This window comes from Bufo bufo, chromosome 8 (genome assembly GCF_905171765.1).
Source record: "Bufo bufo chromosome 8, aBufBuf1.1, whole genome shotgun sequence".
Taxonomy (NCBI): Eukaryota; Metazoa; Chordata; class Amphibia; order Anura; family Bufonidae; genus Bufo; species Bufo bufo.
Window position 1 is genome coordinate 95,716,266 of NC_053396.1, and position 72,089 is coordinate 95,788,354.

Below are 72,089 nucleotides of genomic sequence, written 5' to 3' on the forward strand. Positions count from 1 at the left end.
AGGGAATGTCCCACAGGATTGGCGCATGGCAAATGTGGTGCCAATATTCAAAAAGGGTCCAAAAACAGAGCCTGGAAACTATAGGCCGGTAAGTTTAACATCTGTTGTGGGTAAACTGTTTGAAGGTTTTCTGAGAGATGCTATGTTAGAGCATCTTAACGGAAATAAGCAAATAACGCCATATCAGCATGGCTTCGTGAGGGATCGGTCATGTCAAACTAATTTAATCAGTTTCTATGAGGAGGTAAGTTCTAGACTTGACAGCGGCGAATCAATGGAGGTCGTGTATCTGGACTTCTCCAAAGCATTTGACACTGTACCGCATAAAAGGTTAGTATATAAAATGAGAATGCTCGGACTCGGAGAAAACGTCTGTAAGTGGGTAAGTAACTGGCTCAATGATAGAAAACAGAGGGTGGTTATTAACGGTACATACTCAGATTGGGTCACTGTCACTAGTGGGGTACCTCAGGGGTCAGTATTGGGCCCTATTCTCTTCAATATATTTATTAATGATCTTGTAGAAGGCTTGCATAGTAAAGTATCAATTTTCGCAGATGACACTAAACTGTGTAAAGTAATTAACACTGAAGAGGACAGTATACTACTACAGAGGGATCTGGATAGACTGGAGGCTTGGGCAGATAAGTGGCAGATGAGGTTTAACACTGATAAATGTAAAGTTATGCACATGGGAAGGAATAATGCAAGTAACCCATACATACTAAATGGTAAAACACTCGGTAACACTGACATGGAAAAGGATCTAGGAATTTTAATAAACAGCAAACTAAGCTGCAAAAAACAGTGTCAGGCAGCTGCTGCCAAGGCCAATAAGATAATGGATTGCATCAAAAGGGGCATAGATGCCCGTGATGAGAACATATTCCTACTACTTTACAGATCACTGGTCAGACCACACATGGAGTATTGTGTACAATTCTGGGCTCCTGTGAACAAGGCAGACATAGCAGAGCTGGAGAGGGTCCAGAGGAGGGCAACTAAAGTAATAACTGGAATGGGGCAACTACAGTACCCTGAAAGATGATCAAAATTAGGGTTATTCACGTCCCGACTGAGGGGAGATCTAATTACTATGTATAAATATATCAGGGGGCAGTACAGAGATCTATCCCATCATCTATTTATCCCCAGGACTGTGACTGTGACGAGGGGACATCCTCTGCGTTTGGAGGAAAGAAGGTTTGTACACAAACATAGAAAAGGGTTCCTTACGGTAAGAGCAGTGAGACTATGGAACTCTCTGCCTGAGGAGGTGGTGATGGTGAGTACAATAAAGGAATTCAAGAGGGGCCTGGATGTATTTCTGGAGTGTAATAATATTACAGGCTATAGCTACTAGAGAGGGGTCGTTGATCCAGGGAGTTATTCTGATTGCCTGATTGGAGTCGGGAAGGAATTTTTTATTCCCCTAAAGTGAGGAAAATTGGCTTCTACCTCACAGGTTTTTTTTGCCTTCCTCTGGATCAACTTGCAGGATGACAGGCCGAACTGGATGGACAAATGTCTTTTTTCGGCCTTATGTACTATGTTACTATGTTACTATGTTACCAATATAGGTTTTATTGGCACTAAGCAGCATAAAAAGGGCTAATGCCCATGAGAATGAAAATCTTCACTACAGTTCTGAAATAATTGGTATCAAATCGGAAATCTAGAACAGGTCCCCCTAACCTCATGACGTCTGTCCCCTCATGAGTCTGGGGAGCCTAGTAACCACTGAAATTTGAATTGGATTATTCAGATTAGAAAAACATTGTTTCTTTCTTCTAAAAGCAATGATCACATGTCCACGGGTTGTGTGTTGTATTGCAGCTGAACGGTAATGCCATGCACAGTCTGAGGTTTGGCATTGTTTCAGGAAGATATTTTATAATCTTGGAAAACCACTCTTACCCCTTCCACTGACCTCCAACAGGTATCCTTACATTAATCCTCTCACTGCCCTAGACCACCAGGGTTACTGCAGTTGGCCCACTTCACTGCCCATGATAACCAGTTATTTTGAAATTAACACCTTCACTGCCCTAGACCACTACGCATACAGAGTCTTACAGACATTAACACCTTAAGTGCCCTAAACCACCAGGGATAGAGACATTGACCCTTTTACTACGCTAGACCTAAATGTTTAATATTATTTGCCTGGATACTATGTGACCCCATATATAAGGCTGCTTTATAGCTAATTATTAGGACACTATATATTAATATTTATTTGATGCAGTCTCAATTTTGCATCTGGGACTGTGACCCTTTAGTTACTCCCTTGTGCACAGCATATGCTGTATAGTGTGAAATATAAAAAATAGAAAGAAAAAGAATAGATAGAACAGAAGTTTGATAGATCTGCCTTCCTTTGTTTTATTGCACACTATTTCTCCTCCAGAGGAGGTACATGTTTCATACACATAACTACATGCGAATTATGGCAAAGTATTTAACTTAAACATAATGTGCGGTGATTCACGGAAACTTAAATAACAGGAAATGTGTCTAGGGGTTTTTCATGTGGCAGGAAGGACAGTAAGGAAACTGAAACAAGTAGAGGTATTCAGAATCATGAGATTAATGATGAAGAGGGTATTTTTCTATGTAGACATAAGGGCAGCTACCATACTGTAGGTCTGTTTTTCTTTTTGTCTTAGAACCTCCACATGAACTAGACGCCCTTCACTAAAAGGACATATATGCAGAAGATAAGATGTTGTTTGAGAGCAAGTCGATAAAGAAGCTGCACCCTGTAGTTGTTCGGATAAGTTCATTGAGATTGGGACTGTCTTTTTTCTTTATCATCATGCTATCAGCCACGAGTTATGGCGTCAACAGCAGCGATAAACCAGGTAAACATGTTAAAATACACTCAAATACATTTTCATGGCAGTTAAATATGTTTCACACTTTTAGAACTTAATAGCTTGTGAGGTTCAGAACATTAAACTGTATTTTTCTATTTATGGTTTTCAAGTATTTGTTAAGTGTTCTTGTAATGCAATGCTTTATAGTAATGCAGTTTCAAAGCTTTAGGAGAATTTTATCTCTTGTTACATTTTACAACCATACTGCACATTCATGCAGTTCCCCCACAGTAAAATTTAAACAAATAGTAGATAGTTCTAAGGGCTGATCAGTGGAGATTTATCAGGTAGGACTGCACTGACCCTGAGAACTGAATATATGTTAATTGAAACATGGTTGAATTGCATTCGACTGCAATTAAAACTTGATTTTCATTCGACATTCTTACATTTCATAATGTCATCTACATTCATACCATACTCATGACATGAAGTTTTATGATAAAATTGTCATGTCTGGAATTACATATCAATACTTGATTAAAACTCATAAAAAACCTTAAAGGGATTCTGTTACCTGGATTAACGATCTGTAGATATTTATATGTGCCCATTAGTCTTCATGCAGTGTTTACAATGATCCCTCTGTTTATGCTCTGTGTGCCTTATATTCTTATAAAAAGCGAGCCGGCGCATGCGCAGTGGACAAGTTGAAGCCGGTGCCAGTAGTCCGCATGGGCACAGACTACAGTGTCCACTGCGCCTGTGCGAGACTACGGAGCAGAGATTACATGACGTCAGGATAGTGCAGTGAATAAATTAGGTAGTAGGCGGTGCTGGGCTCTGGATCGATGGGCAGTGCTGGGCTCCAGGAGATCGTGGGACAACCCCTTGAGCTCCTGACAGAGGTGATTTACATATGAATAAGATCGCTTTTTATAAGAATATAAGGCACACAGAGCATAAACAGAGGGATCATTGTAAACACTGCATGAAGACTAATGGGCACATATAAATATCTACATATTGTTAATCCTGGTGACAAAATCCCTTTAATCTACAGTATTAGGGCTCATGCACACGGCGGTATGTATTTTGCAGTCCGGAAAAAAACCGATTCGCATAAAATACGGATGACGTCCGTGTGCGTTCCGTATTTTGCGGAACTGAACATCTGGCCCCTAATAGAACAGTCCTAACCTTATCCGTAATGTGGACAATAATAGGACATGTTAAATTTTTTTGCGGAATGGAAATATGGACACACAGAAACGGAATGCACACAAAGTAACTTCCGTTTTTTTTGCGGACCCATTGAAATGAATGGTTCCGTATACTGTCCACAAAACAAACAGAACGGATACGGAAAGAAAATAGGTTCGTGTGCATGAGCCCTTAGTCAGCTGAGGTCTATTGCACCTCAACTAAAAATGCATCTTAAACCGGGTGAACATGGAAAATAGAGATTAGTGAACTTCCTAAGATTTACTTCTTTTCTGATTTGGCAAATTTTTCTAAAAGTTTGGTTTGAATCCAAATTGATTTGTTGCAAATAAAAATTATCCCTTTTGGGAGCAGCACCTGTACAGTGTGTAAATAATTGCATGTGGCTGCAATAGTAGCAGCAGCAATAGCAGCATAGTGTGGAACAGACAAGGGGCTAGATGTGTGTGCAGCCATTTAGGGGTAGTAGTAGTGGTGGTGACTGTAGCAGTAATGGTGTTGACAGGCATAATGAAAGTTACAGTAGGGGATTAGCAGCAGGGAATAGCAGCTACGGTGGTAGTAGCAGCTATACAGTAAAGAACATGATGGTAGGCAGGCAGACAATGGCAGTAGCATGATGGCAGAAACCATACTGTATGGAACAGATTGGTAGGTAGGCTGACAGCAGCAGTGGCATGATGGCAGCAGCAGCCATACAGTACAGAACAGCCTGCAATATCTATAAACGCTAGTGTGAAACTAGCCTTAGAAAAATTCTCCCTTTCAATTGGGAGCAGCAGCTATGCAGTGTGGATGTGGAAAGGGTAGGGTAATAGTGGCATATGGCCGTAATAGTTGTGGCAGAAGTAGCAGCACAGCATGGAACAGATAAGACACTAGATGAGTGTGCAGCCATTTAGGGGTAGTAGTAGTAGTTGTGGTGACTGTGTAGCAGTAATTGTATTGACAGTAGTAATTATGGAAGTGGCAGTAGGGAATTAGCAGCAGGGAATATCAGCAGCAGCCATACAGTAGAGAACAAGATAGTAGGCAGGCAGGCAGACAGTGGCATGATGGCAGCAGCCATACTGTATGGACCATGATGGTAGGCAGGCTTACAGCAGCAGTGGCATGATGGCAGCAGCCATACAGTGCAGAACATGATGGTAAGCAGTCAGGCAGTGACATGATAGCAGCAGCAGAAGCCATACGGTAGAGAACATGATGGTAGGAGAGAAGACAGTGGCAGTGGTGTGGTGACAGCAACAACAGCCATACAGTGCAGAACAGGCAAGCAGGCAGATAGTGGCAGTGGCATGATGGAACACCATCAGCAAGGGCAGAGGTATTCATTGGCTTCAGCTGGAGAAGTGTGAAGACAACTTCATCTATTTGGGTGTCACAACATCCCCTGCTACACTGCAAACCCTCTCTAATAAAAAAAAAAAAAAAGGAAAAAGCATGGATTGCACATCCACATGCTATGCATTGATCTATAAATGTTTCTCAGCACAATTGACATCACTTCTCAGCGTAATAAATAGTATACAGCCCCCTGATTTTGATAAAAATGCATAAGCCCACTCCCCAGCCAAGATTGCCTCCTCGAGTGGGACATGCTCTAATTTGGCGCGGCACCATGCAGCAACCTGCTGCAGCACTGTACCAGCAGGCAGCAGGACCCAGCAGTCAAACATCACTCCTGCTGCTAGACAAAGCCACCCTGGCACTGGGTCCCATCAGCCCCCCAGCACAGCACCACAGCAACAATGGCAACTATGCAGTATTGCAATATGTGAACAAATGTCAAAAGTTCACCTTTCCATGAACTCCAACTGACAACTAGAGATGTCGTGAACATAAAATTTTCCGAACGCGAATTTCCGCAAATGTTCGCGAACGGGCGAACCGGGCGAACCGCCATAGACTTCAATAGGCAGGCGAATTTTAAAACCCACAGGGATTCTTTCTGGCCACAATAGTGATGGAAAAGTTGTTTCAAGGGGACTAACACCTGGACTGTGGCATGCCGGCAAAACTCCCATGGAAAATTACGTAGTTGACGCAGAGTCGGGTTTTAATCCATAAAGGGCATAAATCACCTAACATTCCTAAATTGTTTGGAATAACGTGCTTTAACCCCTTAGTGACCACCCATATGTGTTTTTACGGCGGTCACTAAGGGACCTTAGGCTGGGCCGCCGCGTTTTTACGGCGGCCCAGTCTAAGCGCTGCATGGCTCCCCCGTGCAGCGGGGAGCGCGGACCTGGCTCTCACATGAGAGCAGGGTCCCTGCTCTAACAGCCCGGATCGGCACTCCTGCTGTTTAACCCTTTACATGCCGGGCGCAATGGCACCCTCTGCATGTAAAGTGGTGACAGAGGGAGCGGTCTCCCTCTGTCTCCCATCAGCACCCCAAAAATGCGATCGCGGGGTGCTGATGTGTTGGGAAGCTTACCTTGCTTCCGATCAGGGCCCCGAGCCTGTCTTCCGTTACCTCCAGCAGGCTGTGCCTCTCTGGCGCAGCCTGCTGGTCAATGTTTGAATAGCATTGCTATTGAAATGCAATGCATTATAGAGATAAAGCATTACATTTTGAAAGCAATCAAAATACTGTATATTATAGTCCCCTTGTGGGACTATTAAGTAGTAAAAAAAATAGAAAAAAAATACACATTTATTAAATAAAAAAAATTCCATAAAATAAAAAAATATGCTTTTTTTTCCATTGAAAATACGCTTTTCAATGAAAAAAATTGCAAAAAGAAAATATCCCCCATATGTTTGGTATTGCTGCGTCCGTACCGACCGGGACTACATAAATATTGCATAAATTATCCCCTATGGTGAACGCCGTAAAAAAAAAAGACAGAATTTCGAATTTATTCTTAGTTTCCACCGAAAAAAACGTAATAACAAGCGATCAAAAAGCGGCATTTACTCCAAAATCATACCAATGAAAAATACAAGTCGTCTTTCAAAAATCAAGCCCTCACACAATTCCATATAAAAAAAATTAAAAAAAGTTATGGGTCTTGTGAAGTGGCAATGCAAAATCATTTTTTTGGTAATAAAAGGGGTTTTATTGCAAAAAAAGTTGTAAAATGTAAACAAAATTATAAGTATTTAATATCAATGTAATCGTACTGACCCAGAGAATAAAGATATTATGTTATTTGTACCGAAAAATGAACGCCATAAAATTTATAATGTAATAACGCAGTGGCAGTATTGCTATTTTTCCCCATCTCCCTCCCAGAAAGAGTTAATAAAAGTTAATCAGAAAGTTATGTGTACCCCAAAATGGCGCTATTAAAAACTACAACTTGTCCCGTAAAAAACAAGCCCTCATAAAGCTATATAGATGAAAAAATACAAAAGTTATAGCTCTTGGAACGAGACCATGAAAAAAGGAAGAAAAACGCTTGGTCATAAAGGCCCAAACAGGCTTGGTCACTAAGGGGTTAAAACATCCAGTGTGTGTATACGATCAGGTATGATGTTGTATCGATCAGGTAGTGTAAGGGTTACACCCGCTTCACAGTGACAGACCAAACTCTGACAGACCAAACTCCCCGTTTAACGCACCGCAAACAACCACAAACAGTCCATTTGCACAACCTCAAACTCCCCATTTGCACAAGGTTGGATACCAAGCTAGCCATGTCCTGTTCCTTGTCCTCACTGACGTCATTGAAGGTCTCTTCCTCCACCCAGCCACGTACAACACCAAGGGTCCCCGAAAGGTGACAACAAGCCCCCTGGGACGCCTGCTGTGGTTGGTCTTCCACCTCCTCAAAGCCACCTTCCTCCTCTGACTCCTCTTCTTCAGACTCCTCTCTCTGCGTTGCCGCAGGTCCAGCAATCGACGACGACAAGGCTGTTTCTGGTGGTGATGGTGACCACAACTCTTCCTCTTCATGCTCATCTACAGCCTGATCCAGCACTCTTCGCAGGGCACGCTCCAGAAAAAACGTATATGGGATGAGGTCGATGATGTTGCCTTGGGTTTGACTGACCAGGTTTGTCACCTCCGCAAAAGGACGCATGAGCCTACAGCCATTGTGCATGAGCATTCAGTAACGCGCCCAAAAAATACCCAGCTCCGCAGAGGCTGTCCTCTTTTTTTTTTATTAAAAAAAATCTGTTCTTACCAGTTTAATCTCTGTTTTGTCCCCTATCAGGGGCCGGTGTATGGAATAGATTTTAGGAACCGGGAGATGGAAAAAGATGGTTGGTCGGTCCTCTTACCTCCAATTTGGGGCACTGCGCGTGCGCCGTGCAATGTACTGTGCCACCCTATATGAGTGGTGTGTTAAGTAGTACTATTCTTATCAGTTTAATCCCTGTTACGTCCCCTATCAGGGGACATGTATCGAATAGATTTTAGACAACCGCAAAGAGTTGTCAATATTTGACACACTCATGACATAAATTTTATTCCTCTATGCGTCAATCTTGGTGTAGTGATGACTGTGCTCGTGCGCACGTTTGGGAGATTGCAGGCGATGGCGGTTTTTCAAAGTCTATGGTCGTGCTGAGGTAGTTCAGTGACAGTTAAGTGACCCAGAAAACAATGATTCTGCAGTGTGGGCCCATTGTTGGCCTAGTAGGCTTTAATGATCACCTTAGATGATCACAAAGAAAATTTATGTTTTTTCTATGCAAAATTATCCAGCCGATCGCTTTTGGTCTGTTCACAATGAAGCAACGACCTTATCATCTGGGGTGTGCCAACATTGCCATTGCCAACACACTCATAGAGGTGATCACTTCATTGTAATACGCAAGCCCCTTCACCACAACAAGGTAATGATCATGAAGGGGAATTGACACATGTATGTGCCTTTTTTTTTGTTTTGTTTTTGCAGCCACAGTGCAGAGGCCAGAAAAATGAGGCATGTACACATGCCTGAAAAACTTGGTATTGTTGCAGCCGCTATAGCAGCGGCCGGAAAAATTGGTGTTTTCCAGGCAGAAAGTGCACGAAAACATTGCGGCTTGAACACTAGTTGGTGGCGGAGAAGTCACGCAAATCATCCGGCATGCAGAGATTAAATACAGCAGCGTGTGGACCATTTTTAGCCCAAGGCATCTCATCAGGCCTTTTTTAGTCAAATGCATCCCCCACTGTCAGTCCCTTCGGGATCCATGCCTCATTCATCTTAATAAAGGTGAAGTGATCTAGACTTTTTTGACCTAGGCGACTTCTCTTCTCAGTGACAATACCTCCTGCTGCGCTGAAGGTCCTTTCTGACAGGACACTTGAAGCGGGGCAGGCCAGAAGTTCTATCGCAAATTGGGATAGCTCAGGCCACAGATCAAGCCTGCATACCCAGTAGTCAAGGGGTTCATTGCTCCTCAGAGTGTCGATATCTGCATTTAAGGCGAGGTAGTCTGCTACCTGTCGGTCGGGTCGTTCTCTGAGGGTGGACCCCGAAGGGCTGTGGAGATGCGTAGGACTTAAAAAGCTCTGCATGTCCTCCATCAACAACACGTCTGTAAAGCGTCCTGTCCTTACCGGCGTGGTCATGGTAGGAGGAGGATTACTTTTACCTCTTCCCCTGTTAGATTCCCGTTGTGCTGTGACATCACCCTTATACGCTGTGTAAAGCATACTTTTTAACTTGTTTTGGAACTGCTGCATCCTTTCCGACTTCCGGTAATTCGGTAACATTTCAGCCACTTTCTGCTTATACCGGGGGTCTAGTAGCGTGGCCACCCAGTACAGGTCGTTCTCCTTCAGCCTTTTTATACGAGGGTCCCTCAACAGGCATGACAGCATGAAAGACCCCATTTGCACAAGGTTGGATGCCGAGCTACTCATGTCCCGTTCCTCATCCTCACTGATCTCATTGAAGGTCTGTTCTTCCCCCAGCCACGTACAACACCACGGGTACCAGATAGGTGACAACGAGCACCCTGGGATGCCTGCTGTGGTTGGTCTTCCTCCTCCTCAAAGCCACATTCCTCCTCTGACTCCTCTTCCTGAGACTCCTCTTCCAGCGTTGTCGTAGGTCCAGCAAGCAATGATGATAAGGCTGTTTCTGGTGGTGATGGTGACCATAACTCTTCCTCTTCCTCTTCACGCTCATCTACGGCCTGATCCAGCACTCTTCGCAGGGCACGCTCCAGGAAGAAAACAAATGGGATGATGTCGCTGATGGTGCCTTTGGTGCGACTGACTAGGTTTGTCACCTCCTGAAAAGGACGCATGAGCCTACAGGCATTGCGCATGAGCATCCAGTAACGTGGCAAAAAAATACCCAGCTCTACAGAGGCTGTGCTAGCACCCCGGTCATACAAATACTCGTTGACGGCTTTTTCTTGTTGGAGCAGGCGGTAGAACATTAAGAGTGTTGAATTCCAACGTGGCTGTCGCAAATCAAGCGCCTCACTGGCATGTTGTTTTGCCGCTGAATATCGGAAAAGTGTGCCATGGCCGTGTAGGAACGCCTGAAATGGCCACACACCTTCCTGGCCTGCTTGAGGACGTCCTATAAGCCTGGGTACTTATGCACAAAGCGTTGTACGATCAGATTCAATACATGTGCCATGCATGGCACATGTGTCAACTTGCCCAAATTCAATGCCGCCAACAAATTGCTTCCGTTGTCACACACCACTTTGCCGATCTCCAGTTGGTGCGGGGTCAGCAACTGATCCACCTGTGCGTTCAGGGCGGACAGGAGTGCTGGTCCGGTGTGACTCTCTGCTTTCAGGCAAGTCAACCCCAAGACGGCGTGACACTGTCATATCCGGGATGTGGAATAGCCCCTGGGTGTCCTGTGTAACCCAGTCAACTATGTCCTCAGAACCTTTCGAGTTCAGGGTACGTGGCCTCTGAACACTGGGCATTATTCTAGGGCCAAAGGAAATCACAGCACCACGACCACGACGGCCCCTGAGGGGTGGCCTGCCTCTGCCTGTCATTTTTTTTTTAGATTAGTGGTACTATGCGTGCAAGCTACTGTGCCACCCGATATGAGTGGTGGGCAGTGGGCACAGTACAGTCTGTGGGCCTGACACTCACTGGCAGGCAACTGTAATTATATTACAGAGAAAAAATTAAATGACTTTTTTATCTGCAAGGTACTGTGCCACCCGATATGAGTGGTGGGAACTGGCAGTGGGCACAGTACAGTCAGTGGGCCTGACACACACTGGCAGGCAACTGCAATTATATTACAGAGAAAAAATGAAATTACTTTTTTATCTGCAAGGTACTGTGCCACCCGATATGAGTGGTGGGCACTGGCAGTGGGCACAGTACAGTCAGTGGGCCTAACACACACTGGCAGGCAACTGCAATTATATTACAGAGAAAAAATGAAATTACTTTTTTATCTGCAAGGTACTGTGCCACCCAATATGAGTGGTGGGCAGTGGGCACAGTACAGTCTGTGGACCTGACACTCACTGACAGGCAACTGCAATTATATTACAGATAAAAAATTAAATGACTTTTTTATCTGCAAGGTACTGTGCCAACCGATATGAGTGGTGGGCACTGGCAGTGGGCACAGTACAGTCAGTGGACCTGACACACACTGACAGGCAACTGCAATTATATTACAGAGAAAAAATTAAATGACTTTTGTATCTGCAAGGTACTGTGCCACCCAATATGAGTGGTGGGCAGTGGGCACAGTACAGTCTGTGGGCCTAACACTCACTGACAGGCAACTGCAATTATATTACAGAGAAAAAATGAAATGACTTTTTTATCTGCAAGGTACTGTGACAACCGATATGAGTGGTGGGCACTGGCAGTGGGCACAGTTCAGTCAGTGGGCCTGACACACACTGACAGGCAACTGCAATTATATTACAGAGAAAAAAATTAAATGACTTTTTTATCTGCAAGGTACTGTGCCACCCGATATGAGTGGTGTGCACACAGTAAAGTCTGTGGGCCTGTGGCCTCTCACACACGGGCAGGCAACTGCAATATATATATATATATATATATATATAAACACAAATGTGCAGCAGCACAGTCAGATATGATGTACCGGGTGCAAAGTCCCCACAGAGGTCGGCTCTTCCTCCACGAAATATATCAAACGAATGATGAGGCAGCACTTCCAGTCAGTGGCGTAGGGATCGCCATAGCAACCATAGCAGTGGCTATGGGGCCCTACGCCACTGGGGGCCCGTCCGGATCGCATTAATTTATTATTATTTTTTTTTTATTAACACACACACACGCACTGGCAGCCAGGCCCGACCGCCCGCCCAGTGTAGTGGGTGGGGCGTGGGCGGTCCGCGGCTCAGGCCTGGCTGGGGGGAAGCTGCGTCAAGTCAGGACTCAGGACTGGAGCAGGCGGGCCCGGGGCAGAAGATGAGGTAGGTGGTGGAGGGGGCCGGAACAGGGGCGTACCCATAGGCGCCTGGGCACAGCCTAATCACACCCCTGTGCTCCGCCTCCTGCACTGCCAGCCATGCACGTGCGGCGTGACGGAGTGAAGTGACGTCACGTTACGATGCCGCCGGCTGCCTATTTTGAATGTGAAGAGCGGGAGCCTGCCTGCCCGCCCCCCCGTGCCCAGTGTGCCTACCTAATTGATCTTCAGGATGTGTCATCAATACAGAAGTGAATGGATTCTGATCTTTTGTGCACTGCCAGCAGTCTGCCACAGTAAAAAGAAAAAGTCTGGCGTGTAGAGGAGTCCTGACTGTCCCCAGTAAGTTAGTGAAGTGTCAAGTGATAGATAAGGATTATTAGATAGTAGTATACATACTAGTACATACTTTGCACAAGTTTATTATTTACAACTTAAAGGGAACCTGTCACCAAAAAATACTATTAACAGCTTAATAAGCAATTTTTTTGGTGAAGGGTTCCCTTTAAGTTGTAAATAATAAACTTGTGCAAAGTATGTACTAGTATGTAGTACCTTATAGTGCTGCATAGTAGTTTCCTAATGCACTTTTTCTTCATTTAGCCGCATCTAGCCTCCTTGAGAAATCGATGTTTTATTCAGTCGCTGCCCCCTGCTTCAAGTCAGGTTTGAAGTCAAGGGGGCAGCGGCCTAGGCGTCTCCAATCCTGCTCTCCCCGCCGCCTTTATTGACACGCCGGATCTCAGTGCCGGGACCGCGCTCCCAGCCCGCATGCGCAGTAAAGGGCTGCTGTAGCCTGTAGCGCGATCCCGGCTCCGGCTCGTACACTCAGCCGGCTTCAGTTTCGCTACTGTGCATGCGCCCAGCATCTTCTGTAACTGCGCTAGTATGTAAGGCTGGCGGGCGCATGCGCAGTAGCGAAACTGAAGCCGGCTGAGTGTACGAGCCGGAGCCGGGATCGCGCTACAGGATACAGCAGCCCTTTACTGCGCATGCGGGCTGGGAGCGCGGTCCCGGCACTGAGATCCGGCGTGTCAATAAAGGCGGCGGGAGGCGGGGAGAGCAGGATTGGAGACGCCTAGGCCGCTGCCCCCTTGACTTCAAACCTGACTTGAAGCAGGGGGCAGCGACTGAATAAAACATCGATTTCTCAAGGAGGCTAAATGAAGAAAAAGTGCATTAGGAAACTACTATGCAGCACTATAAGGTACTATTAACAGCTTAATAAGTGATTTTTTGGTGACAGGTTCCCTTTAAGCTCACTTACATAAGGAACGCGGGGTCCGTCTTACAATAGTTGTCGGCCTCCACCCCCTGTTGGGGGTCAGTCACTGTCAGGGACACTGTTATGGGGGGGGGGGACCATAATTTTTTTTGCTATGGGGCCCATGCATTTCTAGCTACGCCCCTGCTTCCAGTATAGAGTGAACGGGTGAGGACCCCAAACTTTATTCAAGCGACGTTTCGGCCTGCTCAATGAGGCCTTTCTCAGCTTGAGAAAGGCCTCATTGAGCAGGCCAAAACGTCGCTTGAATAAAGTTTGGGGTCCTCACCCGTTCATCCTCACACTGTCCTGACAGCAGATGAGTATTTGAGGACTGGAATGGACACAGAACACTGGCCTAGCTAACGATTTCCCTATTAATTCAGCAGCAGCAGCACTCTCCCTGCTCTCACTAACACTGCAGCTTCAGAATGAATCTAAGATGGATGCTGTCCTTGCTTTTTGATAGGAGGTGGGAGGGTCTGGGAGGGAGGGTATGCTGATTGGCTGGAATGTGTCTGCTGACTGTGAGTACAGGGTCAAAGTTTGCTCAATGATGACGTATAGGGGCGGACCGAACATCTCATATGTTCACCCGCCGCCGCGAACACGAACAAGTGATGTTCGCAGGGAACTGTTCGCCGGCGAATAGTTCGGGACATCTCTACTGACAACTAGTAGGAATTATTAACTCTTATGTAACCTCCTGCCTCCTCTCTGAGACTACACTGGAGGCTGGGCAAGAGAGAACAGAGAGAGCATACTGGGTTATTTGGGGCACTGTTCCCATCTGCCTGCCCAGAAGTCCATGTAGCCAGGAAACACATTATGCTCAGTCTAGAGAAAGTCCAGAGTCCAGGTAGGACTGAACCTGGGTGATGAGGCTGTACATCTCCTCATGCTGATTTGCCTCAGCCTGGCATGGCACATGAAAGAATTGTTCCACCATGTTGATGATGCTGAACTGGCTGCTGCTGCAGCTTCTGCTGCTTGTGGTAATGGAGATAATGAACATGATGTTCCTGCCATTGTCACTGATCACCTTGCCCAGTTGAAGTTGGCAGAGAGACAGCCAGCGGGATGTTAGCTGCTTGATGAACTTTAGTAAGTGATTGGCTGTCTAGTTACTCTCGCCTTGGCTCTAACATGGCATGGCAACTCTTCACTTTGCACATGATAGGGGAGAGGGGCAGTGGGAAATATGGAAGTATAATCTCAATGGAGGTAAGCTATAAAGAATAATTACTAGACTGCAAGGTGTATAATAAATAGTAATTTGACAAATAATACTGTAAATCAATAGCTGATGCTAAACCATGAAGCAACCATATCCTATAGATAGCCCTTTTCCTCAATAATGACCAATAAAATGGATCATAAAGGTCGTAACCTACCCATAATGAGTGATTACCTCAGGAGAACCGCACACCCCTTGAACAGTTGTGTCTTTTGTGTGCTGGCCTTGTGGAGAAAAAACACCATACAGGAGTTACTTGTACAGAACTAGAGGTAGCCAAGCTTGGCCTAGGTATGGCATGTTTTGGCTAGCACCCAGACTATGATGTGTCATTGTGGGCTATGATGATGAGGCCTTTCATTTTGCACTCTTCCATTTTCCAGACATTTTATTATGAGGCCTATAAATGAAAAAAATCACTGGTCTTCTATAAATGAAAAGTCATGGGTTTGGTATACACAGATTATTAAATGCAAAATTGCAAGGGTTTTTCTCTAATTTAAAGAGCTAGGTGTAATTAAATGTCCTGAATCTGTCCCTTTCCACAAACACACTGCACATTGGTATTGACAATTTACATAGGTAATAATGCAATTTTTGCAGTGAAACACGCTCTGATGCAGTAATACCTGTTCTTCACTAAAATGTGTTTGTTTGCAGTGATGCAAAACATTTCTTGAACGCTGTGATGCAGTATTGCCTTCAGTAACATGGTGATAATTTGCATTTCTGATATGGAAAGTGTATGCTGCTGTATACTTCCCACCCATTACCTTGCAGCAATGTACAACATATTCAATAACACAGCTATGATAATGGCATTATGATTGCCATATTATTATTGCGCTAAAATAATTGAATGCTTTTTCAAAATAAGACGTTTTCACAAAAACTCGTATGGTTACAAAGCAATTTATTTGCAGTAGTGGGAAACATTGTTTGAACTAGACGCTGTGATGCAATAATGCTTTCAATAACACGGTTATAATTTGCGTTACTGATGTGAATGCGTTTGCTGCTGTATCCTACTCGTTATCTTGCAGAAATTCAGTAAGATGGCTATAACGCACTGAGGTGCCAGTAAATAGAAACTGGTACAGGGTCAAAGTTTGCTCAATGATGACGTATAGGGGCGGACCGAACATCGCATATGTTCGCCCGCCGCGGCGAACACGAACAAGCTTTTCCACAGTGCTTGCAAGAATTTAATTTGAATGGAAGTGTAGATCCTTTTTTCCAGATCACAAGTACAATGCAAAATGGCTTTCTGCTCGTCCTGTACAGGCACCTCCCTGCCTGCTGTCCCCCTGATTTGCTGATCCAGGCTGTCCATCAGCCTCTGAGCCAATTGGGGCAAGCCCTCCCCCACATCCTCCCCTTCTTCCTTCCTTTACATTTTGCCTGCCAACATGGACAGTAAATGGTTTTATGCCATTCAACCAAAGCAAACCAGAAAAACTTTGGATTTGTTTGGTGGAAGAATTTTTGGGAACTTCGCTATGAATCTGGTTCGTTATGAATAAATTTTCTTATCCTTAATGGAATAGATTTGTCCATAGAAACTTTGTGGTGGTGTGTAGAGTCCCCACAGTACCACATTATGGAGTGGTATGCAGCTGTATGGTGTCTCTCCGTTAGGCATCATATTCTCCCCTAGGTTGGTAGAAAATACCTCCATAATATGGAATCTCATGCCATATTGTATTCTAACATATTTCACAGAAGTCAATGTTAAACAAAACACTGCATCTCTATGGGTACATGGAAGCTCAGTATGGACCTATAAATTCCTGTGGGTGCCATATGACAAATCGGTACAACACAAAAACACCACAGTTGTCTGCACAAGGTCTAGGTAATTCTCTTATCCTTCTTTGGACAAATAATTGCATACAAATAGAATTCGAGATCAGTGTGGCTAAGCACCAGACACTGCTGAATTGATCTTCTAATTCTTTCATATCTGTAATTACAGTAAACTCTTTATCACTACAAAATAAGTTTGGGGTAATCCTTGTGTCAGTTATTATAGTCACAGTCAGCCATTTTTTCAATATGGAACTCCTGCAGGAGAACGTTAAGCTGGACCAGTAATGGATCATTGTTGCAGATGACCTTATTTTAATGCAGAGTTTTATTAAGAGCTACACAGATTACACAAACATTAGGTTTTCTGGGAAAAATATATATATACCGTACAGACCAAAAGTTTGGACACACCTTCTCATTCAAAGAGTTTTCTTTATTTTCATGACTATGAAGGCATCAAAACTATGAATTAACACATGTGGAATTATATACATAACAAACAAGTGTGAAACAACTGAAAATATGTCATATTCTAGGTTCTTCAAAGCAGCCACCTTTTGCTTTGATTACTGCTTTGCACACTCTTGGCATTCTCTTGATGAGCTTCAAGAGGTAGTCCCCTGAAATGGTCTTCCAACAGTCTTGAAGGAGTTCCCAGAGATGCTTAGCACTTGTTGGCCCTTTTGCCTTCACTCTGCGGTCCAGCTCACCCCAAACCATCTCGATTGGGTTCAGGTCCGGTGACTGTGGAGGCCAGGTCATCTGGCGCAGCACCCCATCACTCTCCTTCATGGTCAAATAGACCTTACTTTCAAAGTTTTCCCAATTTTTCGGCTGACTGACTGACCTTCATTTCTTAAAGTAATGATGGCCACTCGTTTTTCTTTACTTAGCTGTTTTTTTCTTGCCATAATACAAATTCTAACAGTCTATTCAGTAGGACTATCAGCTGTGTATCCACCTGACTTCTCCTCAACGCCACTGATGGTCCCAACCCCATTTATAAGGCAAGAAATCCCACTTATTAAACCTGACAGGGCACACCTGTGAAGTGAAAACCATTTCAGGGGACTACCTCTTGAAGCTCATCAAGAGAATGCCAAGAGTGTGCAAAGCAGTAATCAAAGCAAAAGGTGGCTACTTTGAAGAACCTAGAATATGACATATTTTCAGTTGTTTCACACTTGTTTGTTATGTATATAATTCCACATGTGTTAATTCATAGTTTTGATGCCTTCAGTGTGAATCTACAATCTTCATAGTCATGAAAATAAAGAAAACTCTTTGAATGAGAAGGCGTGTCCAAACTTTTGGTCTGTACTGTATATATACATATATTTTTTTTTTTATTGGTTTAAAAATAAAAAGTAGACCATACTCACTCATCCTCACCAATCACCTGCCAATCAGTGATTGAATCAGCAGGTCTTTCCTGGCATGCCTGGCATGTGTGCCTGAGCATGAAAGTGAAGAGCAGCAAGGCCTGAACCAGTGTTGGAATGGCAGCAGCAGGGATCGCCAGGGAAAGTATGGCTTATGTTTATTTTTTTAACCCTTTGTGGTCCTGTTTTAAAAACCTTTATTTTCCTGGGAAAACTCCTTTAAAGTGGTTTTACGCATGTTTTAAACTGATGACCTATCCTCAGGATAGGTCATCAGTACCTGATTGGTTGTGATCTGACATCCAGCACCCTCACCTACCAACTCCTTAGAGAGGCCGTGTCACTCCAGTGAATGCCATAGCCTCCTTGCAGCTTACCCTAGATCAAATGGTCTCTCATTTGTTGGCTAAAACGATCATGTGTTGTTGAAGTTCAACCAACGAACGTTTGTTTTGATTAAAATCTTTAGACTAATGTGTATGGCCACCTTTAGGGAACTGCTATGTAAAAAGGGCAGGTGCAAACAAGACAACCCTCCCAGTTTCACAAGTTTCCTTTAGGTCAGATTCAGAGGGTATTATGGAACGCATATCATAGATCCTTATGATGCAAAGAGTTTAGGTCAGCAGACTTTTGACTGGGCCTTAGATCAGGAGAACAAATACAGTTTGTAACCTGAAAACTAGAGATGAGCGAATTTGATCAGAATTTCAAGATAAATTCGATTCACCGCGAAGCCGAATTTCCTCCTGCTTCGTAGTAGCGAATCGATTTAATCTGAAATAGTGTAAAAAACAAAAAAAATAATACTTACCTCCTCCATTTGCTCGCAACGGGCCGGCTGCTGCCATCTTGATTGAAGATCGCGGCCACAATCCTGTGCGTAGTGACGTCATCTCGGGCGGTTTCAATCTTCAAGCAAGATGACAGCGGCCGGCCTGTTGCAAGCAAACGGAGGCGGTAAGTATGATTTAATTTTTATTTATGTTAATTTTATACTGTGTTATTACTCTCAGATGCCGCAATCATGTATGAACGTGGCATCTGAGGGGTACAATGATGGGGAGCGGCACTATCGCAGCTCCCTGTCATTGCACCCTCTACTTACAAAAAAAAAATACAATGTATGAAGGACACTAAGCCCAACATCTTCTTTGCCTCCTCCACCACCATGAGATGTCTTGGGTTACTCCGCCGCCCCCCCTTCCTTACTCATGCATCCTTCACACATTGGAATTTATATAAAGATATTGCATCTATGAAACAGTATGACATAATGACTCAATAAACAGTAGTATAAATTTTATTGTTGTTCTGCTTCATTGAATTTTCCATTATCGCCATAGGAAAATATCTGCTAAGTAGCATTCTTCTTATTTCGGGTGGAAACACTGAGGATTAGCCCTACTGAATAACATAGGGCCAAGGGTTTGGCTACATTTGATGCAAAATATGTGAGACTTGTCTGCAACTTGCTGTTGCCTACCTATTTTGGAACTGTGACGTAAATGTGAAAACACAGACAAGTTGCAGAGTTGTGCGTCCCACTAGAGTACCATTAAAGACATGGTAGAAAATTTGCTAGCAACCTGAAACACAAAATCCGATGTCTGGATTTTTTGCGACCGCCGTGTCGCAGTCACAACAAGTCATGTGTCACATTGTCGTGTGTCACATTGACAAAGTGACAAACATTACATGAAATTTTGCACAACACATTTCGCTGTGTAGCCAAACCCCAATCCTTGTGTGGATCTGCAGCACATATTCCGAAGAAATCAGAGTATAAGCCTTGGATTTCTGCGACAGCGCTTCTAGTGAAATATGTATTGGATTGCAATATGAAGATCTGACAAATATGATTGTAGCCTTTGAATTCTGCTTCTTACTGTATTTTCTTATGTATGGTGATAGTATTGTAATAATAACAGTAATTACATCAACAACAGAAATAAAAAATGACTAGGATTTGGCAGGACAATGTTTTTACCCCTAGAAATGACATTGTCGCCTGGTAAGTTTTGCATTGTATAGATCCACCATTTGCTGTGTAGCAGAAATCTCACACTTCTTTGTTGGTGATGCAGAGCTGCATTGTACTGTGAACAAGGATAAGGTCCTAAAATGTCTTTGGAATGAGCAGACTGACCTGAATGAGAACTATACATTTTATTACTGGTAAGTGAAATAATTTACTTAAAAATCTTAATTTGCACTTCTTTTCTCTATCTATTACTCTGTCAGGTTTCCAGGGTTTTTGTTATGCTGTCAAGAACACTCAGAACTGTAGCATTGGGTTGTCCCACTGAAATCAAAGTTATTCTGCACGTGCATTAACCTGTTCCAAACCTGTCCACAGCAAAATATTGTCTTTTGAAATGCCAGATTCTAAGACCTCTTTCATGTCTGTGTCAGTGATGATGACTGTGACAAGATGATCAGTGTTTCATCCATGAACATGTCTGTGAAGGGTCCATTGCTGGTCTGATGCGTCAATTTTTTTGCCCTTTTTGTGTCATTTGTATTCTATGTGCATTGCTAGGCTGAAATAGTGATTTCCAGAGCATCTCCTACAAACGGTTAGTGAAAACTACTGATGCCATCTGGTTTTAATCTGGTCTTTACGGACCCAAAGACTTCAATGAGCATCTTTAGTCAACATTACGGGCCAAAGTAGTGCATGTCTCCATTGTTTTTCAACCTATAATTAGTGGGGGAAAAATATGTGGGAATAAACAGATAAAAATCTATGAATACATACAGTCAGGTCCATAAATATCGGGACATCGACACAATTCTAATATTTTTGGCTCTATACACCACCACAATGGATTTGAAATGAAACAAACAAGATGTGCTTTAACTGCAGACTGTCAGCTTTAATTTGAGGGTATTTACATCCAAATAAGGTGAACGGTGTAGGAATTACAACAGTTTGCATATGTGCCTCCCACTTGTTAAGGGACCAAAGGTCACTTATCCATTACTACTGTTCAGTAAACTTTACTGCTGGGTAAGAACCGTTGTCTGTGTGGCATCGTGTACCCTCTGTACCTGTGGACCTAGCCCTTGCTCTTCTTTCATTTGGCGCTGTGAGCAGGGTACATTGATCGCCATGCAGAACCCAACCACTTCCGAGGCGGCTCCAGCCGTGGCCCCCATCACCCCTCCTGACGTGGGAGTAGCTCCGACCATGTGTTTGCCCGCAGGAGCAATGTTGAACCAGCTAGTGCGGTTTGACGGCCAAAATATGTTGTTAGAAGACTGGCCACACATTTTAAAAGCACCCTCAGGTTGTACAATTTGGCTATGGATCTGCAATCAGATGTGGCGCTGAACGCCCTTGAAGGGGATGCTAGACGCACTGTCATGCTGCGTCCAGAAGAGGAAAGGAAGACACTGGATGCTATATTCTCGATACTCTAGTCTATTCACGGAGAAACATCCGGTACTGGCACCCTTAGGTCCCACTTCTTCACTCGCTTCCAGCGTGAAGATGAGACGATTCCCCAGTTTGCTAACGCCCTCCAAGAGATCTGGGCCCATATACAGAAGAGAGATGCCAGTGGTGCTAACGTGCTTGGAAATGGAGATCAAATCCTCTGCGATCAGTTAGTTCGTTCTTGGATTGCGCAGTCCTTCTCTTCGCCAGGCTCTCAGGGAGCGTATCCTGGTGGATGCTATGTTGCAGTTTCAGAAGATACAAGATGAGGCTGTGGCCCGAGACAAAGGAGAAGCATATGGAGCTTACACCGTGAGGATGCAGGCTGCAGGAAGTCAAAGTACTCCCTCTGATGGGATGGATCTGCGAGAGACAGTGAAGGCACTTAAAGCATCCCTGGGAGAAATTCAATAGCCCCAGTTCACCCTGATTACTGACAAAGGAGTGCAGCCCCATGGGTCCCCCTCTATATCGATCAACTGAAGGGGCTGGAGTGAGAGACTCTACCATGCACTGGGCTGGCCTGGCACCATCCACAGAGGCACAGTTGTGTGGTCCTCCAAGGGACCGGAACACGAGGGGGGCGCAGTGTTGGATTTGCAGAGAAAGAGGACATATCTACCGTCAATGCCAACAAAGGGTCCTGCATCCAGAACAGCCGCCGTTAAACGGGAACCCGCCGAGGTAGTGGGGCACACCGCAGGGGAGGCCAGTTGCCAGGGTACCGCTAACTACCCCCGGGACCTGGTGACCGAAAGCCCTTACCTAAAAGTGCAGATTGAAGAACAGATGGTCGGATGTCTTATAGACACAGGATCAGAAGTAACCACGATGCCAGTGGAGTTCTTTGAAAGACACTTCGGCCACCTGATGAGGCCTGACAAGTGCACTGTGATCAAGTTGATAGCGGTAAATCAGACCGCTATACCTATGTTCGGAGTGGCATGGATGAAATGAAGCTATGCGGACAAGATGTCGTCGGGAAGGGGGTAGTGCTTGTAGAGAAACTGGCTCGTGTGGAGCTCCCATTGTATTGGGGATGAACGTCCTGAGGGAACTGGACTAGCTAATGTTTACAAAGGAGGGCCCGAGCTATTGGAAGAAAACTACTCCCCGCAAGCCTAACCAGAGGGCATTCCAGAGGTTGATTCGGACATGCAGTATCTGCAAAAGCACCCCTGAAGATAAGCCGGTGGGAGCAGTGTATGCCCCATATGGAGGAGCCTGTACCCTACCTCCGAGACAGGAGAAGATGATACGGATGTCTGTCGGAAGCTGGTGGAAACTGAATGAGATAGGGATGCTGATAGAGCCTCTAGGTGTGTCGGAAGCCGAACGGAGCCCAGTGGTCGCCAGGACCATTGTGACAGTAATGGACGGCCATGTGTTATTCTGGTGTGTCAAAATACACAAGCTGAGTTATATGTGCTGCAAAGAGAACCACTCGCAGGTAGCCAATTCACCCTATGGGCTGTTGAAAATGACAACTAGACCTTGGCAGTGGATCAGAACTCGGTGGAGGAACCCACTCCAGAGTGGAATGGCCAGCGGATCTTGGAGCAAATGGAGATTGATGCGAACCAATTCACCGCTGAACAAATGGAGAAGATTGAAGCAGTACTATGGGAGTTTCAATCTACCTTTTCCCGGTGTGAAGAGGACTTCGGGTGCACAACGGCTATAGAACATGAAATACCAACTGGGGACACTCCCCCAATTTGAGAAAGGTACCGGCAGATCCCGCCTACTCTCTACCAAGAAGTGAAAACGATGCTGTCACAGATGTTAGACAGTGGCGTGGTAAAGGAGAGCCAAAGTCCGTGGGCCACCGCAGTGGTCTTGGTGTGGAAGAAGGATGGGTCCTTGCGATTCTGTATGGAATATTGGATGTTAAACGCTGCCACAGTAAAGGACGCTTTTACCCTGCCCAGGATTGAAGAGTCATTGACGACATTACAGCGGGCCAAGTACTTCTCTACTCTAGACTTGGCGAGCGGTTACTGGCAAGTACCTGTGGCAGAGAAAGATAGACAGAAGACAGCCTTTATCCTACCCATGGGGCTGTACAAGTTCAACAGAATGCCCTTCGGGCTGACGAATGCTCCGGGTACATTTCAACGCCTAATGGAACACTGCCTGGGTGAACTGAACTTTGAGTCAATTCTGACCTACCTGGATGACATAGTAGTCCATGCCCCTATGTTTGAAAAAACATTTGAGAAGATTATGGCAAGTGTTAAGTGGGCTCTGTGCTCATGGTCTTAAGGTCAAACCGAGGAAGTGTCATCTCTTTCAAACAAGCCTAGAATATTTGGGACACGTCTTGCCAGCTGAGGGAGTTCGTCCTGCAGAGAGTAAGATAGAGGCAGTGAGTAAGTGGCTGCATCCCAAGACGCTTCGAGAAGGGAAAGCATTCCTAGGGATGGCTGGGTATTATCGAAGATTTATAAAAGGCTTTGCGAAGATCGCCGGACCACTACATGAACTCTTGAGAGGGACCGCCCCGGGTCCGAAGACACGACCCATATCATGGGGACTGCCTCAGCAGCAAGCATTTGACGAGTTGATGATTAGTGCCCCCATCCTGGCATATGCTCAGTATGACAGACCATTCACACTATACACGGATGGCAGTCTGCATGGATTGAGAGCAGTACTAGCCCAAGAATAAGACGGGCAGGAACGAGTCATTGCGTATGCAAGTTGATCCCTACGGGACTATGAGCGCAATCTGGAAAATTATAGCTCCTTCAAACTTGAGTTGTTGGTGTTGGTCTGGGCAATGACTGAAAAGTTTCCAGGGTATCTCACCGGAGACAAGGTCCTAGTAAGGACAGATAATAACACATTGGCTCACCTGCAAAATGCGAAGCTGGGCACCTTGGGACAGAGAAGTTTGATTGTACCATCAAATACAGTGCCGGTGAAGACAACGCAAATGCGGATGCACTGTCCAGAGTCACCTGGGAAGTCCCAGCAGGTGAGGTGGACGAGGAGGGTGAAGAGACTGAGATACCCGATCTTGGCATAGTGCCTCAGCAGTCACCCATGGCCAGTTCAAGTGGGGTGGCAACCGTCAACACGGTGTTGCTGGGGAAGACTGAAGAAGAATGGGCTCAAGTGTAAGATGATGATCCTGACTTAAAGAAGATCAAACATTGGGTGAAGACTGGCCTATGGCTCAAGATTGAAGAGAGAAGTTGCTTGTCCTCAGATGGATGGAAGCTTCTGCAGCAGTGGGATCAGATACAAATCCAAAATGGAATCATGCACCAGAGGGTGTTTATACCTACTGATCTTGAAGAAAGGTGGCAAATAGTGATACCCAGTAGCCTTGTCCATAAAGTGGCCCTTGAGGGACATGAAAAGGGTGCTCACCTTGGAGCGGAGAAAACATACAAGTGGATACAGAGATTCATATATTGTCCGCAGTTGGAGCAGATTGTCCGTGAAGTGTGCCAGAAGTGTCGAGCTTGTGAGATGGCGAAGCCTCCTGAACAGAGAGCTCCAATTCAAGTGATTAAAACATCTGCTCCACTGGAGATCCTAATGATCGATTACATTTTGATCGGCCAGTTGGTGAGTGGCCACCAATATTGCCTTGTGATGACTGATAACTTTGCAAAGTTCTCTGTGGCAGTACCTACCCGTGACCAGACGGCGGAGTCAGATGCCCGTGCGGTGTGCCAACACTTCATCCAGGTGTACGGATGCCCAAAGCGGATTCATTCCAATCAAGGAGTTTGCTTCCAAGGGAAGTTGATGGGAGAGCTGTGTCGGTTGTATGGGATTGAGAAGTCGAGGACGACGCTGTACCACCCATAGGGCAATGATGCCTGTGAAAGATTCAACAGGAACGCTTCTACAGATGCTGCTTTGTACTCTGGAGAAAGAAGGCAAATTGCGCTGGCCCGAATACTTGCCTGAACTACTCTGGGCATATAATAATCGTGTTCATAACACCACCGGCTATACTTCACACATGCTTCTGTTCGGTCGCCCAGGACAAGAAGTGGCCGAAATGAACCTTGGACCTCTTTCAGAGGAGTTCCCTAGGACAGCTGACTCATGGCTGCAGGAGCACCAAGACAAACTGAGGACTGTTCATCTGTTGATCAATGGGAAGTTGCAACAACAAACCCCTAGGGATCATCAACATGCAGACTACACCCTTGTCACCGGGTGAGAAAGTATTGGTTCGTGCTAAACGACTTACAGATAAATTGGATGACTGCTGGGAACCGCAGCCATATATTGTGAAACGTCAAGTGTTTCCGGGAGGCCCAGTCTACGATGTCTAAAGTGAAGACTCTGATGAGTCGACTCAAAGATTACACCATAACATGCTCAGACTCTCAGAGAGTCGCCCCATGACAGATAATGCTGGAGATGCTAAGAAGAGACAATCAAAGACTTTGAGTCCAAGGGACGTAGAGTGGTGGCTGATCCCTACGCTGCCTGTACAGACTGACGAGTCGTTCGCACCAATTGTGCAGTACCAGACACTGTTCCTGAAAATGCACTAGCACCCTGGGAGGGGTCGGGTCATGTTACTATACCAACTACAGAGAACTCAGTCCTTTGCAGGTCGGAGCACTCCACGGTAGGTATTCCCCCTCAGTGCTATGCAGCAGACAAATTTATTTGGTAGGGCTGTCGGGACGCCAATATTTAAGTGGAGTGGCATGTAAGGATGTAAGCAAGATTTACCAATGTTATTGAATGTAGAGTGTAAATTGCCTGCTATAATTCGTTTGGTCAGTAGATGGCAGCAAAGGACTAATCTACATTGAAGTTTACTATAGAGGAAATTCTTATATACATTTTCCTTGCAAAGTCAAAATACCGATAATTTAGGGGCAGGCTAGGACTCTCATAAGGGTTATGGCGAACTGTAATTGCAGTTTTGAGACTGCACTTGACAAATCACTTGCTGCATCACACTCTACCCAGGAAAGGGAGGAGTTCTGGTGCAGAGCAGGAAGGGGAGTGAGTCTCTGTCTGTGTAATGCTGAGGACGTCAGGAAGGACTTGCTGTGGAGCTTGGAAGAGGAATTTCGGCTTAGAGTGGATTCTGACTACAGCCCAGAGGGAAGATTCACCGTGACGAATCCGGGAAGCACGTAGCTGTACGTTCAAGTTCTGGAGTGGACCAGGGGATCAAGGAAAAGTACCAAGAACTTACCAAACTACCCAATGAACTGTAAGTGCGGCTCTGCCACGTCACACCTCGTTGCACTGCACCAGTGACACTTTGGGGACATATAAGAAAGCGGCAAGATACAGACTTCACTTTGTTGGATTACAAATAGTATTGCGCAATACTTAAGGGTGTAACCCAAAGACGAAGCTCGCTCAGGAACATTCAGGCGCAGCCAGGCTGCTTTATGGACTGTGGGGGAATATTTAGCAATAGCTAGTTTCCTTATTACTCTGTTGTTATCCTGTTTATATATATGCCTAGCCACTTATCCATTACTAATGTTCAGTAAACTTTACTGCTGGGTAAGAACTGTTGTCGGTGTCTGTGTGGCATCCTGTACCCTCTGTACCTGTGGACCTAGCCCTTGGTCTTCTTTCACATGCATAAGACCGATACTTTAATTTTATTTTCCTTCAATGTTACTATATGAAGGCTTGTTTTTTGTTGGACATGGAAAATGGAACCATTGTTGGGTGCATATAGATCACAGTTTCATTTTTATTATTTTTTGTGGAGAAAGGGAAAAATGCTATTCTGGCGTATTTTAACACATTTAAACCATTACTGGGTGGTTTAAAGGAAATCTGTCACCACCTGTGACCCCATCAAAGTGTCAGGAATAATGAATAGTGTGACAGACACTTATTTTAAACACGGTTTTCTTTAAGTCAAGCTCAATTGATTTCCCCAACAATTTGCTTGAAAAAGTTCTGAGTTGTACATGTCAATCACAAGTAAACTGTGCCTCCTCCTTCCCTGCACTCAGCCACACCTCTTAAATATTAATAATCAGCAGCTGCTCATCTTGGTGGGATGGCGTGTATCAGAGCAGATGGTAGGGCCTGCCTATTTGCATAACAGGACTGCTGAGTTTGTGTATATCATTAGGAGCAGATTCATTGGAAAGAATGACTACAGGGTCACAGTTGGGGTTGGAAGGTAAATTTCACAAAAGTAATTACATTTTTAGAATCAGGGCTGTCTCAGCTATCCATATACAGGGTCGGACTGGGTTCCTTTGGGCCCACCAGAGGAAATTGTAGGCAGCTCTAAATGTTTTTTTCCTCATGGGACTTTGGAGCCTACAATGGTATCAGAGCCTGGGCCCAATGGAGGATCCTCAGGTACTCTGATGGGCCAGTCTGATGCTGTCCATATATGTGTGTTTTTAAAAAGTGTTGCAAAATAAAATCATGTTTTATGGGGGAAAAAATTATTATTATTTTTTTTACTGTGAACACTTTTTCTCTTTATAAAACTTTATTTCATTATTTGTTTTTATTTCCACTAAGATACTTCACAATATGATTGATTGCTTCTCTAATGCTTTGTTATGTTCAGAACACCAAACCAATATTACCTGTCAGTATTTCCACCATGAAACACATGTGCAGCATTGAGCCATATAGTAAATGCTGTTGATGAGTAGAGATAATACAATTCACCTGTCATCTAGTACAATCATACCTTCTTCTTTATTCTTCATATACATATTTTCCACAGAGGGACACTGTTGTACAGATAGCAATCACATAGGTGTGGACACTCAGCGTATCCTCATCCTGTGCCTCCTTACTCATGCAGCTTGCATCTGAGTGGGGGTTGCAGAATCTGAGTGGTTAAATGTCTTTGATCAGAGGTTCCTATGCTCCCAGCCATCAAAGCAAGAGCCTGGCTATCAGTCACCACTACTCTCTCACAGTGATTGCACAGACACCTATATGTCTGTGTGATCACCATAATGTATAGATATGTAATGACCCGGAGTGCCATTACCATTTCTTTTGGCACCTTGCTACCATTTTCTATGTGCTAATGTATAACATCTAATATATTTTATGTCATTGCGTAATAATGTGCATACGTATTCCTGAAACTGTTATGTTCAAGTGTAATAACCTGGTCTACCAGCAGATGGCAGCAACATTGGCAGTATTAGTTTCTCTGGAGAGGAACCTTCTGCTTCCTTCCAGCCCTCTGTAGCTAGGGAGAAGTTAGTGGCAGTTCTGACTTCCCCTCCTTGGGGACAGGTTGTGTCTAGTCTACCCTCCTTAGGGAAAGGTTATGTGCTGGCTAGCAGAGCACCGCCTGCTCTTCTTAGGCCTGCAGGCCCTGCCTGTGATATCTACATGGTTGCTTGACCTCTCCTGGGCTTGCATTGCCTTCACCCAAGCTGACCAAAAGCTTGAGGTACTCTAAATCCAGGACAAGAAGTTCCTAGGACTATAAGTAAGAGACAGACTACAGCTAACTTAAGTTCCATCAGCAGAGGAGGAGTTTCCTATTTATCCAGCCAAGCATAGCAGGGCAGAGAGAGCTACTGCATAGCAGAGCTGAGATTGTTGCAGAGAAGAATTTGTCTGCCAAAGTTAAGCCAATACCTGCTGATGAACAAGATATTGTTTGGAAGCTGTCTGGGTTGCCAATTTATGCCAAGTAAAAGAAACTGTTTAACGTTACTACAAAGTCTGGACTCCATTTATTCTACTCATCCACCATCTAAGTTCACCTACCCCTTTTTCAGACCACATCACGTCTGGGATCCACGAATATCCAGGTAGGAACACCGTGATACGTGTACATAACATTTACAGAGATTGTAGGCCACCCTGCACTACTCTGGCAATCCTACCTCTGGGTACCAACATTACCATTTACAAAAGGGAGCCTTGTAGTGCCTCTGCTTAACCGCAGCTGGCATCACATTTACTTGCTCTATGAGAGGGACATATTTCGTAGAAACCTCCTAAGGGGCAAGGGATACCCCAGGAATGGCCCTTAGTGGGACGTTTCAGATACATTAGTTTGCCTTAGTTAAAGGATTTCTATAGCATACATGCTCGGAAAGGTGTTAAAGAGGTTGTCTTACAAACGTTGTGTTTTGAAAAGAAACTAGTTGCCTGATCGGTTGATAACTTTTGGTCTGGAATTTTGGCTACTGCAGGAGAAATGTACCATAACGATTCATTCAACCATATATGAATCTGGCTCTCTGCTCTGGTACTTTATTGCATATGTTCTCTTGAGAAAATCCCTTAAAATCGTTGATAAGACTTTTACAACACCACATTCCCATCAGAAGGAGACCAAACCAGATAAGACAATACATGGAGCTCCACATTTTCAGAGTGGTGACAGATTTCCTGTCAAACTATACAGTGAGTGATGTAAAATAAAAATGCAATAACACTGGAGAATTTCTCTTTTTCCCCGTTTCCCCCCAAAAATAATAAAAGTTAATCTATGATCTGTATGTACCCCACAATCGTGTTCATATAGTAAGGCCTCATGCACAAAACTGTATTTTCCGTCCGATCTGCATATTTTAGCACATGACCCATTCATTTCCACAGTATGTCACCCATGTATTGTCTGCATCCGTATGTCTGTTTGGCAAATTATAGAACATGTACTATTCTTGTCCATGTTGCAGATCAGAAAAGTCATTTCTAGTTATGGGAGTGAGAAAAATGCGAAGTGCACAAGGAAGTTAGACGTATTTTGCAGATCCGTGGTTTGCGGACCGTAATACAGACATGGGCATGTGCATGAGGCATAACATTTGATGGGGAATAAAAAAAGTTATGGCTTTTGGACTGTGGTGACATAAAAACATAAAAAAAAAATGGGCTAGCACCACACGACTTCAGCCAATAGAAAGATTGCTGGAATACTTTTTAAGAAAATCAGAACAATCATCCCATCGTAATGGCACCATCATGGGTTCCGGTGGTCATGGAACAGTGATGTGAATTTATTCATGTTCAATAGTCTCATACTTGAAATCATTTGTCAACTTAATACATTTTGTTGAATTATTATTTAAAAGGAATCTGTCACCTGTTTTATGGTGTCCTATCTAAAGGCAGCAAATACTAGTGACAGATCATCTTAGCAAAATCCTGGATCACTCTCTTTAATTGACCCAGACGTTTTACTAAAATCATGTACTGAAGAGCTCCGGCACATGCCGACGAGTCTTGAATATTCATGCGCTACTGGTGCTTCCCATCTATTGGCTACTGATTGAAGTAGAAAAAAAATTGTCAATCAGCATCAGGTGGGCAGGGAGAGCTCATGAATTTGAGAACTTATTCTGGTTGGATGGATGGTACAGCTGTAAAACCGTTCAATACACTATGAATTGTGGTGTCATGCAGTCATGAGCACCATGAAGCCCCACCTTTTGCAGGAGCAGATCCTGGCAGAATAAAAGTTCATATTTACACTACTCCTGATAACAAAAGTTCCACAAAAGGTTTGCCCAGCTTTCTAAAGCCTCTACCTATTGCTGGCATGAGTTTAGCATGGACAAATATGCTGATAAACTTCCCTTAAACTGTTTCATGTCATATTTTAGGTACGGTGGCAAGGAATCCTCAGCTGTTATCTGTCCACAATACCTAGTTGCCAACCAAAAAATCATTGGGTGTCAGATTTCAGTACCTGAGACCTTCAAAACCTTTAATGTGAAGCTGAACACCTCTATCCAAAGACTTCCAACTATAAGAACATTTGACAAGTTACAAGACTGGGGTAATAAATATAAGCATATATACTGTATACACTCATTGAGAAAAAAAATTATGCAGGAGTTGTTGGAAGTAAATTTAATTTATATGTATGAATGTTATGATGATATATGTAAGTGATAAAATATTAGAGCGAAAGGATAAGCTTATTGGGGAAAAATTTACAATTAAAAACAGCTTTCAATGGCAGGACACATAAAGGGGACACCAAATTACCTTCTGCTAAGTGCCTGGAAATATTAAATCCAGAGACAGGGGTGTGTAATAAAGGTACCAACTGTGTCTGGATAGTGGACAGCAAAACTGTGGGAGCTGCTCATGCTTGTTGGGCAGATCAAGCGATCCTGTTTACTAGTGGTTTGTCTGGGCCTTCCAGAGCCTGTACACTGTCTGTGTGCTCTCCTGTAACCACTGCTCTCAACACCTCCTAACAACTAGGTCAGAGTGGCCTAGATGATGGGTGATTCATTTAAATGACCATCCTGCTTGTCTCTGTCCAATGATGCACCCCCGTAGGCAATGATCTGTCACTACCCAAAAGTAGCCTCTGAGAATATTTTTTTATAGGGCAGTGAGGGAAGCATTTTTACACCCACTTATGGCAAGACCCAGTGTCTAATCAGACCACACATATAATTATTTACATATCTGCCTGAGACATACCTGCAGGCTGAGTTTTGCAGCAGTTCAACATTTCTATCTAGGTGTGTGTGTGTTTTTTCCCCCCAATTAATATATTTGTCATCACTATGTAAATATATAGTAAATACCCACTTATAAAAGGAACATTTCATTACATGTCTTGTATCAAACTTTGCAGTAAAGATGGACCCTCCTTCAAATCTTTCCGTGGAGAATACCACCAGTTTGGAGCTACATCTGACGTGGGAGCAATCCTATGGCTCTTTTGCACCATACTGTATTGCTTATCAAGTGCAGCATCAGAATACAGCCAATGACAAGTGGACGGTAAAAGGAGCTCAGACACATTGCATATCAACTTCTGCCTCTGAATATCTTTTTCGCTGAAATTTATGGATTTCTTCTGTTCTTGTTCCATTGACCTTTTTTTTGGATGTGTACTGTATATGGAGTACAATTAGATCTATTTGGTTTTGATTGAGACTGTATACAAACTACAAAAAATGCTGTGGTGTTAAAAGGCAGGAAGTGCTCAACCCTATATGCAGTTGTGCATCTATACCCAGGGGAGCAGATCCTTCACTTGTGGCCCGTTGCTAATGGCGATCCCCAGCAAAAATGCATACAGTGGAGGATGCCTGCAGCGGACCACAAGTACCACAAAAATACATCCTACACAAGATAGAAAAATGTGTGGATGTAGTGTGGGGATTTGCTCTGGTAGACAGGCTTGCAGACGCAGTATAGAGGCAACAACAACGTCTTTAACTTAGGCTACTTTCACACTGCCGTTTCTGGGTCCGCCTGTGAGATCCGTTTCAAGGCTCTCACAAGCGGCCCCAAACGGATCAGTTTAGCCCCAATGCTTTCTGAATGGATAAGGATCCGTTCAGAATGCATCAGTTTGGCTCCGTTCTGCCTCCATAGCGCTTTGGAGGCGGACACCAAAACGCTGCTTGCAGCGTTTTGGTGTCCGCCTGGCGATGCGGAGACAAACGGATCCGTCCTGACTTACAATGTAAGTCAATGGGTACGGATCCGTTTACATTGACACAATATGGTGCAATTGTAAACGGATCCGTCCCCCATTGACTTTCAATGTAAGTCAGGACGGATCCGTTTGACTTAGACTTTTTTTAGACAGAAAAATGCAGACGGATCCATTCTGAATGGATACCAGCGTTTGCATTATAGGTGCAGATCCGTCTGTGCAGATACCAGACGGATCCGCACCTAAACGCAGGTGTGAAAGTAGCCTTAAACAGTTCGGTGTTTATTCACACATAATGATAATCAAAACATAAAGTCAGTTTCAAGAAAAACAGTCACCTTGAGTCTGGTGTTTGTTCACACCATGCAGCAATGCAGAAGTCCTTGGACATAGCGGAAACCACCTGCTCTCACGCCAACAAGGTAGCAGGCCTTTACCCAGGTCTAAACTCCCAGGTCCCAACACAGAAACTGACAGAGTTTCACTGTCAGAGAGGTGTAAATTTCTACCACCTGACAGTGCTGCCTGTGTTTTATAGCCCAAACCAAGACCCGGCCTGGAACGTGGGGAGAAGACACCCACCCACCCTGCACTTTGGCTGCTCCCAGTAAGAGCCGGCTCGGATCGGCTTTACAGCCATACTAAATAGCAAAATCATTTCAGACAGCTCTAGCTGACGCTGACACATGAAATTACCGGCTCTTACCTCACCGAGGCCAGGAATCTCGGTGACACATACCTTCTGTCAATGAGGGACCCATGCGCCTTCCTACGTACCTCCCCCCTTTGTTCAACCCTGAGGGGGTGAACACTTGCCAGACAGTGTAACCGGGACAGGGCATCCGCGTGTCCCTGTAAGCGGCCTGCCCTGTGTTCCACTGAGAACTTCTGAAGTTCTGTAACGACAAGAACCATCTCGTGACCCGAGCATTCCTCTCTTTGGCTTGGCTCATCCAATTGAGAGGGGAGTGGTCGGTCACCAGACGGAACGTTCTCCCCAACAGATAATAGCGGAGAGACTCTCTCTCCACTATACTGTACCTAGTCTCGGCTGGGGTAAGCTTTCGGCTCAGAAAAGCAACGGGTTGTTCCTCCCCATTGATGTCCTGAGAGAGTACAGCTCCGAGGCCTACTTTAGAGGCATCAGTCTGTACCACAAATTCCCTCTTGAGGTCAGATGTCACCAATACCGGGGACCCACACAGGGCAGACTTCAAAGCGGAGAAAGCCTTTTCCGCCTGTTCATTCCTCTGAATCGTCACTGACTTGCGTCCCTTCAAAAGGCCTGTCAATGGTGCAGCGACTGTAGCAAAATTGGGGACAAACCTCATATAGTACCCCACCATACCCAGGAACGACTTTACTTGCCGAGTAGTGAGAGGTCGGGGCCAATTCCTAATTGCCTCAATTTTGTTCACCTGAGGTTTGATCATTCCGCGCCCAATTACATACCCCAGGTACTTGGTCTCTTCTAACCCTATTGCACACTTTTTTGGGTTAGTGGTTAAAGGGCTTCTGTCACCCCCCAAAACTCATTTTTCATTTTTGGGCATATTAAAATCCTTATTGTACGACTATTCCCTATATAGGGCTCTTACCTTGTTCTGTGGCTTCGTTTCATAAAAAATCGAGCTTTTAAAATATGCAAATTACTTCACTACCAGCAAGTAGGGCGCCTACTTGCTGGTAGCCGCCGCATCCTCCTTTTAAAAAAACGCCCCCTCCTCCAGTTGATTGACAGGGCCAGCAAGCGCTCTCCTCCTCCGGCTGGCCCTGTCAGCATTTCAAATCTCGCGCCTGCGCCTTACGTGTCTTCATTCGGCACAGGCGCTCTGAGAGAAGGACGCTCGCTTCCTCAGCACTTCCTCAGTGTGCTTGCGCCGATGACGTCTTCTCTTTCGGGTTTAGAGGTGACGTCATCGGCGCAGGCGCACTGAGGGAGTGCTGACGAAGCGAGCGTCCTTCTCTCAGAGCGCCTGTGCCGAATGGACATAAACGGGGTCCTTTGGTCAGTCAGAACCTCCTTAGGCAGACCCACTCGAGAAAACATCTCCATTTACTCCTTAGCTATGAGTTTGGCTGATGTATGACGCAGTGGCGCCGCCTCCGGGTACCGAGTGGTACCGCCTCCGGGTAGTCGAGGATGACCAAGATGTGTTGGTGCCCTCTAGCGGACTTCGGTACTGGGCCTATGAGATCCATAGTGATCCGCTCGAATGGAACTTCAATAATCGGGAGAGGGACCAGAGGTCTACGGAAATGTGGCTGGGGGCTGGATATCTGGCAGGTTGGGCAAGACTTGCAATACTCTTCCACCTCTCTGAACACACTGGGCCAGTAGAACCGCAGTAAAATCCGGTCCTGAGTTTTCTGCTGGCCGAGGTGTCCCCCAAGAACATGTTGGTGGGATAACTCCAACACGAGCTTGCGATATGCCTTAGGCACCACCAGCTGTTCAATATGTTCACCCCGTAATTGATTTACCCGGTACAGCATCTGCTGTTGAACCACAAAATGGGGAAACATAGACTCGGCCCCCGGTTATTGCAGCTCACCCCCAACTACTACCACATTCTCCCATGCTTGGGATAGAGTCGGGTCCTGGTGCTGTACCAAAATTTTCTCCGGAGACGTTGAGGTCTGCCAATTCCGGACCCGGCGGCAAGTCCTCCACCATCACACTTAGCGCGGTTGTCTCTCCCTCTTCCACCGAAGTGGCAGTCACCACATACCGCGGGCCCTTCGGACTCAGGTTCCCAGGGTTCTGGTTTCCCCCCTGAGCCGGGCCACTCTGCTAGGGTTATGTCTGTCTCCCGGATATCGGTAATTTTCGTATCCGGCCATAGTGCCGGGAAATCGGGGAAGTCTCTCCCAATTATAAGTTCGTACTGTAATTTTGTGGCGACCTCATGAGTCCACCTGCTGACCACCGTTGATAGAGGGACCAGGGCGGTGGGATAGTCCTTTAAGTCTCCACGAATACACACTACGCCAACAAAAAATGTTGTGGTGTCAAAAGGCAGGACGTGCTCAACCCCATATGCAGTTGTGCCACTATACCCAGGGGAGCAGATCCTGCACTTGTGGCCCGTTGCTAATGGCGATCCCCAGCAAAAATGCATACACTGGAGGATGACCGCAGCGGACCACAAGTACCACAAAAAGACATCCTACACAAGATAGAAAAATTTGTGGATGTAAATAGCTATATGAAAAAAACATTAATAAGGAAGGTGCACTACTGTGGATGCAAACAAACAGGTCTGACTAAACCCTCAAAATTGAGAATTGAGAATTTTGCCAATATATCCTTATATGAAGGACATATCTGAGCCCGAGCACCGCGCCAAGGATGCTCAAGTAGCTCGGGAGTCGGGACCGAACGATAACCTACCTATGCCGTATGGGCAATACCAGGAGCCAGTGGGCGAATTACAGGAGCGTAAGGTCCGACTCACAGCAAACTCCTAGTTACCTCCAGCATGCAGCCATGCTTGCAATGGGAGGAGGGAGGAGGCTGTGAGTCCCACCCAAGACTGGCTGATAAGACCCAGGCCTCACAGGTGCACCTAAATGTTGCCTGTGGATGAAAATGAGGCACATTTAATTATATGGAGTTTACAGTATATACCTCCAAACATATCTATATACAAACTACAAAAAATGGCGTGGTGTCAAAAGGCAGATCCTGCACTTGTGGCCCATTGCTAATGGCGATCCCCAGCAAAAATGCATACAGTGGAGGATGCCCGCAGCGGACCACAAGTACCACGAAAAGACCTTCTACACAAGATAGAAAAATGTGTGGATGTAAATAGGGCTCAGATATGTCCTTCATATAAGAATATATTGGCTAAATTCTCAATTTTAACACCAGTTTGAGGGTTTAGTCAGACTTGTTTGTTTGCATCCACAGTAGTGCACCTTTCTTATTAATGTTTATTTCATATAGCTATTTACATCCCAACATTTTTCTATCTTGTGTAGGATGTCTTTTTGTGGTACTTGTGGTCCGCTGCGGGCATCCTCCACTGTATGCATTTTTGCTGGGGATCGCCATTAGCAACGGGCCACAAGTGCAGGATCTGTTCCCCTGGGTATAGATGCACAACTGCATATAGGGTTGACCACTTCCTGCCTTTTGTCACCACGCCATTTTTTTGTAGTTTGTATATAGATATGTTTGGAGGTATATAAACACCATATTTAAATGTGCCTGATTTTCATTCACAGGCAACATTTAGGTGCACCTGTGAGGTCTGGGCCTTATCAGCCAGTCTTGGGTGGGACTCAGAGCCTCCTCCCTCCTCCCATTGCAAGCATGGCTGCATGCTGGAGGTAACTGGGAGTTTGCTGTGAGTCAGACCTTATGCTCTTGTAATTCACCCACTGGCTCCTGGTATTGCCCATACGGTACAGGTAGGTTAGCGTTAGGTCCCGAGCTTGAGATACCTTAGCGCGGTGCTTGGGCTCAGATATGTCCTTCATATAAGGATATATTGCCTAAATTCTAAATTTTAACACCAGTTTGAGGGTTTAGTCAGACTTGTTTGTTTGCATCCACAGTAGTGCACCTTCCTTATTAATGTTTATTTCTGATTGAGACTGTACTTATGCAAAGTGTTGTCTACACAGTATTGAAGTCTGGAACATGGAAGTAAAATAAACTTCATTTTCTATACTGAAATTACACGTGAGGTTTTCTTTCCTTTGTTTTGCCTTGTTCAGTTTCATACATGGCATACATCAGTTCTGATACAAAATTTCCAAGATGTAAGCTTGCTCTAGTCATGTCATGTGTTTGGCAACCACAACTATTCCTGGTCTCGGTCATTAGTAGACATTGCTCACTGAACTGAAAGGTTTTCTTTTTCTATTTGAAACACCTACAATTTTGTTTTCAAGGTGAAGGACGCTTCTTCTGCTTCATTCATCTTGCCAAGTTATGACCCTAAACAGACATACACATTCCAGGTGAGAAGCCAGATCCACACACATTGCGGCAACTCCAAATTTTGGAGTGACTGGAGTCAAGCAGTTACCTGGGGAAGGAACATTACAATTACGGGTAAGTGAAGGAGAAGCAAATGATACACATTTCTATTTATATTATAGTAAACTGGCCCTTTATACCTAACAATATAATATGCAAAATCAGATGTAACTGAAAAAGACAGAAGAAAAACCCAGCTGAGAATCTACTTCTACTGCTTCTACTATTCTACCACTTTCACCACTACTTCTTGTTCTGACTTTCCATGTCATAATTGTGTAATTCTCTTAGATTTATGCATATATTTCCCATATCTGCACCTCATTCAAGTGCCAAATTGTCAGTGTCAGAGCATGTTTGACCTATCTGTACAAGTAGTTATGGTCAGGAAGACTTTAGGGGCCATTTATTATAGCTCTACTATCATAGAAAAGTTGCAAATTTTGTCATTTGTGATTTTAGCTATTTCAAACACCCTCACCAGCGTTTTAAAAAGTGAAAGAAAGGAGGCAGGCTGCAGATGGGACCTCCATAGCCCAACGTGTGCCTGAAAACTGGTACAGATTATACCAGAAATCTCCTTAAGTTATTGGTTGCAGTAGATTTAATTTCTGGTACATGCACAGTAGAAGGTGCGATAAATTTTATTGAGTCTGGTCAGATCTTGCTCCAGTGGAGTTTTTGCTGGTTTAGACTGGTAGGTGAATTGCTGGTTCCTAGCCTGAACATAAAATTATTTAGAAAAAATAATGGGAAATCAGTCTAACCATGATCATGTGGTGTCATGCAGTTATGTTTTATGTGAAGTCTGTGTGTTGGGTATCCATAGGTGTGTGCTATGCTATATGTATATTACACTGATCTTATGGGAATGACTCCCCCACACTAAATTATCTGTTTTCATGGGGAAAATAGGCCAAGATTGTTCATTTTTCAATTTACAATGAGCCATCTGTGTAGTACATGGACAAAATTGGTCCTCCAGAAGGAAGACCACTCTTTCAAGGTCTTTTTGATCCCCCCCATAATTGTGTCAGCCTGGCTTCCACACCAGGCACTTATGTGCCTCCTCCTCCTCCTCTATGGACATGTTCCTGTCCCCAACTGCAACTGGGCACAGGGTCGCTTGCACTACCCCTCCTTCCTATCACAGGTCAAGCGTTGCCATGCCATCGCTGATCAGCCTGGAAGAGAGTAGCCCCACCAGAAAACAGTTGCTCATGTACATCAATCAGCAAACATCTCGCTGCCTATTACCCCATTGACTCCAACTGGGCAACATGGTCTGCAAGAATGGGTGCAACATCGTGGCTGCTCTGAACCTGGGTAAAATAAGACATGCTCCCTGCACGGCGCACTTCATCAACCTAGTGGTGCAGCGCTTTCCAAATAAGTACACTGGCTTGTGCAAGGTGCTGGCAAAGTCCAGGAGACTGTCCAAGCACTTTAGCCACTCTCATGTGGCAAGGAATGCTCTGCCAGACCTGCAGCGACAGAACAGCCTGCTGCTACACCACTTAACTTGCGACATGCCGGAATTCAACATTGCACATGTTCAAGCATTTGTACGAGCAGCAGAAAGCTGTGAATGATTGTGTCTTGTACTAGACAGCCTCAGCAGCAGGGAGCATGTGTTCTTTTGAGGTCAGGTAGTGACAGCTCATCAGAGACGCCTGTCAGGTGCTGAAGCCCTTGAAGAGGCCACAAAGTTTGTCAGCAGGGACAACTGCAGTGTGAACGACATCATCCCTCTCATATTTATCTTAGAACTGAAGCATGTAGCAGGGGACCAAGGCAGAAGAAGAGCAGCTGACGGATCTTGCTGTCCGCCCTATAGCTGTTGGGGACACACAAAGGGAATCTGCCATGGAGGGGAATGATGAGGAAGATGGGGATGAGGAGCTGCCACTGCAAGAGGAGGAGGTAGAGAAGCAAGAGGACAATGATGAGTATTGCACCGGCCAATACACCAAATCGTCTCAGTAGGGGGCGGAGCTGGAAAGAAGTGGCTCCACAGGCACGCTGGCCAGAATGGCGACCTCTATGCCCGCTTGCTTACAGAGCGACAGGCATATCATTGGCATCAAGCAGTCTGATGATTACTGGATAGCCATGCTTTTAGAACCTCGCTACCAAGGCAAAACGGGGGAATGTTTTCCTCTTGCAGAAAGGGAAGACGAATTACATTACTACCTGTGGGGGAGATTTATCAAACTGGTGTAAAGTAGAACTGGCTTAGTTGCCCATAGCAACCAATCAGATTCCACCTCTCATTTTTCACAGTTCCTTTGGAAAATGAAAGGTGGAATCTGATTGGTTGTTATGGGCAACAAGCCAGTTCTACTTTGCACCAGTTTGATAAATCTCCCCCACAGGTAGTAATGTAATTTGTCCTCCCTTTCTGCCTGTTACTGCTGCCTCCATCTTGCCACTTATGCCACTTTCCAACCATCACATTCTGTACGACTGATGCTGCGGCCTGCATCATGCCACTTGCCAACCATCATGCTCTGTACAGCTGCTGCTGTCGTTGTCTCTGTCATGCCACCGCTAGCAACCTGCCGACCATTATTTTTCCTAAGGCTGCTGCTGCCTTTTTGCCAACATGTACCATATGGCTGCTGCCACAGCCGCTGCTGCTTCTTGCTGTTACTACCCTACTGCCACCACCATTAACGCAAAGCATCTGCCCCCAATTAAAAGGGATATGTTTTTAGGCTCATTCACAATAAGCCACTTTTTATTCTGACAATCAACACCTATGCATGTAATAAGGCAGTCATTCCGACTCAGCATCATTTTTGGACGCTTGGTCCCCCAAGCCACATTTTTTATTTTTATTTTGTTATCTGATAACTCTGTGTGTGTTTAAACATCATCTGCCACTGATAAGGGACACTTTTTGGAAGCTTTAGAATATGGAAAATAAAACACATGCCATAGCATGTTGTGTTTTTAAACATGCCATATGTTAACACCATCAAATGTGCGCTTACCCACAACTATGTATGTCAGAGTCACTTAGAGATCATTTACTATTGTGGTAATTGCAATCCAGAATTCATAAAATTTAAACGAAGAAGAGTCCTTGGAGGCTAGAGGGGGTTAAATACCAACTTTCAGAGCAATTGGAGCAACTTTGGTTTGGCACAGTGGCAAATGAATTTTCCAACCTGGCCAATCAAATTTTCAGCAGACAGAAGTCGGCCCTCACAAGGGATCATTTAATCTATTTTTTTTAATGATCATCTCCCAAATTCGACCATTGAATCTCATGTGTATGGCCATCTTACAGCAGTCAAGCTTAGTTTTAAACACTTTAATTTCTCTTCACACTAGTCCCTTTTGTTTCATTTCAGATGAACAACCATCAACATTTACAAAAGCATTTGTTATCCTCATCGTCACTTTTCTGTTGCTGGTAGTTGTGGTTCTTGTAATTAGGACAGATAGGTAAGTCACATTTGCAAATCACATTTGACCTCTTTCTCATTGTTTTGTAATCATCTTTCAGTTCAGAAAATTAGAAGAGATATATGGTAAATAGGGGGACAGCCGAAGACAATGTCACATATGGAATATAACTGTTCTATACACTTTCTTCTTGTAGTAATTCACTTGATAAAATGTTTAAATCGAACCAGTCATTATGACAATGCAGTGCATGGTACAGAGCAGGAGAAGCTGAGCAGATTGATATATAATTTTGTGGGAAAAGATTCAGTAAAAACTGTAATTTATTAAAATCTCTGTTCTTTCTGAGCTCAGTAGTCATGTCCTATCAGTGAGTAACAGTTCTCTGTATCCACAGCCATATCACTGAGAAGGGCTGCTCTGTAAGATGCTGCTAGCAGATTGCATTTTCATGGTGACAGCTTCGCTTGAAGACTGGTTTCACACATGAAGTATATACAGTGGATATAAAAAGTCTACACACCCCTGTTAAAATGTCAGGTTTCTGTGATGTAAAAAAATGAGACAAAAATAAATCATTTCAGAAATTTTTCCACCTTTATTGTGACCTATAAACTGTACAACTCAATTAAAAAACAAATTGAAATCTTTTAGGTAGAGGGAAGAAAAAATATAAAAATAAAATAATGTGGTTGCATAAGTGTGCACACCCGTAAACTAATACTTTGTTGAAGCACCTTTTGATTTTATTACAGCACTTTTTGGGTATGAGTCTATCAGCATGGCACATTTTGACTTGGCAAGATTTGCCCACTCTTCTTTACAAAAACACTCCAAATCGGTCAGATTGCGAGGGCATCTCCCGTGCACAGCCCTCTTCAGATCACCCCACAGATTTTCAATCGGATTCAGGTCTGGGCTCTGGCGGGGCCATTCCAAAACTTTTATCTTCTTCTGGTGAAGCGAATCCTTTGTTGATTTGGATGTATGCTTTGGGTCGTTGTCATGCTGAAAGATAAAGCTCCTCTTCATGTTCAGCTTTCTAGCAGAAGTCTGAAGGTTTTGTGCCAATATTGACTGGTATTTGGAACTGTTTATAATTCCCTCTAGCTTAACTAAGGCCCCAGTTCCAGCTGAAGAAAAACAGCCCCAATGCATGATGCTGCCACCACCATGCTTCACTGTGGGTATGGTGTTCTTTTGATGATGCGCAGTGTTGTTTTTGCGCCAAACATATCTTTTGGAATAATGGCCAAAAAGTTCAACCTTGGTTTCATCAGACCATAAGACCTTTTTTCCACCTGCTTTTGGGAGACTTCATATGTGTTTTTGCAAAATGTAGCCTGGCTTGGATGTTTTTCTTTGTAAGAAAAGGCTTTCATCTTGCCACTCTACCCCATAGCCCAGACATATGAAGAATACGGGAGATTATTGTCACATGTACCACACAGCCAGTACTTGCCAGATATTCCTGCAGCTCCTTTAATGTTGCTGTAGGCCTCTTGGTAGCGTCCCAGACCAGTTTTCTTCTCGTCTTTTCATCAATTTTGGAGGGACGTCCAGTTCTTGGTAATGTCACTGTTGTGCCATATTTTCTCCACTTGATGATGACTGTCTTCACTGTGTTCACCTAAACATACACAAAGAGGAAAACAATCTTTGTAACAAACAGTTTTTTTTATTACAGATAATTTAAGTGCAAGAGCAAACAAGTACAGTCATACCCAGTTTCACCCTTTGCCCAGTCCCCTGCCCCACATAATCATACCCTGTCACCTTTACCCAGTCCCCTGCCCTTCTTAATCATACCCAGTGTCACCCTTACCCAGTCCCCTGCCCCCTCAATTAGACCCTGCCTGGATAAGGGTGACACTGGGTATGATTAAGGGGCAGGGAACTGGCTCTGGGTGACACTGGGTATGATTAAGGGGGGCAGGGGACTGGACAAAGGTGACAGGGTATGATTAAGGGGGGCAGGAGACTGGCTATGGGGTGACACTGGGTATGATTAAGGGCCTTATAATGTGCCAGTAAAAAGGGACCCCCATAATTCCCCCCAATAATGTGCCAGTAAGTGTCCCCATAGATGCCCCCCCTTCATGGGCCAGTATCAAGTGCCTCTCTCCCCCCCCCCCCACATGTCCCAGTATCATAGTGCCATCTCGCCCCACAAAGTGCCAGTATCATAGTGCCATCTCTCCCCCCCAATGTGCCAGTATCAAGTGCCTCTCTCCTCCCCCCCATGTGCCAGTATCATAGTGCCATCTCCCCCCCCCAATGTGCCAGTATCAAGTGCCTCTCTCCTTCCCACCCCCCCACGTGCCAGTATCATAGTGCCATCTCCCCCCTCCCAATGTTCCAGTATCAAGTGCCTCTCTCCTTCCCCCCATGTTCCAGTATCATAGTGCCAATCCCATCCCCCATGTGCCAGTATCAGGTGCCAACCCCCCTCCCCCATGTGCCAGTAACAAGTGCCTCCCGCTCCCCCATGTGGCAGTAACAGTCGGGTATTTAAAAAAAAAACAAAAAAAAAACCACTTATACTTACCTCCAAGTCAGCGATGCGATGCAGGCCTCTTCCGGGCTGTTTCCCGCGCTGTATGTCCATATATGGAGTCAGTGCTTTTGTATTTCAGAAAAGTTTCTGCTGGGTCTCGAACCCACGACCTTCTGTATCAGAGGCAAGGCACTTAACCACACAGCTATAAGAGCTGCATAGCCACTGACTGAAAAAATATGAGACTTCTACTGTAGACTCGTTTATAGCTTTGATAGCTAGTGTACATCCATACACATGACAGCTGCCCCAGCGCACTCAGCTCTGCTATATCTCTATATATGATAGCTGCCCCAGCACACCCAGCTCTGCTACATCTATACACATAACAGCTGCCCCAGCACACCCAGCTCTGCTATATCTATATAAATGACAGCTGCCCCGGCGTACTCAGCTCTGCTATATCTCTATATATCTATCTACTGTATAGTAATACTTAGAGATATATAGATATAGCAGAGCTAAGTGTGCAGGGGCAGCTGTCATGTGTATAGATGTAGCAGAGCTGGGTGTGCTGGGGCAGCTGTCATATATAGAGATATAGCAGAGCTGAGTGTGCTGGGGCAGCTGTCATATAGAGATATAGCAGTGCTGGGTGTGTTGGGGCAGCTGTCATGTGTATAGATGTACACTGGCTATAACAGAGTCTACAGTAGAAGTCTCATATTTTTTCAGTCAGTGGCTATGCATCTCTTATACCTGTGTGGGTAAGTGCTTTGCCTCTGATACAGAAGGTCATGGGTTTGAATTCCAGCAGACATATCTCTCTCCTAAATGAGAAGTGTGCAAGTTGTGACACAGGCAGGGCGTCTATAAAGTAGTAAGGGCGCTGCTGGGAGGTGAGAGAAGTCTGCCGCTGTCCTGCATGTCGTTACAGTGTGTGGCAGTTGCTACACCGGCCAAAGAGCCTCCTCGCTGTCGGCATAGCCTGGGCGCCCCTGTTGCCATGGCGCCCTGTGCAGCCGCACATCCCAAAGGCTGGCCCTGTATCTAATGCCTTGGAAATTCTTTTGTACCCTTCTCTTGACTGATACCTTTTTAACAATCAGATCCCACTGATTTTTCGGAAGCTCTCTGTGGACCATGGCTTTTGCTGTGGGATGCGACTAAGAAAATTTCAGGAAACACCAACTACAGCGGCTGAACTTTATTTGTGGTTAATCAGAGGCATTTTCAATGGGTCCTGGAAAAAATCGGACAGCACAATGTGTGCTGTCCGTTTCCGTTGTTCCGTTCCGCATGTCCGTTTAAATAATAAACATGTCCTATTCTTTTCCGCAAAATTCGGATCCTGGTACAATACAAAGTCAATGGATCCGCAAAAAACGGAAGACATTCGGATGTCATTACGTATGTCATCCATTTTATGCGGATTCCGTTCCTGGAAATTACATTTTAATTTTTTTATTTTTTATTTTTTTTCAAAGAAATCCAAACAACTTTATTTGCTTATTGAAATTTATACATGTTTCCGTTTTTTGCGGATCCGCAAAAAACGGATGACATACGGAAATATTTTCAGGAACAACGGATCCGCAAAAAACGGACCGAAAATCGGGATATAGAAAAATACTGACGTGTGAATGTAGCCTAACAGGGGTGTGTTGACTTTTTATATCCACTGTGTGATATATAAATATATATATATATATATATATACAGTACAGACCAAAAGTTTGGACACACCTTCTCATTCAAAGAGTTTTCTTTATTTTCATGACTATGAAAATTGTAGATTCACACTGAAGGCATCAAAACTATGAATTAACACATGTGGAATTATATACAAGTGTGAAACAAGTGAAAATATGTCATATTCTAGGTTCTTCAAAGTAGCCACCTTTTGCTTTGATTACTGCTTTGCACACTCTTGGCATTCTCTTGATGAGCTTCAAGAGGTAGTCCCCTGAAATGGTTTTCACTTCACAGGTGTGCCCTGTCAGGTTTAATAAGTGGGATTTCTTGCATGATAAATGGGGTTGGGACCATCAGTTGCGTTGAGGAAAAGTCAGGTGGATGCACAGCTGATAGTCCTACTGAATAGACTGTTAGAATTTGTATTATGGCAAGAAAAAAGCAGCTAAGTAAAGAAAAACGAGTGGCCATCATTACTTTAAGAAATGAAGGTCAGTCAGTCAGCCGAAAAATTGCGAAAACTTTGAAAGTAAGGGCTATTTGACCATGAAGGAGAGTGATGGGGTGCTGCGCCAGATGACCTGGCCTCCACAATCACCGGACCTGAACCCAATCGAGATGGTTTGGGGTGAGCTGGACCGCAGAGTGAAGGCAAAAGGGCCAACAAGTGCTAAGCATCTCTGGGAACTCCTTCAAGACTTTTGGAAGACCATTTCGGGGACTACCTCTTGAAGCTCATCAAGAGAATGCCAAGGGTGTGCAAAGCAGTAATCAAAGCAAAAGGTGGCTACTTTGAAGAACCTAGAATATGACATGTTTTCAGTTGTTTCACACTTGTTTGTTATGTATATAATTCTACATGTGTTAATTCATAGTTTTGATGCCTTCATCGTCATGAAAATAAAGAAAACTCTTTGAATGAGAAGGTGTGTCCAAACTTTTGGTCTGTACTGTATATATATATATATATATATATATATATATGTATGTACAGTATCTTACAAAAGTGGGTACACCCCTCACATTTTGGTAAATATTTTATTATATCTTTTTATGGGACAACACTGAAGATATGACACTTTGATACAATGTAAAGTAGTCAGTGTACACCTTGTATAACAGTGTAAATTTGGTGTGCCCCCAAAATAACTCAACACACAGCCATTAAAGTCTAAACCGTTGGCAATAAAAGTGAGTACACCGCTAAGTAAAAATGTCCAAATTGTGCCCAAAGTGTCAATATTTTGTGTGGCCACTATTATTTTCCAGCACTGCCTTAACTCTCTTGGGCATGGAGTTCACTAGACCTTCCCAGGTTGCCACTGGAATCCTCTTCCACGACATCACCCAGCTGGTGGATGTTAGAGACCTTGAGCTCCTCCACCTACCGTTTGAGGATGCCCCACAGATGATCAATAAGAGTTAGGTCTGGAGACATGCTTGGCCAGTCCAGCACCTCTACCCTCAGTTTCTTTAGCAAGGCTGTGGTCTTCTTGGAGGTGTGTTTGGGGTTGTTATCATATTGGAATACTGTCCTGTGGCTCAGTTTCCAAACGGAGGGGATAATGCTCAGTATGTCACAGTACATGTTGGCATTCATGGTTCCCTCAATGAACTGTAGCTCCCCACAGCTGGCAGCACTCATGCAGCCCCAAAACATGACACTCCCACCATCATGATTGATTGCAGGCAAGACACACTTATCCTTGTACTCCTCACCTGGATGTTGCCACCATCTGAACCAAATAAGTTTATCTTGGTCTAATCAGACCACAGGACATGGTTCAAGTAATCCATCTCCTTAGGCTACTTTCACACTCGCTTTTGTGTGGATCCGTCATGGACGGATCCGTTCAGATAATACAACCGTCTGCATCCGTTCAGAACTGATCCTTTGTATTATCTGTCAAATAGCCAAGACGGATCCGTCATGAACTCCATTGAAAGTCAATGGGATACGGATCCGTTTTCTATTGTGCCAGATTATGTCAGAGAAAAGGGATCCATCCCCATTGACTTACATTGTGTGCCAGGACGGATCCGTTTGGCTCAGTTTCATTAGCCGGACACCAAAACGCTGCAAGCTGTCTACAAAGTGGAATGGAGACTGAACTGATGGAAACAAATGCATTCTGAGCGGATCCTTTTCCATTCAGAATGCATTAGAATGCAAACTGATCCATTTTGGACCGCTTGTGAGAGCCCTGAACGGATCTCACAAACGGAAAGCCAAAACGCGAGTGTGAAAGTAGCCTTAGTCTGCTTGTCTTCAGAAAACTGTTTGTGGGCTTTCTTGTGCATCATCTTTAGAAAAGGCTTCCTTCTGGGGCGACGGCCATGCAGACCAATTTGATGCGGTGTGTGGTGTATGGTCTGAGCACTGACTGGCTGACCCTCCACCCCTTTAACCTATGCAGCAATGCTGGCAGCACTCACACATCTATTTTTAAAAGACAACCTCTGGATATGAAGCTGAGCACTCAACTTCTTTGGTCAACCATGCCTGTTCTGAGTGGAACCTGTCCTGTTAAACCACCATGACGTGCCACATTGGACTTCCAGTGACCAGTATGAGAGAGTGTGAGAGCAATAACTCCAAATTTAACACACCTGCTCCCCATTCACACCTGAGTCCTTGTAACACTATCGAGTCACATGACAGCGAGGGGGGGGGGGGGGAAGGGGGGATTGGGCACAATTTGGCCATTTTCACTTAGGGGTGTACTCATTTTTGTTGCCAGCGTTTTTTTTTTAAGGGCACACCAAATTAACACTGTTATACAAGCTGTACACTGACTACTTTACATTGTATCAAAGTGTCATATCTTCAGTGTTGTCCCATGAAGAGATATGATAAAATATAAAATATTTACACAAATGTGAGGGTGTACTCACATACTGTACTGTATATATTTCTTTATGCATTTTATGCATGTGGAAATAAAAGCGCAACTTATGTATATAATGTAATGCAACCGTTAAGCGTGCTAGTTATATACTGTATTTTAATTCTAATTTATATCCAGCGTTACTTGCCATGACTGACATTTTTTATTTTCCATCTTTTTATTGGATTATAAATGTTCTAGTGTTCTGCCTTCCATAGATAGTCTTGTGCTTTTCTCAGTGTTGCTCAGTTAGGCTTAATTTTAGATTTTAATTTTTATAGGATTTGGTTGATTCTTGTTCCTCAAATTCCAAATCCTGGAAAAAAGTTTGAAGACCTTTTCACCCTTCATGGCTACAACTTCCAGGTAATCAATTGTTGCAGGACATTATATAGTTATAGGGGTTCTGTGTACCATAAGGAATCACAAAAAGGTGTCACTTTTTTAAATTAGTACAATAAGGGCTTTCATCTGAATTATTCCTGTCTTTGTATGATATCATATAAAGTAATCTGTGACACAGGTACAACCTTTTACAATTTACTGTTGGTCCAATGATAAAATTTTGTGTCAACTTTGTATATAATCTTGATTAAAAATGTCCTGCTGTTTTGTGTGTACAGCTACAATGCAGACTGTCTCTCCGCGGTTACTTTGTGTCTAACCTTATCCTGTAATCATGTTACCCTACTTCCTCTGTCCCCTTTTCCCTTTTCTCTTTTCTTTCTAGCCTGTAGACGGCAGGTTAACAAGAAGTGTGGTGATAAAAGACACATGGGTCTACATACACAAATTGGTAGAATATTTGCAATGATGTGCTATTTAAAAAAAAAAAGATTTGGTGCATTGAAGGAGGAAAAAAACACATGAAACAAACAAAAGAAAATAATACAATAAATACATTTACTTAATTGAAGCATTTGTACAAGAATAAGGAGGTTTTAAGCAAACCCTACCACTTGGCCAGATCCTTAAAGGGGTTATCTAACTTCAGCAAATAGCATTTATTATGTAGAGGAAGTTAATACAAGGCACTTACTAATGTACTGGCTTTACCCATTTTGCTTCCTTTGCTGGCTGGATTCATTCTTCTATCACATTATACACTGCTAGTTTTCATAGTTATGACCACCCTGCAATCCAGCTGCATTGGCTGTGCTTAAACGCTATAGGAAAAAGCACTAGCCTATGTGCAGTGCCACAGTCCCAGTCACCAAAGAGGCTGGCGCTTTTTCTTATAGTGTGCAAGCACAGCTGGATTGCAGGGTGGTCGTAACCATGGAAACAAGCAGTGTATAATGTTATGGAAAAATGAATCCAGCCAGCAAAGGAAGCAATACCCTTTTAAAGGTGCCGGGAAGTAGGTAAATTTTCTTTCCTTTACAGGTCTGGCCAAGTGGTGAGGTATTCCAAAACCTCTTCTCACACAACCCCTTTAAAGTCTTATGCACATGGCCACTGCCTGGCCGTGCCCGTATTGTGGCCCGTAAACAGCGAATCCGCAATATACGGGCACCGGACGTTTGTGCACTGCATCACGGATGTGGACCCATTCACTTGAATTTGGAAGGTGTGGTGCGGAACAGAAGCACGGAATCCAAGGAAGCACTACAGAGGGCTTCTATGGAGTTTCTCTCCATGCCTCCACAGTGCAAAAAAATAGAACATGTTCTATTTTTTTGCAGTGTGGACGGATCACGGACCCATTCAAGTTGAATGGGTCTTGATCCGTCTCCACAAATTGCAGTCCCCAATGCACGAAACGGCCGAGTAACGGCCGTGTGCATGAGGCCTAATGAGCAGGCCTGAAAGGACCTTAATCCCTTCAAGACCAAGCCAGTTTCATAAGGACCAAGCCACATTTTGCAAATCTGACATGTTTCACTTTATGTGGTAATAACTCAGGAATGCTTTTACTTATATGTTTTCTTGTGACATATTGTACTTCATGTTAGTGGTAAATTTGAGTAAATATGTTTTATCTTGAGTTATAAAAACTATTTCTAAATTTCCGGAAAATTTGGAAATATTAACTATTAAGACACCTCATAAAATAGTTGTTACTTAACATTTTTCATATGTACACTTTATGCTGCCATCATTTTGTAAATGTTATTTTATTTTTTAGGACGTTAGAAGGCTTTGAATTATAGAAGCAATTTTGAAAGAAAATTTCCAAACCCACTTTTTTAAGTACTAATTCAGTTATGAAGTCATTTTGTGGGGCTTACATAGTAGAAATCACCCATAAATGATTCCATTTTAGAACCTACTCCCCTAAAAGTATTCAAAACTGTCTTTACAAATGTTGTTAACCCTTCCTTCAGTTGTTCCATAAGAATTAAAGGAAAATGGAGGTGAACTTTCAAAATGTAACTTTTTTTTGCAGATTTCCATTTTTATCCATTTTTTTTTCCTGTAATACAGCAAGGGTTGACAGCCAAACAAACTCAATATTTATTACCCTGATTCTGCAGTTTATAGAAGCACCCCATATGTGGTCATAAACTGCTGTATGGGAGTAGAAGGGAAGCAGCGCCATATAGATTTTGGAGGGCAGATTTTACTGGGATAATTTTAAGTTGCCACGTCGCATTTGAAGACCCCCTGATGCACTCCTACAGTAGAAACTCCCAATGTGGAAACTATATGATAAGATAACAGTTTTATATGATTTTTAATCGCTCAATATTACTCTTTTGTGGCACCATATTTATTTTTAGTTTTTTAACGAGTGTGTTCTTTTTATAGAGCAGGCTGATACAGAACAATTCCAAATAGGTCTATTTAAAAAAATAAATTGTTTCAGTTTTACATAAAGTATTTTTGAAAATAAATCAGGTTTTTTGTCTCAATTTTCTGAAAGCTATATTTCTTTAACTTTTCTGCTCGTTTTGGCAGGAAGAGATGATGTTTTTATTAGTACCATTTTTGGGTACATTTGATTTTTTGATCATTCAGTATTATACTTTTTTGGTCATTCAGTATTACACTTTTTCCCTTTATTTATTTTTGTCCCACTGTGGGATTTAAACTTTTCAGGGTTTGATCCCTGTTTCAATGCAGTACAATGCATGTGTTTTTTGTACAGTATTGAACTATCAGTGTAGTACACTGGCAGTTGCCTAAAAGACCCACCTGGGGGCTGGATCTCCTTGGCTTCCGTAGATGGCAGGCTCCGATGCCTGTGTAAGGTATCATGGCTGCCATAGCAACCATCGGCCTCCTGTCACCGCAGTGCGTGGAGCCAAGGAGTCAGGGAGCCCAGGGAGTAAAGATGCTGGGATCCAGCATTGAGAGGCAGGTAAATATGCTTCCCTTCACAGGTCTGCCCAGGAGGAGGTCACTTCTGCAGTCATCTGGCCATCTACAAATGTTTCTGATACAAAAATCATTAAAGCTCAAGGTTTACAATAGGCTTTAAATAACCATTGCATTATGCTGTGCTCAAATAATATATGTTTCTTTCCACATCATGCTACTCCATAACTCACCTACACCCAGTGATCTATCACTGATGGTCTAGAACCTCCTTGATTAATGTCTAGATGGTCTAGAACCTCCAACCATTATGCTAATCACCCAGCCAATTCATCACTCACCTATCCAGACTATCACTCAGTCACAACTACAGGGAGTGCAGAATTATTAGGCAAGTTGTATTTTTGAGGATTAATTTTATTATTGAACAACAACCATGTTCTCAATAAACCCAAAAAACTCATTAATATCAAAGCTGAATATTTTTGAAAGTAGTTTTTAGTTTGTTTTTAGTTTTAGCTATTTTAGGGGGATATCTGTGTGTGCAGGTGACTATTACTGTGCATAATTATTAGGCAACTTAACAAAAAACAAATATATACCCATTTCAATTATTTATTTTTACCAGTGAAACCAATATAACATCTCAACATTCACAAATATACATTTCTGACATTCAAAAACAAAACAAAAACAAATCAGTGACCAATATAGCCACCTTTCTTTGCAAGGACACTCAAAAGCCTGCCATCCATGGATTCTGTCAGTGTTTCGATCTGTTCACCATCAACATTGCGTGCAGCAGCAACCACAGCCTCCCAGACACTGTTCAGAGAGGTGTACTGTTTTCCCTCCTTGTAAATCTCACATTTGATGATGGACCACAGGTTCTCAATGGGGTTCAGATCAGGTGAACAAGGAGGCCATGTCATTAGATTTTCTTCTTTTATACCCTTTCTTGCCAGCCACGCTGTGGAGTACTTGGACGCGTGTGATGGAGCATTGTCCTGCATGAAAATCATGTTTTTCTTGAAGGATGCAGACTTCTTCCTGTACCACTGCTTGAAGAAGGTGTCTTCCAGAAACTGGCAGTAGGACTGGGAGTTGAGCTTGACTCCATCCTCAACCCGAAAAGGCCCCACAAGCTCATCTTTGATGATACCAGCCCAAACCAGTACTCCACCTCCACCTTGCTGGCGTCCGAGTCGGACTGGAGCTCTCTGCCCTTTACCAATCCAGCCACGGGCCCATCCATCTGGCCCATCAAGACTCACTCTCATTTCATCAGTCCATAAAACCTTAGAAAAATCAGTCTTGAGATATTTCTTGGCCCAGTCTTGACGTTTCAGCTTGTGTGTCTTGTTCAGTGGTGGTCGTCTTTCAGCCTTTCTTACCTTGGCCATGTCTCTGAGTATTGCACACCTTGTGCTTTTGGGCACTCCAGTGATGTTGCAGCTCTGAAATATGGCCAAACTGGTGGCAAGTGGCATCTTGGCAGCTGCACGCTTGACTTTTCTCAGTTCATGGGCAGTTATTTTGCGCCTTGGTTTTTCCACACGCTTCTTGCGACCCTGTTGACTATTTTGAATGAAACGCTTGATTGTTCGATGATCACGCTTCAGAAGCTTTGCAATTTTAAGAGTGCTGCATCCCTCTGCAAGATATCTCACTATTTTTGACTTTTCTGAGCCTGTCAAGTCCTTCTTTTTTTGCCAAAGGAAAGGAAGTTGCCTAATAATTATGCACACCTAATATAGGGTGTTGATGTCATTAGACCACACCCCTTCTCATTACAGAGATTCACATCACCTAATATGCTTAATTGGTAGTAGGCTTTCGAGCCTATACAGCTTGGAGTAAGACAACATGCATAAAGAGGATGATGTGGTCAAAATACTCATTTGCCTAATAATTCTGCACTCCCTGTATGACATATTATGTGGCTTGAAAATAGGAATTGTTCCATGAAAACAGGAATGTTTGGTTTACATTATTTGGCTTATTTGGCACTGTATCTAAAGTAAATGTGAAAGGATAGATAATAGGAGTATACTGATTCCTAACAGTAAACCAGAGGTACATGATACACTGCAGCAAAGTATAGATTGGATCTTGTTTGTCAAGTTCAGCAAAGGAAATACTAATGTACAACCGTCCTAGATAGCCCATAAAAATAGTGGACTTTTTCCGGTGTCCATAAAAAAAAAAAATTCACATTTTTTTAAAGGGGGAGGAGATTGCGCAGATTATTAGTGTAATTGTCATTGCTTCAGATGTCACAGTACACACTACGTATGTGACTAAATCACTATTTTAAACTATGGACCTATAATCTTTATCGATCATTTTGGTTTTCCAATATGTTCTTAAAGCATACCTAACCTTTCAACAAACTCTGCATTAATCAATAGTACAGTGTTGGTACATGAGGAGCAATACTATTTCTGTCTATTATACCTGTATCTGGCATGTTTTAGAAGTTTTTCTCTGTACATGATGAACATCTAGTTTCCAAATTTGTCAGACATGGTGGGTGGAGACTAGTTGCCATCCACTGCACACAGAGAGTAAAAGAAAAGCTGCTTCCTACTGTAAGTTTCTCTTACTCAGGCATATGCCCCAGGATCATGAAGGACATTACAAAGAGATGTACTGACCTGTATTAGTAAATTTAGCACTTGTGCTAAGATATAAATTTCCTATACAGCTGTGCACTCTCTTTAGTATCAGCTCACTTATGCTGCTGCTCAATCCTGCCCCATCCCACCTCCATAGACTTGTATTGACATGTGTAATATAATCCTCCTGTGGAACTGCTCCATCTCGAAAAGGAATTTGAAGCATTTTTCCAAGTGAAAAGCAATTAGTAAGGGTGGACGGTAAACAGCTGATAACATGAGTACTAGATATTTCTCACTGAAAAAACATATTACAAAGTTTCTTGTGTTCGCTTGTACTATTGATGTTTGTAAAGTTGTGTTAAAATAAAGTGACTTTAAAAATATTAGTCGTCCACTATTAATAGGATAAGTTGTCCAATGTATGTAGCAACAGTCAAAATATTAGATTACAGGTGAAACTCGAAAAATTAGAATATTGTGCAAAGTACATTTATTTCAGTAATGCAACTTAAAAGGTGAAAATAACATATGAGATAGACTCATTACATGCAAAGCGAGATATTTCAAGCCTTTATTTGTTACAATTTGGATGATTATGGCTTACAGCTTATGAAACCCCAAAGTCACAATTTTGAGGTACCCTTTGCTCAGGGGGTATGGATTAATTAGCTGATTAGAGTGTAACACTTTGAGCCTAGAATATTGAACCTTTTCACAAAATTAAAATTTTAAGCTGCATTAATGCAATTCCTTTTAATTTGCATTACTGAAATAAATGGACTTTTGCACGATATTCTAATTTTTCGAGTTTCACCTGTACATTCAGAAATGCAAAATTTGTGACAATTGTCCATACTAAGTTTAATAACAATTTTCCTTTAAAGGAATGGCTTGGTATATCAAAAGAAGCTGTGGAGAACTTGAAGACCAATTATACCGAGTCACTTTGCATTGTCACTGAAGATCCAGACTGTCCTGAGCTGGATGGGAAGAATCCTACAACCAACTCACCCTCAAAGTGACTACGACTAAGGAAAATCAGTGCAGGTCGCAGAGCTATCTGCACACCCCTTGTTAAAATGGCAATGTCCGTATCATCCAGATCAGGATTAATTGTTTCATTAGTATGACATCTGCTTCGTCACACTAGAACAGTGAAACGTAACAGCTATAAGGGGATCGCTAATAAACTGATGTGATCATTAGATCAATAAAATAATTGCTCAGAGAGTACATCTTGCCTGGAGGTACAAAAATACTATATTAGAGAACCACACTATATGTCATGTCCTATTAGATTTCCTTTACACTGATGCCGAGCTAAGAAACCTTTTAACCACTGTGATCAGTTATGCTTAGTAGTTAGTGACAAATATACAGTGTATGTAACTCTTTAGGCATACAGTTCCATACATCTGGACATATATCCAATGAGACCTTTTCAAATGGTCGCACCAAATGTAATCAGTAAATGTGCCACAAATATCCTCAGAACACTTTTGCATGACTGTAATATACAGTCAGGTCCATAAATATTGGGACATCTACACAATTCTAACATTTTTGGCTCTATACACCACCACAATGGATTTGAAATGAAACAAACAAGATGTGCTTTAACTGCAGACTGTCAGCTTTAATTTGAGGGTATTTACATCCAAATCAGGTGTAGGAATTACAACAGTTTGCATATGTGCCTCCCACTTGCTAAGAAATCAAAAGTATTGGGACAGAATAATAATCATAAATCAAACTTTCACTTTTTAATACTTGGTTGCAAATCCTTTGCAGTCAATTACAGCCTGAAGTCTGGAACGCATAGACATCACCAGACGCTGGGTTTTATCCCTGGTGATGCTCTGCCAGGCCTCTACTGCAACTGTCTTCAGTTCCTGCTTGTTATTGGGGCATTTTCCCTTCAGTTTTGTCTTCAGCTCTTTGGTTGCTTTTGCAGTATGCTTTGGGTCATTGTCCATCTGCACTGTGAAGCGCCATCCAATGAGTTCTGAAGCATTTGGCGGAATATGAGCAGATAATATTACCCGAAACACTTCAGAATTCATCCTGTTGCTTTTGTCAGCAGTCACATCATCAATAAATACAAGAGAACCAGTTCCATTGACAGTCATACATGCCCACGCCATGAGACTACCACCACCATGCTTCACTGATGAGGTGGTATGCTTAGGATCATGAGCAGTTCCTTTCCTTCTCCATACTCTTCTCTTCCCATCACTCTGGTACAAGTTGATCTTTATCTCATCTGTCCATAGGATGCTTATCCAGAACTGTGAAGGCTTTTTTAGATGTCGTTTGGCAAACTCTAATCTGGCCTTCCTGTTTTTGAGGCTCACTAATGGTTTACATCTTGTGGTGAACCCTCTGTAATTACTCTGTTGAAGTCTTCTCTTGATTGTTGACTTTGACACACATAGACCTACCTCCTGGAGAGTGTTCTTGATCTGGCCAACGGTTGTGAAGGGTGTTTTCTTCACCAGGAAATGAATTCTTTGGTCATCCACCACAGTTGTTTTCCGTGGTCTTCCGGGTCTTTTGGTGTTGCTGAGCTCACCGATGCGTTCCTTCTTTTTAAGAATGTTCCAAACAGTTGTTTTGGCCACGCCTAATGTTTTTGCTATCTCTCTGATTGTTTTGTTTTGTTTTTTCAGCCTAATGATGGCTTGCTTCACTGATAGTGACAGCTCTTTGCATCTCATCTTGAGAGTTGACAGCAACAGATTCCAAATGCAAATAGCACACTTAAAATGAACTCTGGACCTTTTATCTGCTCATTGTAATTGGGATAATGAGGGAATAACACACACCTGGCCATGGAACAGCTGAGAAGCCAATTGTCCCATTACTTTTGGTTCCTTAACAAGTGGGAGGCACATATGCAAACTGTTGTAATTCCTGCAGCATTCACCTGATTTGAATATAAATACCCTCAAATTAAAGCTGACAGTCTGCAGTTAAAGCACATCTTGTTCGTTTCATTTCAAATCCATTGTGGTGGTGTATAGAGCCAAAAATGTTACAATTGAGTCGATGTCCCAATATTTATGGACCTGACTGTATGTACATTTTAACCCCTTAAAAGGGGTTTTGATATTGGTGACCTATCCTGCAGATAGGTCATCAATATGAGATCAGCAGAGGTCTGACACCCAGCACCCCCATTCTTCAGCTGTTTATGGAAGTGCCAATGTCAGAAACTAAAAAGTAGAGGGAGCCAACATACTATATAGCTCAGCTTCCATTCAAGTGCAGTATGTACGACTTTTGTTTATCACTTCTTAAATTTTTTTGAGGAGGCAAATTGACAAAAAACTGATTTCTTTTTTTGTGTGTACAGGATAAATACCATATTTTAACCCTATAATATGCACCTGCTCATAAGATGCGCCTAGGTTTTAGAGATGGAAAATAAGAAAAATTTATATTTTTAATGAGACCTCAGCTCAGACCCCCAAATCAGACCCCTAATGTTAAATCAGACATCAGATCAGACCCCTATTGTTTAATTAGACCTTAGTTCAGATCCACAATGTTAATCAGACCACAGATCAGACCCCCAGTGTTAATCAAATCTCAGCTCAGAGCCCCAAATAGCCCTCAGTGTTAATAAGCCCTCAAATCAGACCCATAATATTATTAGACCTCAGCTCAGACCCCAATCAGACCTCAAATCAGACTCTCAATGTTAATCAAACCTTAGCTCAGTCCCCCAGTGTTAATCAGACCTCAGCTCAGAGCCTCAATCAGTCCTCAATATTAATCAGACCTCCAATGTAAATTAGATCTCAGCTCACACCACAATGAGACCTTAGATCAGACCCTCAATGTTAATCAGACCCCCAGTGTTAATCAGACTTCCGATCAGACAAAAAAATAAATCAACTCACGTGCTCTTGTTCCAGACAATGCTGTTCCTGAGATCCGGTGCTCCTGACACGCTGTGGTGTGATGTGACATTGCACAGTGTGAGGTCACAGAGCACGCCCATGTCCTCACGCAGTGCGCAAGTCACAGCACAGTGTACGGTGCCGACAGAAGACCATGGAGCGGTGATTATATAGCCTGCACAGGTCTTCACTGCTCCTCGGTCCCACATTACTAATGAGCGCTTCCATAATGGAAGCTTTCATTAGTATCCACTAATGAAGACGCACTGATATTTTCCACCCACTTTTGGAGGAAAAAAGTGCATCTTATAGGGCAAAAAATATACAAATTTTATATTTTAATAGTTTGGAGATTTTTTCAGACAGGGTGACACCAATGATTAGAGATGAGCGAATTTCAAAAAAATTTGATTCGGCCGGTTCGCCGAATAAAAAAAAAACAAACGGTTTGATCCGAATTTATTTGCGGAGAATCGCGTAAAACAACGGCTATTTCCTGGCTGCAGAGAGCCTGTATAGTGGTGTAGAACACTGTGCCTTGCAGTAACACACATAGGGAGTCTGCTGTGGTAGTAAAATAATACTGTGAGTCAGTATGACATGCAGATGACAGGCGTTGCTCTTCACTGCACATTCACTTATTTAGGCACTTACGGGGTCAACACTGACTCAAGCATGAACTCAGCCTTACAGGTCAATGTTAGCGCCAAGAAGAAGCACACTCCTTTTACACCGTCGTCAGCTGATTCCACATAGATGTCTGCAGAACCTGTTCTATTAAACGCTTATACAAGTAGAGCCCCCCGATAGAGTGGAGAGGGTGTCAGCAGTAAGTTGGTGTTGACGTCACTGATTATTTTGCCCTTCCTCAGATCCGTCAAAACAATAACCCCCAAAAAATAGATCCTGTCTGTTGAGCATCCGCCTTCACTTGGTCAGCATTTGGTCAGTAATCCATCAGTATTGCTAATGCCCAAAAAAACAGGAGTGAATCCAAAACAGAGATGACCAAGTCAACCATTTAAAAACCACTGGGTTGCTGGTCAACCGCTAGATGACACCAGGAGCTCCCCTTACTTTGCTGCGACCTGTGCCTGCGCCAGAAACATTTAGGCCTCTGCCACTCCCCTGTGCAGGGCCTGGCACTTCTCTGTCTGACATACTGTTAGATCAAATAAATAAATAAAAAGGAAATTAAAACAACCCAAAAAAGTCTGTAATTTTCTCACTTCATCACACAACGGCTAATAAGCCCTTTTTTCCCCACTAATACATAACTGCACCGCTGAACGGCAAATATATTTTACTTTTGCCACTAATACACAGCAAAAAGGGCTTTAGAACATATAACTGCACTGCTGAACGGCAAATATATTTTACTTTTGCCACTAATACATGGCAAAAAGTCCTTTAGAACATATAACTGCATCGCTGAACAGCAAATATATTTTTCTTTGCCACTAATACCCAACAAAAAGGGCTGTAATTTTTGCACTTGACCACACAACGGCTAATAAGCCCTTTTTCCCGCTAATACAAGCCAACAAATGCTTTAGAACATATAACTGCACCGCACAAGGGCAAATAATACGTAGAAATATTTCCTTGTAATAAACCCTATTAATGGCTGTATCAAACAGCACTTGCACCCCAATATCAAGAACGGTTTGCTGGAATTACAGAGCTGTATAATGGCAATTTGGGTCACCAGTCAGTGCAGCAAGGTGTAATAGGATTGTTCCTATTACCCAGGCTGTAACCTCCCCTACTGAACCCTGTTCAACATAAATGCTGTGGAATGATGCCTCCTTATCCTTTCCCTACACCTTGAATAATCTTTCCCTGAACTTGTAAATAGTTTTTTGGTACAATGAAGTTTTTTCTAGCACTGTCCCTAGCGCCTGCTGACGTCTTTCCCTGCACTAAGTACACTGGAAAATGGCAGAATCCAAGACGGCTGAGGCTATTTATAGGGCTGTGACATCACAGGGCTGGCTGGCTGCTGATTGGCTGCATGCATGGCATTATGGGTGATCCCGCCTTCCCAGAGTTCCTTGCTCCATGTCCTCACACGTGCAGCAGCCATTTTAGGAAAAAATGTGATTCATTACCACGAAGTGTGAGGAAATTCGGATTCGGTGTGAATCGAATTTTTCCTGAAATTCGGATCAAATTCCACTTAGTCAACTTCGATTCGCTCATATATACCAATGGTGTTTATTTATTTTTGGTAATTTGTTAATTTTAAGATTCTAGTATCTTATGGTCTTCAAATCCATTTATGTCAAAAGTTGTGGGTAACAGTTTCACCCTAGCTTTTGAAAGGAAATGAACCATCAGTACCTAAAAATGTGTTAGGGTACTTTCACACTTGCGTTAGAGGATTCTGGTAGGCAGTTACGTTGCCGGAACTGCCTGCTGATCCGGAAATCCATATGCAAACTGATAGCATTTGTTTCCGGATCCGGATCTGTCTGACGAATGCATTGAAATACTTGATCTGTCTCTCCGGTGTCATCTGGAAAAATAGATCCGGTATTTATCTTCTTCGCACTTTTAAAGGTCTGCGCATGCGCAGACCAGAAAAAACGGATCCGTTTCAATGGGAATGGAAATGAATATCCGGCATTCTGGCAAGTGTTCCGGAATTTTGCCGTAAGAGGGACTGAACTGAAGACATCCTGATGCATACTGAACGGATTGCTCTCCATTCAGAATGCATTAGGATAAAACTGAAGCGTTTTTTTCCGGTATTGAGCCCCTGTGACGGAACTCAATACCGGAAAACTTTAACGCTAGTGTGAAAGTACCCTTACACGTATTGTACAATGCGTTGTCTTTCAAAATATTTTTTAGAAATTGTCAGAAAATTAGCCACTTTATAGATTTAGGACATGCAATATGGTGATTTTTGCTTTTGCCTCTTACTGTTATTATTAATGAGCCTTAATTGCAACTATCTGTGTCTGTAGTAACAAATGATTGTTTTCAGCCAATGACACTCTCATCCATCAGTCAGAAAGATATATTAGGCAGGTTGGAAAATTGTTCTCTAAAGATGGACATTATCCAGAATCCGTATCATTGTAAAAGTCATTCTTATAGAAGTTTTCATTCATGCAGTGAAAAATATAGGATGGTTGTCAGAAGGGGTCTGCAGAGGATGATGAATGCCTACTGTACATGATTGGAGATTGAAGAGTTATCGAGGAATTCTATTACCTAATGGAATATCTCTGTTGGCTTTTATACATGCATATATACTGTTAATGGCTTGAACTTTTTACATTGTTAAAATGTTGTTTTTCTATGTTACTGCACAAAACATATTAATTTTTTTTTATAAATATATATTGTTCTTTGTGAGGCTTATATGGCATACATTGGTGCATCTTAATCAAGGTCAAACAAAGTCCAAGGCACCACCAAAATGAAGTGTTCAAAGATTTTTTAGAACAGAGAAAGAAGAAACTGTTTCAGTACGCAGGCCTTCTTTGCAGCTTGGAAAAGTTCTGCATGGCAAAATGCTGCTATTCTCTGCATACTGTAAATGTATGAAAACTTTACTTTGGTGATGCTTTGAACTTTGTTGTAACGTGAGTCTAGTAGAGCTCAAATCCAATTATATTCATAGACCCACCACCATTAAAACATTACATTTATTGTTACAAAAAAAACTCCTTTTCTGATGAACAATTGACAAAGGCATGTATGAGGGGTGTTCAATAAGTTATCTACCCCAGCATGTTCAGCTGAGCTTGTCTGTACAGGTTTAGACATGTCTGGACAGGCAACACACACAGTAGCAGTTCAGTCTGATGAAAACACTGTAAGTGACAGGATGGCAAATGCAGTACAGTGCGGGTCTACAAAGAAAGTGAGGGATTCAGAGCTTTGTTCAGTGTTTTAAATTTCTTGCAAAGGTAGAAAAGAAGCCTAAAGAAATCCATGGTGATGATGCACCTTCCTACTACCAAGTAAAGTTGTGGGTCAAGCAATTTAAATGGAGTAGGGAATCAATTTAAGATGACCCCCATACAGGGTGACCTATCGAAGCATCTACCCAGGAAATGTGCTGTAAAGTGGAGGCCATGATTTTGGAAGACCGTCAGGTCAAAGTCACTGTTATAGCTTATGAATTAGGCATTTCAGATGGCACAGTTTCCAGTATCATTCATGATGTTTTGATGATGTCAAAGGTCAGTTCTCGGAAGGGTGCCACGAATGTTGACGCCTGAGCAAAAAAACTGCAATTTAGCCAAGAGAATTTAGACATACTTAGAGAAAATCCAGGAGACTTCTATTCTCGATTTATTACAGGCGATGAAACATAGGTCCAGTCCACCACCATGATCAAACAGAAGTCCATGCACTGGAAGGACAAGAGGTCACCAACTCCAAAGAAATTTGGGATATAAAAGGCATTTTATTGTTAGAATTCATGCCACTCAAGAAAACAATTACTGGAGACAATGAAGGCATTATGTGAAGAGAAACTCCGTGAGAAGTTGTCGGCAGGTGTCTTGATGCTTCACAACAATTCGCTAGCTCAGAAATCGCAAGCTACTATCGGGGAATGTGGCTTCATGGGGCTTAACCATCCACCCTACAGTCCAGACCTGGCTCTCAGTGATTACTTTCTCTTTCGGAACCTGAAGAAATGTCTGCATCGGCAATGATTTTCTGATGATAATGCAGTCAAAGAGGCAGTAACAGGGTTCCTACACCGCAAGAAGTCTTCTTCCATTCTGAGGGCATCTGATCGCTGGAGGTGAAGTGGAATAAGTGTGTTGAAAAGTGGTATGAGCAAATTTCTCAGAAAATTTTGTTTTCATATTCAGGTAGATAACTTATTGAACACCCCTTTTAAGACTAACGTCAAGGAACAGAAGGGACTCTCACTAATGTCTGTCCCTATTCTGAATAATGTTGTACAAGGTGTAGAAAAAGAAGAAGAATCAGCGGCACTGCTGCCATTCTCCCCACAAACACCCTGTGTTGCAAGACGCAGCAACCAACGGCCCAGCAGGTACAGACAGGTTCACATGGTGCTCAGCGAAGCAGGTTCAAGCAGACACTTTGTATAATCGTGGTAGTAGATAAAAAGATTCGCGGCACTCACCACTGTCTTGAGAATACTTTAATGCTTTATTTCATGCAAATTATGAAGAAGTTTGCAGGCTGGGGAGCGATATGGCCCTTCAGTGTTGATCGGTGGTGATGGCAGTTTCGCACGTAATTTGCGCTTCCTCGGACCGCTATGACACACACGCGCACAGCCGTGCTATATATGGGCGTTTACCCGATCATCACTAAGGTAACAGGGAGACGCTCCCACAGGTGCGCAACTGTGCAGTTAAAATCAAGTAACAAACAGGACAACCTGTGCGCATACACACAGCGCAACAAAGTATATGAGCAACAAAGTATCATAATCACGGCAAAAGGTTACATTATATAAGTGGGGCATGAACATGTATAGGAGCACATAAAGACAGAGGAATGTTCATAGAAATACTGCCATATATTTTTTAGCATTTAGACCGTGCAGACCCATGGCACTGGTTCTAATGATCTATTGGGCTCCCGTTGCAGCAAGAGACGGTGGCGATCACCATCCCTCGGGATGGGTCCCACGGCCTCAATACCAGCAAAAGAGAGGCTCGATGTATCACCGCCGATGGATTTTATTACCTGCCGTACGTCCTTTGTAGTCTATGTCATAATATGTACTTGCCATAGGTTTTACATTGGTAAGACTATTAGACCCCTTTTTGAAAGGGTGCGGGAGCATTTGAGCTCCATTAGAACGGGACGGGGCTCCCCCCGCCTGATTGATCACGTCCGTGCAGTCCATGGTGGTGATCCATCGAGCCTCTCTTTTGCTGGTATTGAGGCCGTGGGACCTGTTACCTTAGTGATGATCGGATGGATGCCCATATATAGCACGGCTGTGCGCGTGTGTGTCATAGCGGTCCGAGGAAGCGCAAATTACGTGCGAAACGGCCGTCACTGCTGATCAACACTGAAGGGCCATTCCGCTCCCCAGCCTGCGAAAATCTTCATAATTTGATCCTGTGTCATGAACCTCCTGATATTCCCTAGGAAAACTCTGACACAGGAATCGAAACCATCACCACCTCTAAGATATCTGTTCTCGATATTATCACAGCAACCACAGATTGTCAGTCCATCAAAATAAACATTAGCTAAAGGCCTCCTGCACACGACCGTTGTGTGCATCCGCGTCCGTGGTTCCGTTTTCCGTTTTTTTTCGCGGACCCATTGACTTTCAATGGGTCCGTGGAAAAATCGGAAAATGCACCGTTTGGCAGCCGCATCCGTGATCAGTGTTTCCTGGCCGTGAAAAAAATATGACCTGTCCTATTTTTTTAACGGTCAACGGTTCGCGGACCCATTCAAGTCAATGGGTCAGTGAAAAATCACGGATGCACACAAGATTGTCATCCGCGTCCGTGATCCGTGTCCGTGATCCGTGTCCGTTTTTTCCTATCATTTCAATGGCAAACTTGACTTAGATTTTTTTTTCATTTTTCATGTCCGTGGATCCTCCAAAAATCAAGGAAGAACCACGGACGACAAAACGGTCACGGATCACGGACCAACGGAACCCCTTTTTGCGGACTGTGAAAAAATACTGTCGTGTGCAGGAGGCCATAGAGGGCAGCTCCCACTGTTTCAAAAAATCATATATTAAATAAGAATAAAGGTGTCACAAAAAGACGCTATGAGTCCTAATGCTTTTTCCTATGACGACCAATCATAGTTCATCAAGTTCATCAGGAGACAAGTAAACAGAGTGCAGGTGCACACAATACATGAGATATTATGTTTTGCATATATACCAATACCACAATTTACCTATAGCCACCAAATATAGGTTATTTGATAAGATAACGTGACAGTATGTCAAGAATTGTGCAATAAGAGAATAAGATTCCAAGGAGACCACTAACATTGCTGATGTATTTACCATATGACAAATGTGTTTTTCCTTTCATGAATAATAGTATATGTCCATGCATAGGTGGTGAAAAAAGGAACAAAGGCAATGAATATATCCAATTGGGGGAAAAACATAGTGAGGGGGTGCATCTTTCACAAACAGCTGATATAATGTCCCCGAGTGTTAGAAATCTCCCAAATACTGGTATGAAACCATGGAAAACAGTTGATGGATATTGCTGAATGGCATGCCGTGGATCTGTAGATACAGTATAGACTGCTGGATGACATGCAGCTGTGAACATGGTTCCTACCTAATGATGAAGTGCTGGGTTGGTTCAAACCCAAACAATCACACTATTCCTTCTTTGGTTACACATTACTTCTTAAACAAAATGAAAGAGCATTAAGATTTGCTGTCCTGTCCATCCCTTTAAGAATACATTATATAACAACCTCTTCTACATGCAGGTAACCAGTCTGCCATGGAGTGACGACACATTGAGCAGCCACTAGAAAAGCTCAGTGCATCACAATTTATTGTTGAGTTCAATGTAAGCTGTAAAAATCCCAATGTAAGAATCTTTCTCTTGTGGTGGCTATAGAGAAACAGAATTTTATCATTAAACCTAAAATATGGGTATATCTAACTGCACTAGACCACCACTGTTAACCTTGGATATGCCCCTGCGTCTTATGGGGCGAATGCTGCCATTTTACATCGCAGTCTGTGATGCTGCAGCATCGTAGACTGCGATATATCAGCTGGAGGGGGGAGTGAGGAGGGGCCGGTGTCATGCAAATGCGGCGGGGCCGGTGCGGTCACTGTACTCCGTCCCCGCCGCTCACTCACTGCTTTATTGCCTAAACCTTTTATAATAATAACTTTAATTGAAGTTCCAATCCCCAGCCCCATCTTTACTACTTACTAAATGTCCTGTAGCAGGCAGAGCAGGGCGGGCGGCCGTAACTCACTGATGTCACATGCCTGCGCCGCCTACTTCATTCATAAAGTAGGCTGCGTAGGCACGTGACATCAGTGAGTTACGGCCGGCCGCCCGCCCTGCTCTGCCTGCTACAGGACATTTAGTAAGTAGTACAGATGGGGCTGGGGATCAGAACTTCAATTAAAGTTATTATTATAAAAGGTTTAGGCAATAAAGCAGTGAGTGAGCGGCGGGGCCGGAGTACAGTGACCGCACCAGCCCCGCCGCATTTGCATGCCACTGGCCCCTCCCACAGGTTTAGCTCCGGTATATTAGGGCATCTGTGGATGCCACTATTATGGGGTGGGGGATATGTGGATGGCACTGTTATGGGGTGGGGGATCTGTGGGTGACACATATATAGCAGTGCCATCCACAGATCCACCCCCTATAACAGTGCCATCCACAGATCACCCCCCCATAACAGTGCCATCCACAGATCTCCCCCCATAGCAGTGCCATCCACAGATCACCCCCCATAACAGTGCCATCCACAGACCACCCCCCTATAACAGTGCCATCCACAGATCCCCCATAACAGTGCCATCCACAGATCCCCCCATAACAGTGCCACCCACAGATCCCCCCCATAACAGTGGCATCCACAGATCCCCCATAGTAGTGTCATGCACAGACCTCCATTAGTTCAAAACCCACCAAAAGCACACCTTTTGGTTAAAACATTTTTTTTTCTTATTTTTATCCTCAAAAACCTAGGTGCATCTTATGGGCCGGTGCGTCTTATAGGGCGAAAAATACGGTATACAGATTATGCATCCTGAGCCTTGTGGCTGTCACTCATAGTGAAAAAGTGTTAGTTTCTAAACAATTAAAACCATATGCCAGTGTAAAGGGGGAATATTAATTACCAATATTTATGCAAATATCAATAATTAATATTCATAAATAAGAGGAGCCGTCTACCGATGACTCCGCCTATTTATACTTTAAGTAAAGAATAATACTTTCACCTTGCCTTACGCCAATCGCTAAACTAGCTGCAAGCGCCTAACTGAGTTAGCTACCGCTAATAACCACACGTTACACAGTAGGTATAATACAAATAATACAAGATATTTATTATCAACCTACAGTACACAATACACACAATACAGTACCATTAATACAGCACTAAATACACTATTCAATTCCAAGTTCCACCCACAAACTAACTATACAATACACTTACATACATTTATTAGCAGCCCACCCAACCTGGACTAAAAACTATCCCTATGAACGAAGGATTAACGGTGGCGCTGCAAGGGTAAATGCAGGCCACAGACACAGGGTTGCAGGGGTACAGCAGGGGTTAATAGGGAGCAGGGATGCTCCTACAGAGTTAGGGTAGGGGATTGGTGATCCAGGGGTTACTGAAGGGTAGGGGTACAGAGCAGGGGTACAGGTGGCAGGGATAGGGGTTTATAGCAGGGGTTCAGGTGGCAGGGATAGGGGTATATATTGTAGGGGTTAATAGTGGGGTATTGTAGGCAGATAGGGGTGTATAGGAGCAGGGAGTAATGGTGGGATGGCAGAACAGGGGTTAATGGAAAGCGTTGGTGGGATAGTGGATACTCAGCCCTCCAGGGGTTAACAGCTCGTCGTCCAGGGGTTGATTCCCCCTTCTTATGCTCGTTTTGCAGGGGATAATTCTCGCGGCAGGCTGCTGGCTCACCCTCCTCCGGGGGGGGGGGCGGCTCGGCTCTTCCTTTTCCCAGTGCAGGGGCCACCCACACGGTGGCGCGCGCCACCATCAGGGACACGTGGGCCGGAGCAGTGAGATGACGTCACTGCGCCAGCCCGCGCGTCCCTGCACGAGGGCGTCGGGGCCGCGCCACTTCCTGACAGGCAGGAGTAGCTTTTGATCTCCCGCCTGTAGCACTTTGCATTCTGGGCAGTGCGATAGTAATCGCGCTGCTGGAATGCACATAATAGAAGGAGGGGAGGTTTCTCCCTTCCTTCTATCATGCATAATTATCTCCAGCAGCACTAGAGATAATTACTACAAAGGACTCCGATTCTATTGAATCAGAGTTCTTTGAAGTATGCAGGATGACCGGACTCTTGTATAAGTGGGCACATGTATTCCCCACAGGGGCCACAATGAGCCCCTGTGGAATCTTAAGGACAGATGTGCGCAGATGTTGGGCACATCTGCGCACATCATCCTATAATGTGCCTATCTACAGTTGTGTTCAGAATTATTCAACCCCCAATGCTGTAAAGGGTTTTAGGGAATTTAGTGTACATTTGTAATTGTGTTCAGAATGAAATCTTACAAGGACTTTTTAAAGAACCAAATGCAACTAAAATGACATCAATTGTTTTTGTAATACAGTATTAAATGTTTTTTTTGTGATTTCTTCATTGACACAATTATTCAACCCCTTCAAGAGTACCACTCTTAAGAACAGAGGTTCATTCAAGTGTTTTCGATCAGGTATTGAAAACACCTGTGGATGTCAAGGAGCAGCAATCAAGCATAATAAGCACCAATTAGGCAGATTTAAAAGGACTGTGATACTCAGCTCCTTCTAGACATTTACTGGTGTGTTTACAAACATGGTGAAGTCAAGAGAATGGTCCAGGAAGACAAGAGAAGAGGTGATTTCTCTTCACAGGAAGGGCAATGGCTATAAGAAGATTGCAAAGATGTTAAACATACCAAGAGACACCATAGGAAGCATCATTCACAAATTCAAGGCAAAGGGCACTGCTGAAACGCTACCTTGTCGTGGCAGAAAGAAGATGCTGACTTTGACTGCTGTGCGCTACCTGAAGCGCAAAGTGGAGAAAAGTCCCAGTGTGACTGCTGAGGAACTGAAAAAAGATTTGTCAGATGTGGGTACTGAAGTTTCAGCTCAGACAATAAGGCGCACACTGCATAATGAAGGCCTCCATGCCAGAACTCCCAGGCGCACCCCCTTGCTGTCTCCAAAGAATAGGAAGAGTCGACTGCAGTATGCCAAAAGTCATGTGGACAAAGCACAAAAGTTTTGGGATAGTGTTCTGTGGACTGATGAAACAAAATTAGAACTGTTTGGGCCCATGGATCAACGCTATGTTTGGAGGAGGAAGAACAAGGCCTATGAAGAAAAGAACACCTTGCCTACTGTGAAGCATGGCGGGGGGTCAATCATGCTTTGGGGCTGTTTTGCTTCTACAGGTACAGGGAAGCTTCAGCGTGTGCAAGGTACCATGAATTCTCTTCTGTACCAGGAGATATTGGATGAAAATGTGATGCAGTCCGTCACAAACCTGAGGCTTGGGAGACGTTGGACCTTTCAACAGGACAATGATCCCAAGCATACCTCCTGCATGGTTGCAGATTAAAGGCTGGAACATTTTGAAGTGGCCATCGCAGTCACCAGACTTAAATCCGATTGAGAACCTCTGGTGGGACTTAAAGAAAGCAGTTGCAGCGCGCAAGCCTAAGAATGTGACTGAACTGGAGGCTTTTGCCCATGAAGAATGGGCGAAGATACCTGTAGATCGCTGCAAGACACTTGAGTCAAGCTATGCTTCACGTTTAAAAGCTGTTATAACTGGAAAAGGATGTTGTACTAAGTACTAAGATTGAATGTCACTTGGGGGTTGAATAAAACTTATAATGATGTGAGCACAGAAAAGACATTTGTGGTTATTTCATTATAAATGTTATGTTATATTTGTCTGACTTACAAGTGCCTCTTTGATTTAATTGTAAACAAGATGATTGAAATGATCAAAATCAATGTCAAACTGGCCAAAACACTCAATTTCAGTGGGGGTTGAATAATTTTGAACACAACTGTATGTATGCGTATATATTATACATGCATGCACGTGTTTGCATGCATATATATATATATATGCATATGTCTCAACCCTTCCTCAACAGCCAGCCAATCACAATATTCAGATAGTTATCACATGATATTTGCTTCACCAATTACCAATAATGCCTAAAGCGTTTATCCGAAACATGTAAAACTGTTTTACTCACTTATCTAGAGGACTTGCTTGCCTCAATGTGGGTGGACAGCAACTCAAGGAGCACCTGCATCTCCCAGGATGCATTACGCTTAGCTCTTGTTAACCCTTCCTCCCCTGCATATAACATAGTCCCTCACATATAGCCCCAGATATATATATATATATATATATATATATATGGTATGTAATGCCCTCACAATTTCCTTCTCCGCTGTCCAGAATTAGATTTGCTATATACTTCTCTAGACATAGGGATGAATGAATGAAAGGTATCTGGACTAATTCACCTGCTTCTCTATGAGGTCACTACACTGGCACTGAGGGGAGGGAGGGAGCAGGGAAGTTATTGAGCATGTTAGTTGACCACTGAATGCAGGAGAAGGTGGACCAGAAGGATAAACAACAGGGAGCGCTACCAGAAAGGAAAAAGGAATGTGCATAAAAAAACGTAGAAAAGGCTAAAATGCCATTCTTATTCATTTGTCACCCATAAACTAGAACAATACATTGCACTGCATAATGAATATACATGCAGTAAACATACACCCACAGAACAGATTCTTTAATTTATCAATTGGATTAAATCATGCAAAAGATTTAGGTACAGAATAGGTACAGAATATGCCGTCACTTGTGCACAGTTTATGCAGCTGCATCGAACACAAGGCCATCAATATTACAGCTATTATGATATACAGTACATGTTTTACAAGTCACAGAATGAGCTCCAGCTATGTGGTGCACCAGACTATGTCAGACAAGAATATAATACAATGTAGTATACTGTCAAAATAAAATGGATATAAAATGATGTAAAAAAAGTCACATAAAGATAGGCAAACATTGACAGACATTACACAATAAAACTAAAATGCACAAACACTACTACTGCCAAGTGCTGATCAAGTGAAGTAAATGGACAAATGGGATGATTGGCTCTTGGTAACGCCCGTGAAATGGTCACATTAATTAATTAACTGATAAATTAAATTAAATGTGGAAACTAGGCTGAGACATTTCATCTATACAGTGTTAATTTTAGGACATGGCCAGATACCATAGTTACATATCAGAATAATGTCAGTGTGAGGCAAAATACTCACCCTGATACCTGACTCTGACACCTGACCCCGATATTTGACTCGGACATCTGAGTTTGACTTACTGTGTATTTGTATGCCAAGTCACACAACCAAAGAAAGTCTATAGCTGAGCTTCTGGCTATGTGTCTGAAATGCTGTAGGCTAACATGTTATAGTATTATATAAGTGCATAGCTCAGTGGTTAGGTTACTGGTTTGTACACTGGAATTTTTGTGCTCAAAACCGATTAGCAACCTTAAAACAACAAGTTAATGTTTTTAAACATTAGAGGAGACAAATTCAAGTGATGTGTGACGCTGATGTCTGACTTTCCTGACTAGTCAGCGTCACAATGACTTTTAGGTTTACTGTATTTTTGTATGCTAAGTCACATAGATAAAGAAAATCCCAGTTTAATACTAGGCAAGTCATTAGCTCAGTGGTAAGGCTTTTGCATCATATGCAGTGTTCCTGGGTTCCAACTTTCAGCTTTTTAAAAAAAACAAAAAACATTTTATTCAGCCCTAGATAAGAGACAAAGTGATGTGTGACGCTGATATCTGACTTTCTTCACTGGTCAGCGTCACAATGACTTTTGGTATACTAAATCTCATAGATGAAGAAAATCATAACTATTAGTGTCTAAAGCAATAGCCCAGTGGTAAGACACTTGATTTACATGCAGTGTTCCTGGGTTCAAATACCCTTTCAGGCTTTTAATAAAATTTATATTTTATTGAGCCCTAGATAAGAGACAAATTCAAGTGATGTGTGATGTAAGTAGTCCTTTTTTATTTTAATAGGAGTACATGGGCAGCACTATAGTAAGGGGGGCATTAATTTACTGTATCTTCATCTATTTCCAGGTGACTGAGGGCTATTTAGTTTTTTGTTGTCTTGAAAGAGTCACTGTACAATACAATAATGTATTCTT

At 43.3% G+C, this 72,089-nt stretch overlaps 1 protein-coding gene across 1 annotated transcript; it reads left to right on the forward strand.

Annotated features, from left to right (window-relative positions):
* Positions 1–2,593: 2,593 nt before the first annotated feature.
* Positions 2,594–55,730, forward strand: IL2RG (interleukin 2 receptor subunit gamma). Its single transcript, XM_040405630.1, has 8 exons — positions 2,594–2,864; positions 20,150–20,240; positions 31,068–31,243; positions 32,060–32,208; positions 37,778–37,940; positions 41,225–41,318; positions 48,641–48,725; positions 55,126–55,730. Exons 1-8 carry the CDS (start codon positions 2,726–2,728, stop codon positions 55,261–55,263), a joined length of 1,035 nt encoding a protein of 344 aa, XP_040261564.1. The 5' UTR covers positions 2,594–2,725; the 3' UTR covers positions 55,264–55,730.
* The last annotated feature ends 16,359 nt before the right edge of the window (positions 55,731–72,089 follow it).

Coding starts and splice junctions, on each gene's coding strand:
- IL2RG (XM_040405630.1), top strand. CDS start 2,726: ATGTTGTTTGAGAGCAAGTCGATAAAGAAGCTGCACCCTGTAGTTGTT. Junction 31,244..32,059: donor TGACAAGTTACAAGACTGGG/GTAATAAATATA, acceptor CAAACTTTGCAG/TAAAGATGGACCCTCCTTCA. Junction 37,941..41,224: donor AAGGAACATTACAATTACGG/GTAAGTGAAGGA, acceptor GTTTCATTTCAG/ATGAACAACCATCAACATTT.